Raw genomic sequence first — 60,948 nt, 5'->3', positions numbered from 1 at the left:
AAGGAAAGTACCTTTTTACGCTTCATGACAATTACATGGCACATATGAAGTTGTTTCTCAGTGAATGTGGAACAGGCTCAGTCAAAAGTATTGTATTAAAGGGCTAATTTTGGCTGGGTGCGGTGGCTCACGCCTGTAGTCCTAGCACTTTGGGAGACCGAGGCAGGTGGATCACTTGAGGTCAGGAGTTCAACACCAGCCTGGTCAACATGGCAAAACCTCTACTAAAAATATGAAAAGTTAGCTGGCGTGGTAGCACGTCCCTGTAGTCCCAGTTACTTGGGAAGCTGAGGCAGGAGAATCACTTGAACCTGGGAGGCAGAGGTTGCTGTGAGCCAAGATCGCACCACTGCACTCCAGCCTGGGCGACAGAGCGAGATGCCATCTCAAAAAGATAACAATTTTTTTAAAAAGGTGCTAATTTTGGTTTTTGCTGATAAGTTTTTTCATTTTATTTCCCAATATAATAAGATCTACTTTCTGGTCACATGGGAAAAAAGTTTATTCAACTCAGAGCTGTGTTATGATTAGGAGATCCAAAGAAAGGCTCAGGACAGGAACACCTCCCACCACTTAGCAACTGAGTAAAATGCGTTCGCTACTTGGCAGCAAACACTGCTTCTACTTGAGGGTGAGGCTATCCAAGTTCTGTGGGAATCTGTGTGTGAGTCCCAAGTACCCATGAGTACAATTGGAAAAAGAATCTCTGACTTGTTCTAAGAGTTTAAGCAAGGAGGTAGAGTTTCTAGAAAGAAGAGGAAGGGTTCTGGAAATGACACTATTTTCCAACCAAGTCTTCCAGGTACCTGAGGGAGACCTCGTCAGGCAGGAATCTGGGTTTGCAAAGACTGGAAAGGGTTAACATTAGCAGGACCGGAGGCCTCCACACTCTAGGACTTGGCATTATACTTAGTGTCCTCCTTCAAGTAGTACCTATGGTTGTAAATTAACATTTCTATTGGAATTGACATCCAAACCCCCTGGTCTGGTCCGTCAGACTTTCAACCCTCACAATACTGAGTAGGAATCTTCTGCTGCAGTGTCTCCTCACCGTACCACAATTTCCATTCCTCTCGAACTGTACTGTAAAGGAGATTGTCTTTCCTCACGACACAGCTCACACCCCATGGCACAGGCTTTTCCGACTCCATTATCTGTGCTGACCTCTTCTGAAAACTGGTTCCCTACAGGACACCTTAGGTTTGTTCTCTGGCTGCTTATATTTGTGGCTTGTCTTTCCCACTGGTTTTTGGAAGCCCTTAAAGCCAGAAATGACCTTTCCCTTTTTAACAGAAAGGTGGGTTGTTAAGTAAAGAAGTCCTTTGTATGAGTCTCAAGGTGAGTGGCCTAGCAAGCTATCATTTTTTTTTTTTTTTTTTTTTTTTGAGATAGTGTCACTCCGTTGCCCAGGCTGGAGTGTAATGGTACCATCTCGGCTCACTGCAACCTCCACCTCCTGGGTTCACGCGATTCTCCTGCCTCAGCCTCCCAAGTAGCTGTGATTACAGGCGCACGCCACCAAACACAGCTAATTTTTATATTTTTAGTAGACAGGGTTTCACCATGTTGGCCAGGCTGGTCTCAAACTCCTGACCTCAGGTGATCCACCTGCCTCAGCCTCCCCAAATGCTGGGATTACAGGCATAAGCCACTATGCCTGGCCCCCACTTCTCTAAGCCAGCATCCACATCTGTGAAATGGGTGGCAGGCTGGTGTGAGAATTGAGAATACGCATCAAGTTCCTCTTCACACTAAGTTCTCAAAAAACGAGGTCCTTCTCCTTTTCTCATCTCTAGAATACGCTGATACTCTCTGGATGAAGTAGGTGCTTCCTGAATGGTGTCAGAGCAGTTTGCACTATCATGTGCCAGTGTGCAGCAGTTTAATCTGTAGAAGCCACTGGAAGCCTCATGACCTGAGGCTGAAAACTGAGGGTTAGAATTGCCTTGTTCATCCACATACTCCCACTGCATATGGTGCTTTGTATCCACAGCGTGCTAAGTTTTGTTGGAACAAAAAACGAGATTTCTCCAATGCTACTCAAGTTCACCGGATGGCACAGCCGCTCCTCAGAAGCCCTCAACCACAGACACATAAGCTACTCCCCTTAGGCCCCTGCCCTGAGGTCTCCAAGCCAAAGTGCTCCTCAGCCCTCCATGGCATCTGCCCCTCTGTCCAATGTCAGGCAGAGGCTCCCAGGGTTGGGAAGTAGGAGGGGCTCCTAATAGTGACAGTGGCTGGAGAACTCCAGGGTGGTTTTGAGAATGCAATGGCATCCTTAGCCACTGCAGGAGGACTAACCAGAAAGAGTGGGGAAGAGTCAAGGCCTGGCTTCAGACAGGCCGCAGTGCTCAGCCTTCCTTTCACCCTGATGAGTGTTCTCCCAGTGTCAGAAAGAGGGCAGAACTCTCTGTCAAGTCTTTGAGTCAACTGAATTGAGGAAGAAGGACTGGGACACCAGCCAGAGCCTCCAGGTAAGCTCTGGCATTAGCACTACACAGGACTCAGCACAAACAGAGTAATATGCTCCTGCTGAGTCCAAAAGAGCCACGAGTGTGAAAATGCCAAGTGTGGGCACACAGCCCTAGCCAGAGCCCTGCCTGGTGAGGCTGCTCTTATCATTTGGGAATCTGCTCAATTTTCTAAAAGAAAGCTCCGTTCTACTACACTCAGCATCAAGGGGCAGCTCAGCTGTTTATTAAGTCAGTAGAAAAATGACTGTACATGTTTAAGGTGCAGGAATGAAGATGGGGCAGACTGGGCCCCAGCATCTGAGGCCCCACCCCCATGCCAGAGAGCTCCAGTCCAGAGCCTGAAGTGTGGTCAGCACATGTGAGCTATCTGGATGTCCAAGAATATCTAAGTGTGCTGCCCCCGTAGGGGGCACTGGAATTCCTTGCCCAGCAGCTGGGCCTAAAGAGAAGAGGCTGAGGAAACCAGGCCCTAGAAACGGCCCAGCACGGTGGCTAACAGAGCCATGCGAATGTACATGCCATTCTCAGCCTGGCGGAAGTAGGCTGCGCGGGGGTCCGAGTCCACTTCCACGCTGCAAAAAAAAAAAAAAAAAAAAAGGAAGTGTTACCGTGCAGCCCATGGATAGCCTGTCCAGGACTAAGTCTCCTCCCCTCCACCAGCCCCGAGGCAGTCTCCAACTCTGATGCTGCACCACCTTATCTCGTTGACACGGGGCATCGGGTGCATCACCACCATCTTCTTCTTGGCCCGGGTCATGATGTGGGGAGTGAGGATGAACTGGCCAAAGCACTGCAAGGCAGATGGGGTCCCCCTTAGTGCCTTGGGGTAGGAGTGGCTACAGAGGACACAAGTCTGGGCTCCACTGTGGCCCCCTCCACACCCACATGCAGCTATGGCAACTGTCGGACATGAGCTTTAATAGCTCTGACCCAGCCCTCACCCAGCCTTTCTGTCCTCATATCTGATGCCCTATGGCAGCAGCCCTGGCTTCAGCACTCACAGCTTCATACTCCTGGGTAGAGCCAAATCGTTCCTTCTGGATTCGAGTCATGTAAAGCACATCAGTGTCAGGCAGTGCCTCCTCAATGCTCTCGAATTCCTCCTGGAGGGTGAGGAGAGCCATGGTGGATGCAGCACTGGGCTCTGACTGCCCAACCCACGTCTCCATGGCCTCCAGGCTTGGCTGTGAGGGTCTCACCTGCTTGGTGCCGCGGGAGGCCACAAAGGCCCGCACAGTGGGTGGCATGCGCAGGCTGGGAGGTGCCACGTAGCGCAGGCTGACACGATACTGGGTGAGCAGGCAGGCCAGGGAATGTACTGTGCGTCCGTGCTTCAGGTCACCCACCATTGTGATCTAGGGGAGGAACCCAGTCACCACAGGGATCCCAGACTGGGTGCCCCCCCCGCCCCCCGCTACATCATTTCCAAGCTTTTAAAAGCCCCTGGAGCAGAATGAAGGGCTCCTTGATGCAGCTGTCCTGGACCAGGGTAACCACTTCCTGCCTCCCTCTCTAGATCGTCCCCTGGCAGGGCCCCAACCCCTGCCACCACCCTCACCGTCATGCCATTGACAGTTCCCAGCTCCTCACGGATGGTGAAGATGTCCAGCAGGGCCTGGGTGGGGTGCTCTCCGACCCCATCCCCAGCATTGATCACTGGCCTCCGGCAGTGCTTGGCGGCCAGCTGAAAAAAAGGGGAAAATCCTGTCTTTTGCAGCTCCGAGGCCCCCCAACTGCCAGTCCCACTCTTCCAGGGTCCCCTCACTCATCTGGCCCAACCTGAGACTTGCAGTCACAGAAAATGTGGGTAGAAGGGTTCTCAAGTCCCTGGGTCCAGCCTTCTTAACCCCATCTCGGTACCCAGGCTGGCCTTACCTCCACTGCTCCAGGCTGGGGGTGCCGGAGCACGACGACATCAGCATAGCAGCTCATGGTCTGCACGGAGTCAGCCAGGGATTCGCCCTTCTGGACAGACGATGTGGCTTCTGAGAAGCTGAGCACAGCACCTCCCAGCCGGGCCATGGCTGCTGCAAAGGAGCTGCTGGTCCGTGTGCTCACTTCATAGAACATGGAAGCCATGACCTTCCCCTGGGGAGAGAGCAAGGTGGAAGGTGTACGTATGCGTGTCCACCCTGGGGGAACCACAGGTGGGCACCACCACCCCAAGTGATATTTGAGGGATGCTTTGAGGACCCTTCTGCACCTAAAGCTTCCCTGTGACCTGTCAGAGCCTTGACGTTTCCACCACTGGTGTCACTCTGAGCTAAAGGCTCTGCCTCCAGAAAACCACCCATCATTAAGTGTTTGAATGAGCTGGGAAAGGAGGACATACCCTAACTCTCTCCTGTGATTGCAGCAGCCCAGACCAGAAGACCCCACTAGTGGAGTGATAGTCTCATGCTCAGGGCCTCCCAAGCCAGCTAAATCCTGCTTTGGGGAGGGAAAATGTTGGGGCGAAGATCTACAGCAGCAGAGGGATGGACTAACATAAGGAGACAGGATGGCAGGGGGAAGACCCACTCTGACCACTGTGCAGCCCTGCCCTGATGCTGCCCAAGGGCAGGCAATGGCTTGGACCCTACCCCCGGCCCTGATCCTGACCTTCAGGATGTCGAGGCTCCGCTCCTTCTGCACCATCATACGCAGTGTGTGTGCCACATTGAACAGGTGAGACATCTAAGAAAGAGCCCAAGTTAGCTATAAAGGTCCTAGCCCCCGCTTTCCAAATCCTCAAAGCTCTGGGTGGTCCCATCCTCCCTGCCCCAGGCACCTGATCCTTGGTGAACTGCTGGACGGACAGGATATGTTGGCCCACTAATGAGTGCAGCAGGGGTGAGGTCTGGGGGTGCAGCAGGCCAGGGGTCCCCAGGTTCTGGGGAGATGCCTGTCTAGGTACTGGTGGTAGAGGGTAGCAGGTGCCATCAGGGGTTCCCATCAGCTCTGCAGTGAGGGATGGGGCAGAAGAGGCTGGTCAGAGGGTTCCTCCTACCAAGGCCAGATCAGAGGTCCCCGAGGTGAGTGTGTGTCAGGGTGGAGTCTCACCTGGCTCAGTCACCTTCCGAGAGGACTTCTCCTTCGGTTCCTCAGCTGCAAACAGGACAAGAGGACAAATATATATTTATGGCTGAGGTTTGGAAAGAAATCCCATATTCCCAGGAACTCTGAATCATAGTGTATGTGTTAAAGCAATTCACAACACAGTAATATAGCAGGTTAGGGGAGGGCAGGGGACTACGGCAGCTCTGGGGACAGACAGGTGGCTTCCATGGGGCTGTGTTGTATGGGAGCAGTGGTGCCCTCCCGGGGCTCTCCCAGTTGGCAAAGGCATCCTAGGCAAGAGGAACGGCCAGACTCACACCAACCAACAACCTGGATTTACCCCACGCTCTGCTGCCCCGTGGGATCCCAGCTCCTGGGCGGAGGAACACAGCTGCCCACAACAAAAAAGGGCATGTGAGAAGTTGTGAGACGTCTACTCACACTGGGAGACTTGTTTAGGCAAAGGATGGCACAGCAGATCAGACAAGGATAAAGGGATGGAGAGGAGGACATGTAAGTAGAGAAAGGTGAGGCGCTGGGAAGAAGTGGATCCTGTCCCTACACAGCCTGAGTCACAGGAACCCCACTCTTACCTGGCAAACCTGGGTCGGAGGCTCGATGGATTCGGGGCGGCAGATGGAAGCGGCCATCAGGAAGCCCTGGGATGCCACGGCGGGGCCTTTCAGGTGTCTGGAGGGTAACAATGGCCCAGAGTTTTTTTTTTTTTTGTCTTTTTCTTCTGAGATGGAGTCCCGCTGTGTCATTCAGGCTGGAGTGCAGTGGCGTGACCTTCTGGGTTCAAGCAATTCTCCTACCTCAGCCTCCCAAGTAGCTGGGATTACAGACGTGCACCACCACGCCTGGCTAAATTTTGTATTTTTAGTAGAGATGGGGTTTCACCATGTTGGCTAGGCTGGTCTTAAACTCCTGATCTCAGGTGATCCGCTGCCTTGGCCTCCCAAAGTGCTGGGATTACAGGCATGAGCCACTGCATCTGGCCAGGCCCAGCGTTTTTAAAAAGTAATTGGCCCAGCCGGGTTAAGAGATCGAGACCATCCTGGCTAAAACGGTGAAACCCCATCTCTACTAAAAATACAAAAAATTAGCCGGGTGTGGTGGCACGCACCTATAGTCCCAGCTACTCAGGAGGCTGAGGCAGGAGAATCACCTGAACCCAAGAGGCGGAGGTTGCAGCAAGCTGAGATCGCACCACTGCACTCCAGCCTGGGAGACAGAGCAAGACTGTCTCAAAAAGAAAAAAAAAAAAAAAGTAATTGACCCAACCCCACTTCAAATTCAGTCCCTCAAGAAAACCCCAACTGTTCCTGAACCACCAATGAAAATGTTCAAGTTGTTTATCCTGCCCTGGGACTAACACCTCCCAGCCCCCTAGCCACTAGTAGTGTAGATACCGTGGTCATCTCACTGGTGGTAGGGGCTGAGGGTGGGAGCTGAGGAACAGCCCCCTGTGGCCACTTCCGTACATCCTGTCCATAGCCTGGGGGCACCAGAACCTGCAGGCAGAAGGCAGGGCACTCAGGAGGGAGCAGAGAGAACTCAGGTCCTAAAGGGGTGGATGTCAGCAAGGACAAAACGTGCCTTGAGGGAACTGTGCCCCCAACCCCTGGTCCAGGGCAGTGGTGCACATAGTGGGACAGTGTAGATGTGCCGGGTAGGAAATAAATGAATGTGGTGTGGAAGAGGGCACTACTGAGATCAGGCAGGGGCTACTTGCGTACCTGCCCGTCGATATAGGCAACTTCCCCTCGTAAGACCACACGGCGGACGGTGCCCTTCACCTTCTGCCCTTCAAAAGGTGTCCAGTGGGCCTTGGAGAAGGGCATGTGGCTGGGGATTGTCCACTCATGCTCCAGATCCACCTGCCCAGAGGACATGGGTTATGGTAGGGAAAGGCTCCCCAGAGAACAGATCCTAGGGCTGGAGAACTCCCCTCCTGCTCTGGGCCTCATCCCCACACCTCCACATAGGTGTCCTCCTGTGGGGGCAGGTGAAAGATGCGCCGAGGATTGTGGTGCAATCGCTGTAGTAGGTCGTCCAGGCTGAGCCGGCCCTCGCTTACAGCTGTCAGCAGTAGTGGCAGCATGGTCTCTAACCCTGGGAACCCAGGTGGGGGCCTGGACCCACACTTCTCCTCCAAGGTATGGGGAGCTGGAAGAAAGAAAGCCATTACCCTCAGGACCAATCACCTCTACGTCTGGGAAGTCACCCACACCCCAGGACTGCACTTCAACAACCTCCTTACGCTCACTACCACTCCCGATGCTCATTTTTTCTGGGAACTGGAAATGAGGGCAACAGGACTGCTGCCATCTTCTGGAACCCACACTTTTACCCATGTGTTCTTTCATTTGCAGTTTTACTCACTGGCTCATTGATTCTTTCAACAAGTATTTATCAGGCACCTATCACAGACCAGGCACCCTAGAGGCTAGGGTCTCATACAGATGAAGACCCTGTCCTTGTAGAGTCCTGAGGCCTGGCCTGGTTCCCATTTTCTTGCTAGGGCTGTTCCACAAGCCCCACTGGGCAGAGGAGGTACATGCTGGATTCTCTCACCATGGTCTGAGGCAAAGCAGTCGATGACAGCCATGTTCTCCCACAGGGCTTCCACATCCTGGCGGGAGCCAAGCTCAGGCCGGACCTCCCCCTTCCCAGGCCCTAGGCGCTCCAGGTCATCATGGTTTAGGAACAGGTGATGGGGAGCCACCTCACAGGTCACCGGCAAGCCCCGTGCCTTTGCAGCTTTAATTAGCAGGATCTGAGGAACAATGGGAAGATCCAAAAGAGGCACCATCCATATGCCCTGACCTACACAAAGTCCCATTGGCCAACATCCCTGCTTAAAAAATGATGATGTAGACCTGCAAGGGCGCTGGCTCGAGACCCTCCTCCCACTGGCTCGAGACTGTCCTCCCGCTGTCTCCTGCCCCCAAGGACTACCCGACTACCCTGACCTTCGGTGTTACTAGGAAAGCAACAGAGACAGCAGGAACTCTGGTATACTCTTACCTCCTCCTTCCGTGCCACGTGACATATGTGCACTGAGCGCTGAGTGAGCTGAGCCACCATGAGGACAGCAGCCATAGTTTGCTGCTCTGCGTGAGCCACAATGGGGAGGTGAGAGGGCCATGTCTCGAAATGCTGAGAGCAGAAAGAACTGATGAGTGCAGAATTCTTACTGTGCTCATCAGAGCCCAGAACCCCCAGGAGCTACCCTGAATCCTCACTGCTAGGGGCCCACAAGCCAGGAGACACTGGGTGGTGGCCTCCTGCCACATGCACACTCCCTACCTCCATCCACTGGACTACGCTGTCCAGCCGCAGCTCAGAGAAGGTCTCATTGAGGTAAAGCTTCAGCCCAGCTGCAGACCCGGCCACGGTGCCCAACATTCCTGCATTTTCAGACGAGGCCCCAAGGAATAAGGCAAAGTCGCAGCGGGCGCTAGCCTCTGCTAGCTGGAGAGGATACAGAGTTAAGGCTCATTGGCACCCATGCCCACACAGGCTAGTCTGGCACCAGTGGCCTGGGCCCATGGGGAGGGGCAGAAGGAAAAGGGCTCAGGGAAGCAAGGGTGGCTGGTGGGGGCATGTGGGTCTCCAATACCAGGAAGAGGGGTGCAGTGGCTCACCTTCTGGGCCAGGGCCAGAGCAGGGGCATCAATGATGGGGGGCCGGGTATTAGGCATGGCACACACCATGGTGATACCCCCAGCCAGGGCAGCAGCTGTGCCTGAGGCAAAGTCCTCCTTATGTGTCCCACCTGGTTCCCGCAGGTGCACATGGACATCAATCAATCCTGGGATAAAATGGAAGCAGCAAGATTACAGGAAGATTCATACAGAAGGATGAGCTGGACACGGTGGCTCACGCCTGTAATCCTAGCACTTTGGGAGGCCGCGGCAGGTGGATCACCTGAGGTCAGGAGTTCGAGACCAACCTGACCAACATGGTGAAACCCCGTCTCTACCAAAAATACAAAAATTAGCCTGGCATGGTAGCACACTCCTGTAATCCCAGCTACTTGGGAGGCTGAGGCAGGAGAATCGCTTGAACCTGGGGGGCAGAAGTTGTAGTGAACCGTTATTGCACACCACTCCCTCTCAAAAAAAAAAAAAAAGGTCCTCAGACAGGCCACTGTGGACACTGTGGATCAAGGAATGAAAGATTGAGAAAGATTCTGGGGTCTTCACAGTCTGTGCAGTCCAGGACAGAGTGTGGGACCCCCAGCCATCCTTCATCACACTGAGGGCCTCTATGCCAGCGGCTGCCAGTGTCCAAAAGCCAAGTTCTCCCCAAAGACTTACCTGGCAGTCGCACAAGCTTTTGGGAGGTCATACAGTCAACGTGCACCTTCAAAGGAGGGGCTGGCCCGATCTGGCCTAGGGCCTGCAAGTGGAAAGCAGTCAGCTTTGATTTAAGGGAAGGGTGATCCTGGGAGTTGTAGGGAGAGATGTGGGTTTTCCCATAAACCAGGCTCCGCACTCTCTATACCCACCGTCTCTCCCTCTGTAGCCACGAAGCTTTATTACTAGCATGACTGTTCCATACTCACTCCTCCATCAACACCGGCAATCTCCCTCCCAGCACGTGGGTCTCAGTTACCTCCACAAAGAGTTTGGTGCACTTGATATCGATGATTAGGGGCACGGAAAAGTCAGCGGCCAAGCGCCGGGTGCGGTAGCCCTTGGTGACAAAGGAAGAGAGACGCCGGCCCCCAGCTCCACGCATGGACAGGTTAATCACCAGCTCGAAGTTTTTCTCAGCTAGCTGCTCCAGGATGCTCCGCTGTGGTGGGCACTCACCATCCACGGCCTCCTCAAAGTGCCAGTCCACAGCTGTTACCTGCCAACCCGGAGTCAAAGTCAAGGCCAAGCTGAGCCTGGCAGGGGTCAGGAAAGCTAACCTTAAGGGAGAGGAGCTGGCCCAGGAGCCCATGATGAGGAGACTGAGGACCCAAAGGGTGGGGACCGAGGGCTGCCTCTATTTGATATTGGCAAAGTATATTTCTTGACAGGAAAGATATCTACACTAAGTAAATAGGTTACCAAGGACTAGGTGCAGTATGAGCTCACATATATGTACACAGAGAAAATTCTGGAAGGAAAAATATCAGAATAGTGGTAGAGAGACTGTAAGAGACTTTTCTCTTTGCTTCCTGTGTATTCTGCTTTCTACATGGAATATAGCTTATTAGTATAACGGTAATAATAAAAGCAAGGGAATAGGAGATAATCCTTTTTTTTTTTGAGACAGCATCTCACTGTTTCCCAGGCTGGAGTGCAACGGTGCATTCACTGCACACTCACAGCTCACTGCAGCCTCTACCTCCTGGGCTCAAGAGAGTCTCCTGCCTCAACCTCCTGAGTATCTGGGACTACAGGCATATGCCACCATGCTCGGCCCAGATAATTCTTTGGTGCAGTATTTTCACCCCCTTCGGGAAGGGCAGCAGTGGGATAGGTTGCCAGAGTTCCTGTACCTTGACTCCATGCTCAGTGTAGAAGTCAGCTGTGCCGAGACTGGCATAGAGGCTGTAGCCCAGGCTCTCCAGTAGTCGCACAGTTGGGAGCAGCTCACTTTTGTTCTGAAACCAAACAGAAGGATGAAATTGTTTTCTTCCTGTCTTCCATTTCAAGGTCAGCCCTGGCTCGGGGAGCCACGGCCCTTGGGAAGTCCACATGGATTCTGGTACCTTATAGCTGCCAATGGTCAGCAGGATATTCTTCTTGGGGATCTTAAAGCCAGTGCTTAGCATGGCCTTGAGGTATGCCTCGCAGCGGCTCTCCCCAAAGCCGGCTACCTCCCCAGTACTGGTCATTTCCACACCCAACACCACGTCAGCACCCGCCAAGCGGGAGAAGGAGAACTGAGGCACCTAAAGGAGCAGGAGGGAAGAGAGAGGGCCAAGGTGTGAGAGGACCTCCTCCCTCAACAGCAGAGACGGACACAGTCCCCTGTTCTTGATCTCATCTGAATGGCAGGGTCAGCCTGCCCTCTCTGTGTACCCTACTGCTTTCCAAACATACTTGGGGTCGTTCCTCAGGTTCTGCTTAGGATGTGCCCTTGCAAATAAAAAACCTTACAAGCTCTGCAAATAAAAAACCTTAACCATCCTTCAAAACTCAATTCAAATAACACCCCTTCCCTCAAGTCTTCCCAGATCACCCCTCTCGGAAGCAGCACCTCCTGTCTCTGAACTCCTCCAGCGTTCTGTTTATAGGTCGAATATGTAGTTTTATCACAGACTGTTCTATACCAAAGTTTTTTTGGGGATGCAACTTCTCTTCCCTCCCATTACCATAAAGTAAGCTCCTAAGGGACAATGACCACCTCATTACCCCCATGATCCAGCAATGCCTTGCAGTCGGTGCCTGGTTTACATGCTGATTGATAACTCTGTGTGGTGAGTGACCTCTCTCCCGCTATTCTTCTGCTAACCCCAAGGGTTTCAATATTCCTTACCTTTACTCCCACGACTCCAGAACCAGTCATTAGCCCCACAGGTTCCACTTCTTCCCCCATGATGACTCGCGTGGCCAAGGCTACTAGGTCCACGCCCAGTGTCTTGGAAACGAAGGGGAATGAGCGAGAGACCCGTACGTTGCATTCAATAACTTTCAGCTGGTCATCCTGGGGCAGAGAAGACTGGTCAGACCTTCTGCAGGATGGCCTTGCTGACACTATCTATAGGCCTAGACTCTTCCTCTCAGTCACCAGTCTCTGGGGGAATCAGACTGAGCAGGGTTCAGGCTGACTAACTGTCATAAGCCCCAACACCATTAGCTCCAGCTATAGCCCCTTCCCTCCAGCTTCCCTGCCTACTTAGATGAAGGTAGGAGACAGTACAGGGCTTCATGGCACTGTGGCCCTTTAATTCTTTCCTTTAGCCTTATTACCTTGGCAATGAGCTGCAGATTGAAGGGTCCTGTGACCTGTAGCTCCTGGCCCACAGCATGCACAATGGCTTTGATCCGCTCCAGAGTTTTGGCAGTTATATCTTGTGGGGGGGTCACCAGCGTGGCATCACCTGAATGCACACCTGCATTCTCCACATGCTCAGAGATGGCGACGGCTGCCACCACACCATCAGAGGCCACAGCATCCACGTCAATCTCCTAGTGGGGGGGGGGGGGGACACAGACAGTGTGACGTACGGCCACTTTCTTCTCCCACTTACTCTAGGATTATCTCTTCCTTTACCGAGCCCCACATAGCCCACTGTTCCCAGCCCCGGTGCCTATGATTCTGCTGGACCAGAGAAGGAAGCCTCCTCCAGGGCTGGCAGCACGCCCTCAGAGGCTTCGCTGTCCGCAGCCTCCCACCTTAGCCTCCTGGATGAACTTGGAGATGACCACAGGATGCTCTTTGGAGACGGCTGCTGCGCTGCTCAGAAAGCGCTCCAGGTCCCCATCCGTGTAGGCCACATTCATAGCAGCACCACTCAGCACATAGGAGGGGCGCACCACACAGGGGTACCCCACAGTCTGGCAGAACTGGCGAGCAGACTACAGGAGGCAGGGAGCTTAGCTGGGTTGTTCACACTCACCCCCAAGAATCATCCAGCCTCCAGGTATCCCACCAGGTCCCAGCCCACCTCGAGGTCACTGAGCTCCCTCCACTGAGGCTGGCTGATACCAATGGTGTCAAGGAGCCGGGAAAACTTGAAACGGTTCTCAGCCGAGTCGATGGCTTCAGGAGAGGTGCCCAGCACCCGGCACTGCTGCCGATGCAACGCCATGGCCATGTTGTTGGGCAGCTGTCCACCCATGGATAGGATCACACCTTCGGGGTTCTCGAGCTCATAGATGTCCATTACCACCTACAGTGCAGGGGAAGAAACAAGCGGTGGCAGCAAAAGAGGGCAGGAATCTGAGCCTTCCTGCTTACTGTTTCCCTCAGCCCCCACCAAGTTTAAAAGAATCTGAGGTCAGCCAGCTGTTCCACTCGACCCTGGCCACCCAAGCTACCAGGAAGCCCCCATTCCCCCTCACCTCAAAAGAGATCTCATCAAAGTAGAGTCGATCACACATGTCATAGTCGGTGCTGACTGTCTCTGGGTTATAGTTCACCATGATGGTCTTATACCCCATCTGCAAGAGGGAGGGGAAGGGTACTTAGCAGTCAGGAAAATCATGGAGAAACTAAGCCAAAGCCCCTACTTCAGAGAGTGCCAGCACAGCTTCCTCTGAAAGAGCTGTACAAGATCCCTGCCTTGGGAGGGAAGGAGGTACAAAGTGTTGGGGAAGAGATTCATGTACCATGTGGGGCATGAGAGATGGCCTAAAAGGACCCCCGCCCCAAAGCTCTACGACCAAAGTAAGTGATGGCAATTAATAGGAAATGCCAGGATCAGTACCAAGCAATTGCTAGAGATAAACAAAACAGCAAAGAAACTGGAATGAAAATGAACTCTCTGACCTTTCGGAGCTGCTGGATGCAGCCTACAGCACACCAGTCAAATTCAACGCTGGAGCCAATACGGTAGACGCCAGAGCCAAGGACTAAGACATGAGGTGTTCGAAAGGTGAGGTCGTGGGTGGTGCCCCAGTATGTTAGGTACAGGTAATTTGTCTGGGCTGGCCATTCAGCTGCAACTGTGTCAATCTGTTTCACCGCTGGACAGATCCCCAGTTCTTGACGCAGCTTGCGAACAGCCAGCTCTGTGCTAAAATAGAAGAAGGGTCTGAAACACAGGTCCAGGGAGTAGGGTACAGACTGATAGAGGGTTGAGACCCCAGGGCAGGGATGAGAAAAAATGTCCTTGGAACCAAGGTCAGAAGCCTCTAAAGCTCCCCACACTCTCCTTCCTCCCTCCCAAGGGTCCCTCACTGATACAAAGGTTCTGCCCCACATTTCTCAGCTGGAAGCTCTCATTGCCACCTCTGACCTCAGAACTGCAAGGGCAATCTGCTTGTCTGAGAAGCCAAGACACTTGGCCTGTTGCAGCAGGTCTGGGGACAAAGGCTGTCCACGGTGTTGTTCTAGCAGCTGGGCATGTGTGATGATATGCTTCATTCGGTGCAGGAACCAGCGGTCGATGCGTGTGAGCTCATACAGGCGGTCCACCGAATAACCAGACCACAGAGCAGCTGCCACCACAAAAATCCGCTTATCTGTTGGAGTCTCCAACTCCTGATAGAAAGGGGGTAGACAGAGGGAAGCTACTGCCAGCCCATCTAAAAGCCTGAGCATGCGTAGCTACCACTGTCTCAGGAAGGGGAAACTGTACACCAGAGCACAGGATGTGTAATTGCAAAAACCTGGATACCAATCCTGGGTCTACCTCTCACTGGCTATGTGGCTTTGAGTAATTTCTAGAACCTAAGTCTCAGTTTCCTCATCTGTAAAAACAAGTCTAGTAATACATCCTTGCATGATAATGAGACATCTCAAAATTCTCAGCAAAGTGAAAACAAAGCAAATGTCCAATGATGACTGCTGCTAGTGTTACTGGTAACAAGCTCGTGGTCTGGGAGCAATGAGAAGCAGGGTCTATCTTAGGGGTGTTACCAGGGGAGGGGAACAACTTACCTCATCGCTGACTGGTTTCACTGTGTGATCAAAGCCCACACAGTTCTCATCCACCATGCGCAGGGCCTTCTGGAAGGCCTCCTCAAATGAACGCCCAATGCCCATGACTTCACCTGGAAGAACAGAATGGAAGGACTGAAGGTGTGGAGGTGGAAAGGGTGGAAGGAGGGCACTGCCCATAATGCCTATGGTTTATAGTCAAGACTCTGGGAGATTCCCAAGGCAAGTCACATGATGGTGGGATTCATGGTGTTTCACGATTAAGAAATCTTAATGGCTGGGCGCGGTGGCTCCCGCCTGTAATCCCAGCACTTTGGGAGGCCAAGGCGGGCGGATCACAAGGTCAGGAGATCGAGACCATCCTGGCTAACATAGTGAAACCCCGTATCTATTGAAAACACAAAGAAATTAGCCGGGCATGGTGGTGGGCCCCTGTAGTCCCAGCTACTCGGGAAGCTGTGGCAGAATGGTGTGAACCTGGGAGGCAGAGCTTGCAGTGAACAGAGATCGCGCCACTGCACTCCAGCCTGGGGAACAAAGCGAGACTCCCTCTCATACAAAACAAAACAAAACAAGAAAAGAAATCTTAACTTACAGCCATTTTCATGGATAAGCTCAGGTTTTGTGCTTATCAATGAATACGGAATCAATATGCCTAAAACGGGCATGGGGATACTGGAACATACCCCATATACTGGATACTGGAAGTTTATCACAGTGGCCCAAACCACTGATAGCTGTCCAGTTATTGGGCTTGATTTATTCACATAACGATAACACCATCTGGAATTCCTTTTTTTTTTGAGACAGAGTCTTGCTCTGTCGCCCAGGCTGGAGTGCAGTGGCCGGATCTCAGCTCACTGCAAGCTCCGCCTCCCAGGTTTACGCCATTCTCCTGCCTCAGCCTCCCAAGTGGCTGGGACTACAGGTGCCCGCCACCTCGCCCAGCTAGTTTTTTGTACTTTTTAGTAGAGACGGGGCTTTACCGGGTTAGCCAGGATGGTCTCGATCTCCTGACCTCGTGATCTGCCCGTCTCGGCCTCCCAAAGTGCTGGGATTACAGGCTTGAGCCACCGCGCCTGGCCGACCATCTGGAATTCTTTAAAACTTTTTAAAAAAGTGTAGACAATAGGAAGATGAGTCCTACTACTCATCCACGCAAAGTAAATCACATTTACAACCATCATTTTAGAGTTTCTCTTTCTGGACTTTTCTTCGTAGGTTTTTTTTTTTTTTTTTTTTTTGTAAGATGGAGTTTCACTCTTGTTGCCCAGGCTGGAATGCAATGGCGCAGTCTCAACTCACTGCAACCTCTGCCTCCCGGGTTCAAGCGATTCTTCTGCCTCAGCCTCCTGAGTAGCTGGGATTACAGGTGCATGTCACTACGCCCAGCTAATTTTTGTATTTTTAGTAGAGACGGGATTTCACCATGTTGGACAAACTGGTCTCGAACTCCTGACCTCGTGATCCACCCGCTTCGGCCTCCCAAAATGCTGGGATTACAGGCGTGAGCGGTGCCGGGCCCTTCATAGGTATATTTTACATATGATCACAGCATACATATAATTTCCATCCTTTGTTTTTTCATCATACATTTTCCCACATTGCCACGTGGCCTCATAAACACCAACTTAATTCTTTTATGAGATGGAGTTTCGCTCTTGTCACCCCGGCTGAAGTGCAATGGTGATCTCAGCTCAGTGTAACGCCTCCTGGGTTCAAGTGATTCTCCTGCCTCAACCTCCCAAATAACTGGGATTACAGGCACCCACCACCATGCCCAGCTAATTTTTGTATTTTTAGTAGAGACACGGTTTCACCATGTCGGCCAGGCTGGTCTCGAACTCCTGACCTCAGGTGATCCACCCGTCTCGGCCTCCCAAAGTGCTGGGATTATAGGCATGCACCACTGCGCCCAGCCAGCACCAACTTAATTCTTGTATGATTTGCCGTAATTTAACTGCTAACTGAAGGACATTTAGCCTTTTTTTTTTTTTTTTTTCCTGAGACGTAGTCTCACTGTGTCACCCAGGCTGGAGTTAGTGGTGCAATCTCGGCTCACTGCAACCTCTGCCTCCCAGGTTCAAGCGATTCTCCTGCCTCAGACTCCTGAGTAGCTGGGACTACAGGTGCGTGCCACCATGCCTGGCTAACTTTTGTATATTTTTTAGAGATGGGGTTTCACCATATTGGCCAGGCTGGTCTCAAACTCCTGACCTCAGAATATGCCCACCTCAGCCTCCCAAAGTGCTGGGATTACAGGCGTGAGCCACTGCACTTGGCCCATTTAGCTTTTAAGAGTTCACAATTAGGCAGTCCTGGTGGCTCACATCTGTAATCCAACACTTTGGGAGGCTGAGGCAGAAGGATCACTTGAGGCAGATTGAGACCAGCTTGCACAACATAGTGAGACCTCCCTCTCTACAAAAAAAAAAAAAAAAATTAGCAGGGTGTGGTGGTGTACACCTGTAGTCTCACTCCTCAGGAGGATGGGGTGGGAAATTACTTAAGCCTAGGAGATGCAAGCAGCAGTAAGCTACAATCATGCCAGTGCACTCCACCCTGACAGAATAAAACTCTGTATTTAAAAAAAAAAGTTTTCATAATTATAAGTTAGGCTGTGATGTTTTCTTTCTTTCTTTTTTAAACAGACAGGGTTGTCTGGGCATGGTGGCACATGCCTGTAATCCCAGTACTTTGAGAGGCCAAGGCGGGCAGATCACGAGATCAAGAGATCAAAACCATCAATGTGGTGAAACCCTGTCTCTACTAAAAATACAAAAATTCGCTGGCCATGGTGGTGCGTTCCTGTAGTCCTAGCTACTCAGGAGGCTGAGGCAGGAGAATCACTTTAACCCGGGAGGCGGAGGTTGCAGTGAGCTGAGATCGCGCCACTGCACTCCTGCCTGGTGACAGAGGAAGATTCCGTCTAAAAGGAAAAAGAAAAAAAAGCCAGGCGCGGTGGCTCACGCCTGTAATTCCAGCACTTTGGGAGGCTGAGGCGGGCGGATTATAAGGTCAGGAGATCGAGACCATCCTGGCTAACATGGTGAAATCCTGTCTCTACTAAAAATACAAAAAATTAGCCAGGCATGGTGACGGACGCCTGTAGTCCCAGCTACTCAGGACGCTGAGGCAGGAGAATGGCGTGAACCCAGGAGGTGGAGCTTGCAGTGAGCCAAGATCGTGCCACTGCACTCCAGCCTGGGCGACAGAGCAAGATTTCGTCTCAAAAAAAAAAAAAAAAAAAAGATAAAAGAGACAGGGTCTCGACCAGGCACAGTGGTTCATGCCTGTAATCCCAGCACTCTGGGAGGCCGAGGTGGGCGGATCAACCTGAGCATGGGCATTCAAGACCAGCCTGACCAACAGGGAGAAACCCTGTCTCTATTAAAAATACAAAATTAGCCACGCATAGTGGCACATGCTTGTAATCTCAGTGACTCGGGAGGCTGAGACAGGAGAATCGCTTGAACCCGGGAGGCGGAGGTTGTGGTGAGCTGAGATCACACCATTGCACTCCAGTCTGGGCAACAAGAGCGAAACTCCGTTTCAAACAAAAACAAAAAAGACCCTGTCACCCAGGCTGGAGTGCAGTGGTACAGTCACAGCTCACTGCAACCTTGAATTCGTGGGCTCAAGCAATTCTCCCACCTGAGCTTTCCAAAGTGCTGGGATTAATTACAGCCACCGTGACTGGACTGGGTATGATGTTTTCTGTTTTGGATAATCTCCTTAGGATAAATTTCTAGAAATGTAGAGGCAATAGGTAACACAAATTTTACAGCCTTTGATAAGTACAAATAACTTTACAGAAGTCTGTGCTTTATAATACAAAGTTTAACCAACCTTCTAAGAAGGGGGCATAAACAGTATCTCATTTAACTAGATTTCTATTTACTAATGACAGGAACCGTCTTTTCTCTAGGTTTGCTTATTGATTTCTTCTTCTGTAAAGTTTTGTTCATCTCCTCTGACCATTTACTCTAGGGGCTTAAGTATTTCTTACCAACTGTATTTTTATATTTACAATCCTAACATTTACGTTTCTTTAAAAAAGTTTTAAGAACACTACGATGCTAACAGCAGTGTTAAGAAAGCAGATTGTGACTGATTTTGTTCAATTTCTTTGTAACTGTGGTTATAAGACCTTTTATTTTGAGATTTGTTAAAAAAGAGAAACCTAACACATGCATACACATATGCCTAGAAACGTATGCAGTCATAGACACATGGCCAAATTAATCAATCTCTGTCTGTAAGGCAAGATTACAGGTGACTATTGTTCTTTGGTTAAACTATCTTTTCTTGTTTTCCATGATTCATGTTTCTTACTTTCTTGTATAATAAAAGTTACAAAAAGTTATCAAAGACCACATTCCAAGAATACTTGAATACATACAAAACAATTAAATGTCTCATCTAGGAACCAATCTTTCATTGGCCTATTTTTAATCCACTTCTTTTTGCCACAATTTAATTATGGCTTCATTCCCATGTTTATTCTAATTTTCATATAACAGAGATTCATCTCCAGAAGGAACAAATTGGCAGTCTTGCAGAATTTCTAAAGATTCTGAAATAATATCTGAGCTTAGACTTACTTGTTTAAAGGCCACTACTGCTCTAAATGGAAAGCTGGAGCACCACAAAATGCTCTTTTTTTTTTTTTTTTTTGAGACGGAGTCTCGCTCTGTCACCCAGGCTGGAGTGCTGTGGCCAGATCTCAGCTCACTGCAAGCTCCACCTCCCGGGTTCACGCCATTCTCCTGCCTCAGCCTCCCGGGTAGCTGGGACTACAGGCGCCGCCACCTCGCCCGGCTAGTTTTTTGTAGTTTTTAATAGAGACGGGGTTTCACCGTGTTAGCCAGGATGGTCTCGATCTCCTGACCTCGTGATCCGCCCATCTTGGCCTCCCAAAGTGCTGGGATTACAGGCTTGAGCCACCGCGCCCGGCTCACAAAATGCTCTTAGCCATCACGCTGGTGGCACTGTGTCTGGTACATGTATATTTTTGTTTTGGTTGAAATGTGTTAGAGTATGGTCTTAAGCAACTAAAGGGATACCACAAAGAAACATACTAACTCAATTCCAATATGCTCTGCCACTGCTGGGTAATGTTACAGCCATTCATCATTCACTAATAAATTTCCTTGTTACCAAAAAGGTCTATGATGTCCTGCTTTGATGTAAACATCATACTAAAAAAAATGTCATTTAGTGGCCAAAGCAGAAAGTGCCAGAGGAGGAGATACTGTAAAAATGAGATGAGAGAGTCTGGTGGCTTGCACCTACCCCGGAGATTCTGTATTCCAGCACAGATTTCCAGATGCCTCCCCCACTCCTGACGAGGACTATAATCTTAGTTTGAAATGTCTCAATCACCTGCTCCTATAGGAGCTAAAAGACCACGCCAGGGAACTCAGACATTTGAGATTACTGGTCATGGGGGGCCCCATGGGGGTGCCCAAGGAATGAGTCTCACCAACGCTCTTCATGCAGCTCCCGATCTTTGTGCTGACTCGCAGGAACTTGCTAAGGTCCCATCGAGGAATCTTCACCACACAATAATCCAGGCTGGGTTCAAAGGCTGCTGTGCCCCCTGTCACAGAGTTCCTGGGGTCCAGCAGGTGGGGTGCCAGAAGGACAGTGAAGGAAATATAAAGGGTGAGCTTCCAGATAGCTCTCTCCATTCCCACAAATATAGGCCAATGTCCTTTTCGTATTTCCTGTGCCATCAATATTTTCTTCAGCCCCCGACCCACTTCCCCACTGTGATTTCTCCCTTATCCTCGTACCTGAGCTCAGGCAAAGGGATGCCCAATGCTAGCTTGGCTGCCACGTAAGCCAGTGGATAACCTGTGGCCTTACTGGCCAGGGCAGAGCTGCGAGAGAGCCTGGCATTCACTTCAATGATATAATACTGCAAAGAAGGAGAATAAAGAAAAAAAGTCACCGGCCTAGAAGCCCCTGTCTAGCAGAGGTCTCAGAAAGGAGAGAAAATAAGCCCTCTCCAGAGGGATGGCTAGCAAAAGCACCCTCCCTAAGGCCCAACCCTAGTAAAGGAGATTCCAGCTTCTACTCCAGGGACTGTAAGGCCAAAAGACCTCAACTTCAAGTGCCAAAAATTATGCAAGCAGAGGGGGTAACAACCACACTATCAGCTCCAGGGCCTAAAGCTTACCTGCTCAGACTCAGGGTTCAAGGCATACTGCACATTGCACTCCCCAACAATTCCCAGTTGCTGGGTCACCTTGATAGCCGTCTGCCTCAGGAGCTGGTACTCCCTGTCATTCAGTGTCTGGCTAGGGGCCACCACTATGGACTCACCGGTGTGGATGCCCAGTGGGTCCAAGTTCTCCATGTTACACACCTGTGAAGGAGGGTGCCATGGAGGTCACTGCCAAGCAGAGTCAGGAGAGGCAGAAGGCTGCACTCCAGGGTCCTGTTACCTCTGGGGCTGCACCTAACCTGGGTCTGAGGGACATAGAACTCTCAAAGACCTTGGCCCAGGACTCTGCTCTTCCAAAAGCTCATCCTGCCTGACACGACTCCCACCCTTCCCCCATTCACTCACCGTGACACAGTTTCCATAGGCATCTCTCACCACCTCGTACTCAATCTCCTTCCATCCCTTCAGAGACTTGTCTACTAGCACTTGGCTGGTACGGGCAAAAGCTTGGGCCACGACAGCAGAGAGCTCCTCCCTGTTAGAGGCAAAGCCAGAGCCCAGGCCACCCAGGGCAAAGCCTCCACGCACCAGCACAGGGTACCCCAGCCGTTCAGCGGCTGCCTGGGCCTGCAAGGAATGGAAGAGATGAACAAACAGGTTATTTCCCGCTGCCCAAGGTGTGCCTGACCCACAGAAAAACCGATATAAGAAAATAACACAGCCGGGCACAGTAGCTCACGCCTATAATCCCAGCACTTTGGGAGGCCGAGGGGGGTGGATCACCTGAGGTCAGGAGTTCGAGACCAGCCTGACCAACATGGAGAAACCCTATCTCTACTAAAAATACGAAATTAGCCAGGCACGGTGGCGCATGCCTGTAATCCCAGCTACTCAGGAGCCTGAGGCAGAAGAGCTGCTTGAATCCGGGAGGCGGAAGTTGCAGTGAGCCGAGATCGCACCACTGTACTCCAGCCTGGGCAACAAGAGTGAAACTCTGTCTCAAAAAAAAAGTAAATAACACTACCAAAGAAAACACCACCGTTCTTCCTTTACCCAAACACCCCTCTAACCTGTTCAAGAGAATTTGCTGCCTCGCTGGGGGCCACATGCTCTCCGATCTCTGCCATTCTGGCAGCAAAGGCCCGTCGATCCTCAGTCAGCTCAATGGTCTCCACTGGTGTGCCCAGGACCCGGACCCCATACTGAGCCAGCACCCCAGCCTTGGTCAGCTCTACACCACAGTTCAGAGCAGTCTGGCCCCCAAAAGTCAGTAACACACCATCAGGGCGTTCATTACGTATCACCTGAGGACATAGAGGGGAGTTACAGGCATCAGAACCTTGTGGGTAGAGAGGCAATCAAAGAAGTTTAATAATGCAGAGTGACCACTGGGCCCCCTGCCCAGTCCTCTTTTCATTCCAGCCTTGCCCCAGTCATACCTGGGTTACATAGTGAGGTGTTATAGGAAGAAAATAGACCTTGTCGGCCAGCCCCTGGGAGGTCTGCACTGTGGCAATATTGGGGTTGATCAGCAATGTCTGGATGTTTTCCTCCTTCAGGGCCTTAATTGCCTAAAAGGACAAGAATGGCATCTCAGCCTCTGCTGAAGAAGCAAGATTGCAAACGGCCTTAGGGCAGCATTCTACTCTTCTTTCCCTCCCTGTACTCTTGGCCCCTAATAATTGACTTCTATTTCTTACCACATCTCTCTGTACATTCCCCAAATCTGATTCATTTCCTCCCTACAACCTCAGCCATTCTCCTTAAGACTCTTTCCATTCTTGAGGGTCACACACCCAGAAGGGTGGGGAGGGGCATGCCTCACCTGAGAGCCCGAGTAGTCAAACTCTCCAGCTTGGCCAATGGAGAGGCCCCCCGAGCCCAGGATCAGAACCTTTCCTGGTGGTGGAAGCCCAGAGCTGGGAGTGGGAATCCCAGGGGGACAGAGGCGCTCAGTCAGCCGCTCTCTAACTGTGGAAGCAAAGAAGGTCATGGAGCTGAGCTGGACCCAAGAGGTCAACTGGATTAGTTCCCTCACTTTCAGAAGAGTCCAGAGCAAATTACGCATCTAATGAGTAGCAGAGGGAGGACCAGAATCCAGGACACTGGAGTTGCTTTCAACAGAAGCTTAAACGGTATCTTGGGTTGGCTGCCACCCACCCCCAATCCCCTTAACCTCCTAGACATCTAGGAGTTGCCCAGGGCATGTCTACCTTATGCCCATCCTGGAGCCAACCCTGTTCTTAGGTCCACAACCCAGTTATACTCAGGATCTTACCTGTCTGGCCCCCAGGATTCCCAGCTGTGGCCTCTTTCACAGTTTCCAGAAATATATCGAAAAGCAGTTCCATATCTGAAGGGCCAGCTTGGTGCTCTGGGTGAAACTGGACACTGTTAAAGAGATTGCATCATGAAAGCCATCATGGTCCCTGGCATGACACTGGCAACCTCGGAGGTGGGTAGTGGGAAAGAGGACTGCCGTGCTTTACTTTTCCATCATCAAGGCCCACAGGGCTTCAAAGTTGCAAAGACCTAGTCAACCAGGCTCACCTGAAGAAGGGCAAGCTGTTGTGCACAATGCCTTCATTGGAACCATCATTGGCGTTGGTGAAGAGAGGAGCCCAGTCTGCTGGCAGTGAGTCTGTCTCCACAGCAAACCCATGGTTCTGGGATGTCAGAAAGCAGCGCCCAGAGCCCACCAACAAGCAGGGCTGGTTATGGCCTCGGTTCCCATATCTGGAGGTAGAAGCATGCTGAGTCACAGGCCTCGCTCACCCTCTCTTCACTACTGAACCTATCCCAGCTCTCACTGATCTCCTGTTCTCAGTAGCCCCGCTCCTGTTTGTTTTTTTTTTTTGTTTTTTGAGACAGAGTCTCCCACTGTTGCCCAGGCTGGAGGGCAATGGCACAATCTCTGCTCACTGCAACCTCCACCTCCCAGGTTCAAGCGATTCTCCTGTTTCAGCCTCCAGAGTAGCTGGGATTACAGGCGCATGCCTGTAATCCGGCCAATTTTTATATTTTCAGTAGAGACAGGGTTTCACCATGTTGGCTAGGCTGGTCTTGAACTCCTGACCTCAGGTGATCCGCCCACCTTGGCCTCCCAAAGTGCTGGGATTACAGGCATGAGCCACCTCACCTGCAACCTCCCGCTCCTATTTCAACATGAATAAACGCCAACTCTCTTCTAATTCCTGAGACACCCCACCCTTCATGCCACAAGTATGGGCCCCTTCTGCTCCCCACAAGTCCCACCTCATCTTGTAAGTCTTGGCCCCAATGGCTAAGGCCAATAGCTGGTGTCCCAGGCAGATCCCAAAGACAGGTCGAGGATTAGGCTCAGATAAAACACGGCTCAGCGTGGATACGACACTGGGATAGGAGGCAGGGTCACCAGGCCCATTACTTAAGAAGAGACCCTCATACTCTGGAGTGGGCAGAAAAGATGACATCAAAATCAGTATTTCAATTACAGGAGGCACATCTGTGGCCCCTCAACCCATGAGAGTGTAAGTCCCAATGTCTATCTTCTTCACTGCAACTCATACTCATTGGACCAAGGGATAGATCTTCCACCCAAGCTGTTTGTCTGAGGCCCTGAACAGGCCCCAGCTACTCACCTTGGCTGTCTAGTGCATGGTCCCAGGGTACCACAGTGACCTCAGCCCCACGCTGGCAGAGGCATCGGATCTGATTATACTTGAGGCCACAGTCCAAAGCAAGGATCCGAGGGGCACCCCCTGTATTGAATACCCGTGGAGTCTGAGAAATAAAGGAATAAAGGGCAACAGTTAGCAGCTGTGCTCAGTGGGTATAAGATATGCCTGCACCAACTCCTACCTTCAAAGCCTCCTTTGATTCTCTCCTATGTTTACCCCCCAGTTGTGGGCAGAATATAACTACTGTGCTAGAGCTTGCAACACTCTCCCACTCTACCTCTGTACCTTAATGGAGACCTCTGGTACCAGGGGGCGGGCATTGGGGTCCAAGAATGGCAGGGATGAAGGTTCTGTTCCATTCTGGACCAGCTTCCCCAGCAGAGACCCTTGTTCCCGCAACTTCTTGGTCAGCTCCCGAGTGTCTACTCCTGTCAAAATAGCACAGTCTTAGGGATCACACGCCCCCAACTCAGTCATCTGTGAGGTCAGACTTCCAGAAGCACTTCCATTCCAGAGCCCTAGTCACACACAGCTGTTCTATGTGCATCAAAATCCTGGGCTATTGTAACAGAAGTATACTACCATGAAGTATTCCTGCCAAAAATATCACATCGGAATTGGACAACTCTAAATATATCCATTTATAGAAAATAATATCAAGGGAAAAAAATACACTAAGTAACACTACAGGAATGTAACCAAGTAAGTGCAGACTATGGGATACTAGATACAGGAAAAAGACCTGTTTTCAAATAGCTTACAAGGTCCACAGATTAAGAGACTTATCAACCAAATGCAATGCATGAATCCTGTTTACAGCAAGATTCAAATAAACAGCAAAAAAAAAAAAAAAAAAAAAAAAATTGGGGGGAATTTTAAACATTGTCTGGACACTTGTATTAGGGAAGTATTACTTTTTTTAGTGTATGATGTTATTATGGTCATGTTTTTAAAGATTCCTTTTGCATAATGTTGAACTATTTGTAGATGAAATGATATGATGTCTGAGATTTGCTTCAAAATAATCCAGTGGTGGTGATGAAATAAGATTAGCCCTGACCTGACGATTATGGAAGCTGGGAGTTCCTTTCTGTGTTGGAAATTTTCCTTCTGAGTGATAGTTCAATTCTTTCCCCCAGCCCAACTCCAATCTAAATCTTCCAACTATCACAGTCTTAGTCAGGTCCCAGCAGACTGCAGAAACTTGATTCTTTCCATCCAGGCATGCTGTGCTCTGCCCAGATATGCCCATGCTTGCCACCATACCTTGCAAACCAGGGATGCCATGCTGCTGCAGCCATTCATGCAGGGTGCAGGTGGCACTCCAGTGGCTGGGAGTAGGACAGCACTCTCCCACCACCAGTCCTGCTACGTGGATGCCTGAGGATTCAAACCACTGTAGATGGAAAGATTGTGAGAAGCCTCAGGCCAAGTTATTTTTTTACAGCATTTTCCCCATTGTGTGGCCACAGACCCTATATTCAGCCACATTCAATGGCCTTCAATATACCAAGCTTTTGGTGCTTTTGCATAGATATTTCCATTTACCAACAATGCTCTCTTCTGTATGAAACACAACCCACAGGCCCAGGGTACCCAGTTGATCACTGAAAATGACATTTTCCTTTCTATTTATTATTATTTTTTGAGATGGAGTCTCACTTGTCACCCAGGCTGGAGTGCAATGGTGAGATCTCAGTTCACTGCAACCTCTGCCTCCCAGATTCAAGCAATTCTCCTGTTTCAGCCTCCCGAATAGGTGGGACTACAGGCGCCCACCACCATGCCCGGCTAATTTTTTGTATTTTTAATAGAGACGGCTGTTTCACCATGTCAGCCAGGACGGTCTCAGATCCCCTGATCTTGTGATCTGCCCGCCTCCACCTCCCAAAGTGCTGGGATTACAGGAGTGAGCCACCACACCTAGCCATTCCTTTTTTCCTTTTTGAGACAGGGTCTTGCTGTTATCCAGGCTGGAGCGCAGAGCGCAGTGGTGCAAACATGCGGTTCACTGCAGCCTCAATGTCCTGGGCTCAAGTGATTCTCCCACCTCAGACTCCTGAGTAGCTGGGAAAACAGGCGTGGATCATCGCACCTGGCTAATTTTTTGAATTTTTTGTAGTGACAGGATCTCACCATGGTGCCAGGTTGCTCTCAAATTCCTAGGCTCAAGTGATCGTCCCACCTCAGCCTCCCAGTGCTGGGATTACAAGTCATGAGCTACACGCCCTGCCTCTTTCTTCCTTTATCTAAAACTGAAATCACAAATCCCTTCTCTGTGAAGCCCCTCCCACTCACCCAATACAGCTTATGCCTCCATCTTAGAGCTCTCTTAATACTTTATTTCCTCGCTTGCTATTTACATGGTATTATGAATATGTATGTGTCTTTGTCACGAAACAGAACTCAACAGCAAGGCACATGGTGTCAGTCAGACATTTATTGAGGTGCAGGCATTGCAGAAGATGCTGAGAAAAGAGCAATGAACAAAAAAAGATGAGGTTCCTGTCTTCATGATGTTTATTTCTGATGTAGGGAGCCAGAAAACAAGGTAACACCCATATAAATATTAATTATATAGTGTGATTAAAAACTGAGTAAGATAGGGAGGTACAAAATACATTACCAAATGAAAAACAAAGGTTCAGGGCACAAAACTAAGCATGCCCCCCAAACTTCATTTGGGATTATTTTTTTTTTTTTTTTTTTTTTTTTTTTTTTTTTTTTTTTTTTTTTTTTTTTTGAGACGAGTCTCCCTCTGCCACCCAGGCTGGAGGGCAGTGGCCAGATCTCAGCTCACTGCAAGCTCCGCCTCCCGGGTTTACGCCATTCTCCTGCCTCAGCCTCCCGGGTAGCTGGGACTACAGGCGCCGCCACCTCGCCCGGCTAGTTTTTTGTATTTTTAAGTAGAGACAGGGTTTCACCGTATTAGCCAGGACGGTCTCGATCTCCTGACCTCGTGATCCGCCCGTCTCGGCCTCCCAAAGTGCTGGGATTACAGGCTTGAGCCACCGCGCCCGGCCTTTTTTTTTTTTTTTTTTTTTTTGAGACGGAGTCTCGCTCTGTCACCCGGGCTGGAGTGCTGTGGCCGGATCTCAGCTCACTGCAAGCTCCGCCTCCCGGGTTCACGCCATTCTCCTGCCTCAGCCTCCCGGGTAGCTGGGACTACAGGCGCCGCTACCTCGCCCGGCTAGTTTTTTGTAGTTTTTAGTAGAGACGGGGTTTCACCGTGTTAGCCAGGATGGTCTCGATCTCCTGACCTCGTGATCCGCCCGTCTTGGCCTCCCAAAGTGCTGGGATTACAGGCTTGAGCCACCGCGCCCGGCCGCCCATTTGGGATTATTTTTTAAAAAGGCGGGGCATGGTGGCTCACACCTGTAATCCCAGCACTTTGGGAGGCCAAGGTGGGTGGATCACCTGAGGTCAGGAGTTCAAGACCAGCCTGATCAACATGGAGAAACCCTGTCTCTAATAAAAATACAAAATAAGCTGGGCGTGGTGTCCCACGCCTGTAATCCCAGCTACTCAGGAGGTTGAGGGAGGAGAACAGCTTGAACCCGGGAGGCGGAGGTTGCAGTGAGCCGAGATTGCGCCATTGCACTCCAATCTGGGCAACAAGAGCAAAACTCTATCTCAAAACAAAATACAAATTAAAAAAATTAAATAAAAAAAGATAATATACCAGCCTAGGCAATGTGACAAAACCCGGTCTCTACAAAAAATACAAAAAAAGTAACCAGCCATGGTGGCAGGTGCCTGTAGTCCCAGCTACTTGGGGGGTTGAGGTGGGAGGACTGCTTGAGCTCAGGCGACAGAGGCTGCAGTGAGCCATGATTATGCCACTGCACTCCAGCCTGGGTGACAAAGTGAGACCTTGTCCCCCCCCAAAAAAAAACAAAAACAAAAACATGTTACTCAATAGGTAAGCGTTTAATAGCTACACAGAAACAGAAAGTTTAAGTGGGAGGAATCAGCATATTTAAACTGCATTCAGCTGGGTGATGAAGAGTTAAAGGAACCTGCATTCTGAAACTGTCCAGGGATCTGGATCCTCAGAACCCTCCCTGGCCAGGTGGAGTAATCCATTTATATGTGTGAGTTGCTCCAAGAGGCCTTTCCCATCCTGGTACTAATAGGGCCTCAATTTTGCAGTTTATAAACTCAAATTTTGTCAGTGTGCCTAGAGTTGACAAAGGTGATGACTGACATAGGTTAACCAAATTCACAAGATATTGCACTATCAACTAGAATGCAGTGTATTTATAGGTTTGGGATGAACCCATACATTCCTTTCCAGGAAGAACAGTATGTATGTCCTCTATCTGGAGCTCCTCTCTTTCCCCAGTGTCAGGGTGGCTGGGAAGGCAAATTAAGAATTAAAGGCTTAGACACCTGCAACGAGGCCAAACAAATTTTGAGAACTACTACTCTAGGCCAGATTGACTTCCTCTATTAATTACTATATGTTGGGTTTTTTTAATGCTTGAACTGTCAGAGGGCAACTTAGTTTCCAAATTTCAGAGGTGAAGGATTAGGGGAAATCTCAATGTAGGAAGAAACTCAGTTTTCTCATCTAGAGGTAAGAACACAACTGAAAAGCAGAAAATCAGGCGAGGCCATGTCAGTAGGTCTAGAAAATGATAATACCACTGGTTTTGTAGGTAAACTGGCACTCACTGTCACTGCGAAGAATGTGACCCTAATTTCCAGTCTCTTTCCACTGATTTATGTAGTCCTAAAAAGCACTGCTCCCATCTGACTCTGCTGCTAAAAAAAACCTTCAATGGATCCTTTACCAAATTAAGCTGACTCTGCTTTGGCTTCAAGTCCCTCCATGCCTACTGTATCTAACTTATCTGCAGGCTTTTTTCTCATGACTTCTGCATTCCTAACAAATTGGACAAGGCTGTTTCCCTTACACCTCTTTCACATTCCTTGATCCACGCCTTCACTACACACAGAATGCTTTCAACTATGCCTAGAGCCTTGATGCCCTTAACAAAGGCGGTAGCTTTTCCCTCTGAGGCCTCCAACACTCTGTGCCTCCCAAGGTACTTACTTAACAATCCCTGCCTAACTACAGTTAGTAGTGGTCTCAGTCCTTGACTTATTACTTCAGTGGGTATGTTTTCTGCACGATGCCCAGCGGGGTGTCAACGTCTTCTACTTCACTAATAGTTAACAATTACTGATTTGAAAGGAATGTAGAGAAAGCACTGGGTGTGGCTACCTTGCAGAGACCGAACTCATCCATTTCATCTGGGGGGATGCCATAGTTGCCGATCAGAGGATACGTGAGCACCAAGATCTGTGCCTTGTAGGAGGGGTCAGTGAGGGCCTCAGGGTAGCCGACCATGCCGGTTTGAAACACTGCAAGAAAGAGGCAGGGCTGGGCTCCGGCAGGGCACCCTTCGGAACACTCCCAGCGCGATGAGCACACCCCAGTGGAGGCTGCCTTGGTCGCGAGGGGTTTACGGCGCTGGGGCCCATGGGCACCGAATGGGGGGAGGGGGTTTGCTGGCGGGAAAATGGCGGGGTCTGAACGGGGAAGGTTGGGCGGAGAGGCGCATCAGAGCGTGGGATAAGGTCTGCAGCCTAACCGGGATTGCTTACCCACTTCCCCGGCAGTCGACACGGCGGCCCCAAAGGGCTGGCCCCGCAGGACCGACCCGTCCTCCAACACTAGGGCCGCCATGGGAAGGGAGCTCAGAGGCGGGGGCGAGTACGGAGAAGCGGGAAGGACTGCAAACTCCACTGGAACCACGTGAGGACGGCGCGCCGGAGTCGGTCCACGTGGCTAACGGCGCGCGGCGCTGGAGAGAAGCCGGGCGCGGCAGCGCAGGAGCCTCGGGCGCGTTTGGCGGCGGCAGAGGCTGCGGCGACGCGGGCACAAGCGGCGTGAGGGGCGGTGTCGGGCACGTAAGGGGCGGGGTGGGAGGAGCCACGGGGAGTGAGCCCTCGTGGTCTCCGCACTGCAAAACCAGGGGAAACCTGAAAAAACCGGCTGCCCTAAAGCAGTCCCTCCCACCCCAAGCAAGAAACACGTAAAGGCAGGGCGCCTTTCCTTAAAAAGAAAGCGAGAGAGAGAGAAAAAAGTGTTTATTATAGGCAACAACACAATTGGGAACTGGTATTTGTCTACACCAGGTGAGTGCAATTTTTCATCTTCCAATGGCGGTCTCAACCTTGAGGTGAATCCACTGGCCAAAGATGCCTTTCTAGGAAGCAGAGCTCCCTGGCTGGGCTAAGATATCAGATCAATCTTAGGTCAATGGTAAGACCTATGTGGTTCATGAAGTCTTGGCTTTTCGGCGTTGGGTCCCCCAAAGCAGAATGGAGATGGATAGAGTGGTGGATCCCAGAATCCCAAAGAACATAAGCAGTGAGAACGAGCCCTGTGAACAACAGACCAAAAAACATCCCCATACAACGTTACACGGAGGGCCACATCCTAACACCTAATTCTTTCCTAATATACCTATCACCTCGTCTAGGGCAATTCTATAGTTTTCCCCCTATAGGTAATCTGTATTAGCTCCTCGTCTTGTGGATCTCCTTTCTGAGAAGACTTGCTCTATGCATTCCTTGTATCCCTAGTTACAAGGCCTAATTCCTCACCTGGCGCATACACTTGTATCCGTGGAAACCATCAGCACAAACACACTGCAAAAGACCTGGACCATCAGGTACACAAGATCCATTCTCAGGACACATTTCTGTGGGCCAGAGAGAAAGAGAGAACATCACTGCATACAACTCATTAGGCATATTTCTCAAATATCTGTTTCAACTTCGAGTCTCTCAATCATTGCTAGGATAAAGGAAGAGGAAAGAAGATTACAGATAAAAACAGTAACAATGATGTCAGGCCTCTGAGCCCAAGCTAAGCCATCATATCCCCTGTGACCTGCACATAAACATCCAGATGGCCTGAAGCAACTGAAGATCCACAGAAGTGAAAATAGCCTTAACTGACGATATTCCACCATTGATTTGTTTCTGCCCCACCGTAACTGATCAGTGTACTTTGGAATCTCCCCCACCCTTAAGAAGGTTCTTTGTAATCTCCCCGACCCTTAGGAAGGTTATTTGTAATTCTCCCCACCCTTGAGAATGTACTTTGTGAGATCCATCCCCTGCCCGCAAAACATTGCTCCTAACTCCACCACCTATCCCAAAACCTGTAAGAACTAATGATAATCCACCACCCTTTGCTGACTCTTTTCAGACTCAGCCCTGTGAGTCTGCACCCAGGTGAAATAAAGCCTTGTTGCTCACACGAGCCTGTTTAGTGGTCTCTTTACACGGACACGCGTGAGACAAATAGTATATCTTAAGATCTTTTCTTTCAAAGGGGTTAGAGCCCCAGAACTCTGAATGAAAGGCACTTAAGTAACTTTGTCTTTCTGATCTAAAGTGGAAAATACAAGGGAGAAAAGACAATTCCCAGAAGTTTGGAGGTAAGACAGCATACCTGGGTCCCCAGTGTTATTGCAAAGGTTCTTTTGCCCTTGACAGATTTGGTTGTCTATATAAGAGGTGATAGTATTCCAGGCATTAATTCCTCCAGGACAGCTGACATCTTGTGGCAATATCCTAAAAAGAAATGTGGTCATAACATGCAAAGTTGCTCAACTCACAGCATTACCCTTCTTTGATTCTCTTCCCCATACCCTTACTCACAGAGTCTGGAGCTGAGTAAAGCCATGGAAGGTGTTGGCCAAGTCACCTTTGAGGGGGTTTGCTTGCAGGTCTCTGCAAAGCACACAATGTTAGCACTTTCCCATCAACCTACACTATATTAGCCTTTTGGGTGGGAGGCACCTAACTACTTACATGATGACAGTGGTATGTGCCTGATGAAAGTTTGGACCAGGGTCCTCCAGAGAACAGTTCTGGAGATCCAGCCTGAGGAAATAAAGTAATCAATATAACTGTGTGTTCCTCTTTTTCCTCAGCCACAGCACGGTTTGTATTTTACTACACAACCCCCTTTTCAGCTAATAATAATTGAACACAGCTGTGTTCAGAGTCACACACTAGGAGCTGTAGTAGACGTTTTAATTCTGCATTATCCAATAGAATCACCACTTGCCACATGTAACTACTTAAATTTAAATTAATGTACCTTAGGCTGGGTGTAGTGGCTCACTCCTGTAATCCCAGCACTTAGGGAGGCCAAGCGGGGAGGATCACTTGAACCTAGGAATTTGAGACCAGCCTGGGCAATATGAGTGAGACCCTCACTCTATAGAGAAAAATTAATTTAACCTAAAAATTCAGTGTCTCATTTGCACTAGCCATATTTCAAGTGCAAATGGAATAACCACATTAGTAGCTACTGTACTGGTTAGTAGTAGTACAGTAGTATGGAACATTTTCTTTTTTCTTTTTTCAGACAGAGTCTTGCTCTGTTGCCCAAGCTACAGTACAGTGGCATGATCTCGGCTCCCTGCAACCTGATTCCCAGGTTCAAGCAATTCTCCTGCCTCAGCCTCCTGAGTAGCTGGGATTACAGGCATGCGCCACCATGCCTGGCTAATTTTTGTATTTTTAGTAGAGACGGGGTTTCACCATGTTGGTCACGTTAGTCTCGAACTCCTGACCTCATGATCCGCCTGCCTTGGCTCCCAAAATGCTGGGATTACAGGCGTGAACCACCACACCCGGCCCAGAACATTTTCATAATCACAGAAAGTTCTATTGGCCAGCACTGTTCTAATCGGTTATGCATCTATTGGGAGAAATCTGTGTTTCCTGTCTACATTAGTGAATCTCATACTATGATTTTCAGATCCACAGAGAGCCTTTAAATTAAAAAAAAAAAAGCAAGTCACATAAATGAAAGTTTTTTCCACATGTATTTTCTACCACAGATTGGTTGTAAACTGCAGGACATTAAGGATCATGCCACATTATTTTTTTTCTTCAATATCTACTGCTATCCATTCCTTTATTCTGCAAATATTTACTGAGTCCCTACAAACTGCAAACACTGGGAGAATGTTAAAAAATATGTAACACAGTATCTTAGCCTCTGAGTGGCTTACAATGTAGTTAGAGGAACAAGACCACTGCCCAAAATAAAAGCACTGTAAACATTACAATATAAAAGAAACCACAGGATAGTGTATAAATATATTTGAGTGGATACTAAAGATTACAGAAAGTTTTTTAAGAAGGTATTACTGAATCGCTTGAACCCAGGAAGCAGAGGGTGCAGTGAGCCGAGATCACGCCATTGCACTCCAGTCTGGGCAACAAAAGCGAAACGCCATCTCAAAAAAATGAATAAATAATAATTAAAAAAAGGTATTACTCTGGAACTTAGTAGTAGGAAATATTCACAAAAGATGTTGGAAATGAAGGATGGATATGTCCTAATTTGGTGGAGGAAGGCAATTTCAGGTATGGAGAGAGGCCTGAACAAAGATGGAATGCCATTGAGGGTAGGCAAATCTGGCTGGTGCAGACCTTTATGGAGGTTTGAGTGGACAAGTAATTGGAAATAATGTTGGAAAAGGGGGTTGGGACTAGTGTATGGTAGTTAATGGTTTGAATTTTGTCCTGAGAGCAAGTTACTAACTACAGTATTAAAGCGAGAGTGATATTGGAAAATGTCGGTTTTCTGAAAGCTTAATATAGAGAGGTATTTAGGTAGATGAAGGAAAGAAGAGAATGGAAGTAAAACATAACATTTTGAGTTTGAAGTTAGGGTGCACTCAGTAGGAAATGCTTAATAGGAAGCTACAGGTACTCACGTGTACCTGGAGTGTGGAAAGGTAAAAAGACACTAAAGAGATCTAGTTTTGGTAGACATCTGCGTGATGGTTACAGCTGAAACCATAATAGGTGGATTCTTAAAATAATATAAAGGTAGAAAAGCAGCCAGGCTAAGGAATGGCCTGTATCCAGTATCTAGGGATGTCTTCCCCTCACCCCAAGATGGTGCCCTTCTGATTCAGGCAGCAACGGGCATGCAGCATTAGTTCTCGTGTCGTTTTACAATAAAGGGCCACTTTTGACAAATTTTGCACACTCCCTGGACATTGAGTACATATCTGCAGAAGAGAAAGAAACATTAGAACTCCAGAAAGAAAAGCCAAGAAAAGAACAAACGACCATCAAGAATTAACTGCCAGTACACGTTTCCAGAATTCCTCTAACATGGGGCCGATAAATGGATAAATGGCTCGTGTCCTACCCTTGTAACAGGCTAGGCTAGGAGATGCCATGTCTTCCCCTAGAGTCCGGCGCCGAATCAGCTCCCCAGACACTTTCAGTACCAGACATCAGCCAGGGAAGGTCCTCATCTCTGAAGATCACTATTCAAACATATTTATTATGCTCTCTGCGGAGACTTCTCAAGTCCCAGTTTGGCCCGGTGTAAAAGGACCGGAGGTAGGTAAATAACTCATCAAGCATTACAAAAGAAAGTACAGCCCTACCACTGCACGATATATGGTGTTCGGGCGTAGAGAGCTTGCACAAGAGCCAGAGGACCCTTCTGTAGAACTTAAAGTTACTCAAAAATTAAGGGACGAGATCAAGTTTCACAGATCTTTGCAAGTCGGCAGGACGGGGGCGCCGAAGGCCTGCACGACGTGAGTACTCGGGAACAGGACCCGGCTGGGCAGGGTCGGAAAGGGTCAGGGACGAAATCAGAGCCGCAGGCCGGCCGAGGGGAAGGGGGAGCCGCGGACGAGCGAGACGCACGGCTGGCCAGCGACCCTGCTTCAGCCCGACCTCAAACTTGCTTCTGTACCTCGGGTAGCGCCAGAGCCCTTCCCACGCCCAGAGCGAGGAGCAGGGCGGCAGCCCAGCGCACCAGAGTTGTAAGTCTACCCGGGCCGTGATGCGCCATTTTCCGCTCCCTTAGTTCCCCGGTTCTCACGCGACCCGGCCCCGCGGCCCCGCCCCGCAGCGCGTCAGGCCCTCTTCCCCGGGTGTGGCCTAAGCGACCCGGTCGAGTCGCCCTGGGGCTGGCTGGGGGTTTCTCCTGCTCGCGGAGCTCTGCGCTGGTCTTCATGCGCCCCAGCCCTCTTTCGGGGACACTAGCCGCCCCCTATTCCTCTTCCCCTTTAGTGAAGGCGACCCCCCTCGCCGCGCGGGTTCCCGGAGCCGACTGCATGCTCCCTCAGCCCGGTGTTCCCCGCGTCCGGAAGCCAAGGTCGCGCCTTCGCAGACACTCGGGTCCCTCCATCCGCCCTCAGTAAACATGGCGGCGCAGCGAGCGGGCGGGCAGGGGGCGGGGCCTCCGCGGGCTCCCGGCCAGGGCGCAGCGGCCCGGCACTGGCTACCCACGTGTGGAGACCGGACAGGTGGGCTTGCAGAGCGTGAGCCGGTGCGGAGAGGCCTCAGGGAGCGGTGTCTGAGCTGGGGCGGGAGCAAAGGGGCAAGGGGGCGGGGAGGGGCGGAGCCAGCGGGCCTCCGGCGTGGGACTGAGAAGATACGAAGTGTGCGCGGTAAGGTGGTGGTCTCCGCCGCGTTGGAGAGAAGCGGGAAACCAGGAAAGAACGAGGGTGAGGGTGATGGAGCAGAGAAGGGCAAATCGCAAACTCCGGCGGGAGGGCACGAGCCTGGATCGCCCCGGGCACGTAGTCCCCTTCACCTCAATCCTGATAGCGCGTAGCGTCCCGGAGCCTGGCGAGGAGGTAGGAGCGGGATAGACGCTTACCTAACTCATTTTCTTTGCCTTCCCAGGAAAAGGGTGCGATGTTGATCTCAGGAAGCACAAAAGGATCGTCCTAGCCCGGACTAAACCACGGAGGTAAGGGAGTGCGTCGCTGCCCCAGGGGTGGGCCAGCGCCCTAACTGAAGGGCGCCAGAGGATTCCTGCTCCCGGAGTGACAGTGTTGGTTAGGGCCAGCCAAAAAGCTCCTTAATGCCAACCCAAGCGATCATCTCGTGTAGCCGACCCATGCTTCCCTTCCACATTCCCCCCATGGTGTCTACCTGGAAGCTCCTGAAAGGTTTACGTTTAGCTCGCTGGCAAGTTTTCTAAGGTGTTAGTAGCTATTAGCATTTTGAGGGCCCCTAAAGCCTTTCACACCTTGAGGAATTATAAGCTCCGGACAGATTTTGAGGGAATCTTTTTGGAACAGTTAGTCCTGCAGTGGTCTCATTGCCTTTTGTAGGAGTCAGTATGATCCACTGCAGTGTGTGACCAAAGTGAGTTCAGGTTTTTTTTTTTTTTTTGAGGAGTCTCACTATGTCGCCCAGGCTGGAGTGCAGTGGCACGATCTCGGCTCACTGCAAGCTCCGCGTCCCGGGGTTCACGCCATTCTCCTGCCTCAACCTCCCGAGTAGCTGGGATTACAGGTGCCTGCCACCGCGCCCGGCTAATTTTTTGTATTTTTAGTAGAGACGGGGTTTCACCATGTTAGCCAGGATGGTCTCGATCTGCTGACCTCGTGATCCGCCCGCCTCGCCTCCCAAAGTGCTGGGATTACAGGCGTGAGCCACGGCACCCGGCCAAGTTCGGGTATTTAAAAGGGGTCCCACATCACGCCTGTAATCCCAGCACTTTGGGAGGCCGAGGCAGGCGGATCATGAGGTCAGGAGTTTGAGATCAGCCTGGCCAATATGGTGAAGTCCCGTCTCTACTAAAAATACAAAAAAAAAAAAAAATTAGCTGGGTGTAGTCCCAGCTACTCAGGAGGCTGAGGCAGAAGAATCACTTGAACTCAGGAGGCAGAGGTTGCAGTGAGCCGAGATCGTGTCACTGCACTCCAGCCTGGGTGACAGAGCGAGACTCCGTCTCCAAAAAAAAAGGAGCGTTCCCACAATCTGCTGTTTGTGCCTTAGTGTGTTATAGTTGTAGTGAAACAACAGCTAGCTCTTCCTCTTGGCCCCCCTCTTTCTGGAGAAATGTAAGCCCATAGGTTTGGATCAACGTAGAGTTTTTAGAAAACCATAGATCTGTTCTCAGAATCTGGTCTGTTGCTAGGTCAGGTTTTTCCTGTCTTCCCTGGCGCTCTCTCAGGCCATCCATGAGAATTCTCCATACATCATGCAAATAGAATTTTATCAGAAAGTCCCATCAGCAGAGTGTCTTTATTTCTGTACCTCCGTTTCCTACACTGGGACTCTCCTTCCTGTCTCTGGCCACCTACCTATCTATACCACTAACCCTATAGTGTTCTGTGTTCTTTGCACACAGGAGACATCTTTCCTCTTACTCCCCAGTAGTTCCCACAATCTCTATCATAGCAGCAAAAACTTGCCAAGGACAATGAGAAAACTCAGGGTGTTGCAATGTGCAAAGGCCCAGGGCATGTTTAGGTTAAACCAGAGTTTAAGCCTGTTGGGAATCTTGTAGACATGTGATCCAAGAGTTGCCAGCTCTGATTTTCCCTCTTCATTGGCCCCAAGAGGTTCAGAGTTCAGGTTTAGTCTGCATGAGGCCATATCTTGCCAGCCAGACAGTGTCTGCCCAAGAACACACTGTGGGAGAGCTGAAAGACAGCCTAATCTTTCTCCTAGTGGGCAAAAGCAGAAGATACACTTTATGTTAGTCTGTCTCTTGATTAGTTGAAATCTAAACTATGTCCTGTGAATGACTGACTACAACACTCTGCTCCTGCCCTGGTTCTGGGAATAGTGAGGACAGGGCCATTGGTGAACACCTGTCATAGCTGCAGACAGCACTGTTTCTTTCTCTCTTGTTTTGTACCATGCTGCATAACCTTGAGCAAGTTGTTTAATCTCTCAGTTTTCTTGTGATGACTGTAGAGTATTCATGTCTTAACCTGAGACATGCTGTTTTGAAAGCGTTAGCTTCATTATGTGTTATTACTAATGTTTATAAAGCACCTCACACACTGCTGGGTTACATAGCAGGTGTTCAACAAATGTTAACTGTTATCATGTTAGGCTGTCTAACTACATGACATTCTCTGGTGTTTTTTCCCCATACCAATAAGTACCCCAGAGGATTGCCTCTGAAGATAATGTGATACGCATGGAGAACAGACAGGGTGGATGGTGAATCCCTAGACCTGGGTTCTAATTTACACTCCAACAATAGTAGGCTCTGTGCTTTTGTTTGGAAAGGTCACTTGAAGCATCTGAGCCTTAGTGTGTTTATCTGTGAAATGGTCAGTGGTGGGGGGTTGGTTGTAATAGTGGTATCCAAAGATTTAAGATTTTAAATATTACAATCCCTTCCCTCTTTCTCTGAGGATTATGGTGTATTCTTGGAGGATTAACATTTCTTGTGTAGGAGTTAGAAAATCAACTTTCAACTTTCCCATCTTTTCGGTTCCTTCATTCCAACTCCCTCCCGCACAGAGTGCCAAGAGTACTTTAGGCTGAAAGCCTAATCCATCTAGGAATGCTGTTGAATGTGAGCTCCCTCTTCCCTCTTCTGGAGCCTCTAGGGCTGAGTTGGAGTTTGGGGGCCACAGGGTGATAGGGCCATTTGGAACATAGCGATTGGTTCCCTGAAGGGGCCAGAACAAATGACTGCTGAGCTTCACCCCACCCCCAGCTCCTGATCTCTCACCTCAGCTACTCATAGAGCCAGATCCTCAGCTCCTGCAGCTCCAGGCAACTCTGCCTCAGAACAGGGATTGCTTCTCCAGGTAGGTGTCTGTCCCCAGCAGGATGCGACCACTCTCTTTGGCTGGTCCCTTTGCCTCTCAGCTCCCTGGCTGGGTTGCTTCTCTCCAAAACGGAGAATCGTAACTCTGAAACTCTGACTCCAGCATGATGCCCTCTCACCTTTCCCCTCTCACTTTTGAATCCAGCCGCTCTTGCTGCATCTGCTGTTGACTGTGGTGTTGCAGGTAGAGGGGCTGAGAGGTGGGTGGCAGCAAGCGCTTATCTAGTGGTGTTGGGGAGAACCTTAAGAAAGAGGTTTGGAGCGGTTGGCCTGGGTATGCCTGAAATGGAGTGTGTGGCTGCCACAGAGGCAGTCTCACTGATGATCAGTTAGAAGGGTGACACTGGGGATCTCAGGAAGCGAGGGCTGAGGCCAGGGTCAGTAGGGGAAGCCCTGCTGCCATTAGTCTCCATGTTGTGTTTCCTGCTGGGCTGTGGCGCCAGGCTGGGCTCTGCTGGCTTAGTGTATTGTAATGACTGGGTCTGTGCCTTCAAGTGGGGTCAGGAAATTTTGCAAAGAAACTTAGGCTAGAGTTTATTTTTCTTTTGGTACTCGGGTGGAGACCTAAGAAGGTTCTTGAATTTCACAGCTCTGCATACTCAAAGGTCCTGGCCACGTTATGTTGTCTCCTGGCTGTCTCACTCTGATGCTTCTCCCTCACTTCTGTCCCCTACCAAACCCATACCAGGGCCTCCAGACCTTGAAGGGCTACCACTATGCTGACTGGTCCACTTCTGATGGCATGCGATGTACAAGGCCCAAGGGTGAATGGCTACCAAGGCAAGATAGGCCTCATAAGAGCTAATTCCTTTGCAGCTCACCCTGGACAGTATCATTCCGTGGAGGAAGACTGTGAGACTGTGGCTGGGAGCCAGATTGTAGCCACCCATCCGCCCCTGCCCTGCCCCAGAGCCCTGGAGCAGCAGCTGGCTGCAGATCACAGACACAGTGAGGATATGAGTGTAGGGGTGAGCACCTCAGTCCCTGTTTCCCCAACCTCGGGCACAAGCGTGAGCATGCCTGCCTTCTCCCTCGTGGACTATGTGGTATTCGTCCTGCTGCTGGTTCTCTCTCTTGCCATTGGGCTCTACCATGCTTGTCGTGGCTGGGGCCGGCATACCGTTGGTGAGCTGCTGATGGCGAACCGCAAAATGGGCTGCCTTCCGGTGGCACTGTCCCTGCTGGCCACCTTCCAGTCAGCCGTGGCCATCCTGGGTGTGCCGTCAGAGATCTACCGATTTGGGACCCAGTATTGGTTCCTGGGCTGCTGCTACTTTCTGGGGCTGCTCATACCTGCACACATCTTCATCCCCGTTTTCTACCGCCTGCATCTCACCAGTGCCTATGAGGTGAGCAGGGACGGAAGGGAGAAGCACGTGGGACACTGGGGTTGGGGTGGAGAGGAGGGACAGGGACATAAGAAGGACCTGGGACCCTAGACCTCCTCCACCTAATGAAAGGGACAGAAAACTCAATTGTGTGTTTATCATTCTTTCTCAGTGATATCAGCAGTAGGGGCAGGATTGGAGAGGAGGGTGCTGTGGCAAGTGGGACTCAGAGTGGGTATGGGTTGGATATTCCCTCATGTTCCTGAGCGTCTTGAGGGAAGTTGTATGTGAGTTGTCGGGGTGAAGTCAGGAGGAAAATCTTTTTTCTGTATACCCAGTACCTGGAGCTTCGATTCAATAAAGCTGTTCGAGTGTGTGGAACTGTGACTTTCATCTTTCAGATGGTAAGCAGAATGAGGCCAAAACCGAGCCTGGGGCATGCTGGGGGACCTGAACTCAAGTGTGCTGCGGGAATTGGAGTCTCGCCTGCTCTCAGACTGGCAGGACTGAAATTCCTGCTAGAGGGTCAGCATCTGTGAGGCCCCCAGAGGCATCCTGCTGCCCGTGCCTTCTAATTCCGGCACAGATGCTATGGTGGCAGCAAGCCAGAATTTGAGAGAAGGAAGAGGGAAGTGAGCCTAGGGGAGGGGAAGCCATGGGCATATTGGTGCTGAGGCCCGTCTTTCTTCTCTCTTCCCACCCTCCTCCCGCCCCCCTCACATGTTTTCCACATGCAACAGGTGATCTACATGGGAGTTGTGCTCTATGCTCCGTCACTGGCTCTCAATGCAGGTGAGGAGTCGCACCGCCCCTGGCTTTCAGCCATGGCAGGCCAGGAAAACACCTTTGGGAGAGGCAGATGGAGGAGCGTGTGCGGAAAAGAACCTGACCTTGGACAGGGAATTAATTCACTGCTTGGGCCCTTGGGTGGGTCTCTACCAGAGGAAGGGCTTGGTCCACCTCTATTGAAAGCCAGTAACGTATTACCATGCCTATCCAAACTGGTTAATCAGCACCTTTTGGTGGAGCTTTGCAAACAATTTTTTCCATTGTGGTGAATGATTTATTTCATTGTTAATAACCAAATGCTTTATCTCTGTGGCATGACACGATTGCCCTATCAGGGCTTCTCCCCTGGGGAACCCTTTTCCAGGGATAAAAATGTTACTTCAATGCTTACAGTGACTGGCTTTGATCTGTGGCTGTCCGTGCTGGCCCTAGGCATTGTCTGTACCATCTATACAGCTCTGGTAAGTGCAGTAAGCCCTGGTGGGGGGAGGGGAAGGGATGAAGTAAGGAGGGGAGATGGGAAGAGAAGGAAAAGAAGAGATAAGCTGAGAATATAGGTGAGAATATAGGTGAAATTCTAGGGTGGTAAGATTTATGATAGGATTTAGCAGTGGGGGTGGTATATGAAGGTAGAGGATGGGATGGGAATGATGTCAACAGGGTCACAGCAATTATATGCCTAACGGCAGGAGAGTTCCCTCCCTGGTAGCATGTCCTTAGGGTGGATAGTTTCAGGAGTGTCCAAGGGAGAGAATATAGTCATGGGTTCTTAGTTTCTGTTTCTGGTTGGGTCAGTGAAATCCCTTCCTCATCCCTCTTTTATACTTACCACCAGAGACAGAAACTAAAAACTGGCTTCAGGCACAAAAAGCCTAAAACAAAACAAAATGGAACAACAATAAGGCGGGTTGGACAAGCTGGGTTTAGAAGGCCTCTGTGGAGGGTTTGCTGTGCTTTCCTTGCAGGGTGGGCTGAAGGCCGTCATCTGGACAGATGTGTTCCAGACAGTGGTCATGTTCCTTGGGCAGCTGGCAGTTATCACCGTGGGGTCGGCCAAGGTGGGCGGCTTGGGGCATGTGTGGGCTGTGGCTTCCCAGCACGGCCGCATCTCTGGGTTTGAGTAAGTATACCCCTACTCCTGGCTGGGGTCTGCAGTGCCTGGGCGCTGAGCCCATCCTAGAGGGCTGAGGGCTATAGTAAGCAGAGTGCAAACTGGGAAGCCTAAGGTGTAACAGCAGACAGCGGGAAACTGGTCCTGCAGAGATGGAGGGTGATTACAGGTGCTCGGCTAGTGTTTCTGGAGAGTCAGAGCATTACCTGGGATGAGTACCTGGAACGAGGCTGGGGTGGAAGAATGGAGCCTCCCTCTAACTGGCTGTGCTGTCTCTTGAGTGCACCCAGCTTCTTGCCTTCAGTCATCCCCTTGGCCCTAGCAGTGGTGTCTCTCCTCTCCTGTCACTGACTCCTGTTGCCAAGAGGGCAGGAAGGCTGTATCTCTGGGGCTTTGCACAATGACTGGGTGGTGTCTGTTACAGGTTGAATCCAGACCCCTTTGTGCGGCACACCTTCTGGACCTTGGCCATCGGGGGTGTCTTCATGATGCTGTCCTTATACGGGGTGAACCAGGCTCAGGTGCAGCGGTACCTCAGTTCCCGCACGGAAAAGGCTGCTGTGCTGTGAGTGCAGGGACAGGAAGGGAGCGGAGCAAGGTCTAGGGGAAGGGGTTCCCCAGAGATAATTGGGGTGGGGCAGGATGCCAAAGTACATACACATCCACTGTGTTCAGGATGTGGGTCTCCTTTCTGGAGGTCAGGGGCACATGCCTGAGGGCGTCTGTTAACGCCGGCTCTCCTCCTGGCACCGACATCTTTTGCAGCTCCTGTTATGCAGTGTTCCCCTTCCAGCAGGTGTCCCTCTGCGTGGGCAGCCTCATTGGCCTGGTCATGTTCACGTATTACCAGGAGTATCCCATGAGCATTCAGCAGGCTCAGGCAGCCCCAGACCAGGTGAGAAGGCCCTGTCTTGTTCCCTTGGGGGCAGGCCTGGCCCCACAACAGGTGTGTCTAGGTAGGAAAGGACTGACTGCAGAAAGGATTCCCACCCTGGGTGGGAAATGATTGTAAAATCCCTTCCCACTCTAAGATGCTAGGAATCTAGCGTGTGAGGATCCTGGTCCCTAGCATCTAACCACAGTGCTCATCCTTCTGGGGTGAGGACCTACCCTTACTGACTCACCACTGGGCTCCATGTGCTCTGCTGGGAGCTGTCACATACCTGGTCTCACCTAACCTCTAACAGCCTCATTTCACAGAGGAGAAAACAGACTCAATGAGGTAGTCAGTAAGCAGAAGTTACACTGGTAGCCAGAAACAGAGCTGCGGGCAAATTGTGTCATTCCCTCTGCAGAGCCCATTTTCTTTCCACTTAATCATCTCCACTTGGGTCAGCAGAGATGCCCCAGGCCCTGGCTTCCCTTCTAAAGCACCCAGTCTCGGTAGACTCACTGGGCCACATGCAAAGGGAGCTTCTCTGCAGAGCGGGCCCTGGGAAGGCCCCTCTCTGAGGACTGCTCTGCACCTCCGCTCTGCTTGCAGTTCGTCCTGTACTTTGTGATGGATATCCTGAAGGGCCTACCAGGCCTGCCAGGGCTCTTCATTGCCTGCCTCTTCAGCGGCTCCCTCAGGTACCCCCTTTGACCACTTCCCTCAGACCTGGTGCACCTGACCCCTGTTGGGTACAAGGTGATGGGTGGAGCGGGGTGGTGGCGGGCAGGGAGTCTCAGTCACAGTGAGTCTCTCACTGTATCTGTCCCATCTGTGTGGATGACAAGGGATAGCTCATCTTTGTAGGCCAGAGCACATTTTCTCTCAAGAGATACCCCTGTTTTGGTTAAGAGTTCTTTTATGAGGCTGGGCGCGGTGGCTCAAGCCTGTAATCCCAGCACTTTGGGAGGCCGAGACGGGTGGATCACGAGGTCAGGAGATTGAGACCATCCTGGCTAACACCGTGAAACCCCGTCTCTACTAAAAAATACAAAAAACTAGCCGGGCGTGGTGGCGGGCGCCTGTAGTCCCAGCTACTCGGGAGGCTGAGGCAGGAGAATGGCGTAAACCCGGGAGGCAGAGCTTGCAGTGAGCTGAGACCCGGCCACTGCACTCCAGCCTGGGCGATAGAGCGAGACTCCGTCTCAAAAAAAAAAAAAAAAAAAAAAAAAAGAGTTCTTTTATGGTACCAGAAATTGATCTGCTCAAATGAAACCCATATCCACATTCAAAAAAGGACTGTGTCCTTGCCTTCCAGGCCCGCTCTGACGTGGTGTCAAGTCCAACTATGAGGAGGTTTCTTGGTGGTACCTGTCATCTCCCCTTTAGGACACCATTTCCTCCATAGAGTCCCACAGAGCTGACAATTTTGCCTCGCTCAACTCCTCATCCTCTTCTTTTTCAGCACTATATCCTCTGCTTTTAATTCATTGGCAACTGTTACGATGGAAGACCTGATTCGACCTTGGTTCCCTGAGTTCTCTGAAGCCCGGGCCATCATGCTTTCCAGAGGCCTCGGTGGGGTTATGCTTCCTCAATCTCTTCAGTCTGGGTCTTTCTAAGCTACACCCTGACCACTGTCATCAGTCTGCTTTAAAATACCCACTTTATTCGGGGCTCAGCACTTGCCTAATGAAGCACACAACCTTCCCTGCATGCATGGTGGTTTACATCTCAGGGCGTGTCCCAGGGAGGTCTCTGAGTCACGTAGGAGTGAGGACTTGGTGGGAGGAAGCTGCAGCATGATGTAGTATGCCTTTTGTGTCAAAGGAGACAGAGGTGGTAGTTTGGCTGCACAGGGAGCCTTGCTTTATTCCATTGCTTGTGTTAACTCACACCTTCTTGTTTCCTCTCCTCTCCTTTACCCCCAGCCTTTGGCTATGGGCTACTTTGTCTAGGAATGGCCTATATTTCCTCCCAGATGGGACCTGTGCTGCAGGTAATAACTGTAGAGGGTAGGAAGCAATTTTAAGGGAGAGAAGGGATTGATTGAAACAGGAAGTTGAGAAGGGCAGCTATATTGAGGGGAATGACCGGGGGCCAGGTGTAAGAGATTCCCCTTTGATGGACCATCTTTACTGTGAAAAGACTTCCAAGCAGCCAGAGGACCCAGGGTCATTCCTGGGATATTGTAGGCCAAGAAAGAGCCTCAGAGGAGAACCCAAAACACATCCCTCTCCATCAGCCCACCATCAGCCTTTCCTGCCCTCTAGAGTCTTTTTTTTTTTTTTGAGATGGAGTCTCATTCTGTTGCTCAGGCTGGATTGCAGTGGTGCGATCTTGGCTGACTGCAATCTCCGCCTCCTGGGTTCAAGCGATTCTCCTGTCTCAGCCTCCCAAGTAGCTGAGGGACTATAGGCATGTGCCAGCATGTCTGGATAATTTTTGTATTTTTAGTAGAGATGGGGTTTTACCATGCTGGCCAGGCTAGTCTCGAACTCCTGACCTCAGGTGATCCTCCCGCCTTGGCCTCCCAAACTGCTGGAATGATAGGCGTGAGCCACCACCCGGCAACTTCTGGAGTTCTGATTGTTCCCATAGAAGAGACAGATCTGATGAGTGGGGCTCCAAGGCCATGGCGGGTGGCTGTGCTCTGTGGTGAGACTGGGCATTTCTGAGTCTGTGTTCTTTTTTCTTTTCTTCTCGCCTGGTCCTCCTAGGCAGCAATCAGCATCTTTGGCATGGTTGGGGGACCGCTGCTGGGACTCTTCTGCCTTGGAATGTTCTTTCCGTGTGCCAACCCTCCTGTGAGTGATGCATCTGGACCCACAGTCATGTGTAGCAGGATGGGCCTGCGGGTTGGCAGGGCTCTCACCAGGAGACCTGAGGACTGCTGTGGGGGCTGGCAGGGCTGGCCTTGTGACAGGCGTGCACCGTGTCTCTGCAGGGTGCTATTGTGGGCCTGTTGTCTGGACTTGTCATGGCCTTCTGGATCGGCATTGGGAGCATCGTGACCAGCATGGGCTCCAGCATGCCACCCTCTTCCACTAATGGGTCCAACTTCTCCCTGCCCACCAATCTAACTGTTGCCACTGCAACCACACTGATGCCCTTGACTACGGTCTCCAAGTAAGGCAGGGCTTGCTGTCTTTCCCCTTGTTTTCTCAAAGCCCTCCTTTGAGTTTGAGGGCTTTCACGGGGGTCTTGCTAAGGGATGGGCCACCAGAGGCTCCAGGGAAATGTTGGGTATTGGGTCCTAAAACCCTGGGACCATGCGGGCAAGTAGAAACTGGTGCCCAAGGAATGCCCTGCCAACGAATTGCTCATTGTCTTCCCCTCTGCTCTTCCCAGGCCTACAGGGCTGCGGCGGTTCTATTCCTTGTCCTACTTATGGTACAGCGCTCACAACTCCACCACAGTCATTGTGGTGGGCCTGATTGTCAGTCTACTCACCGGTGAGGGTGTGGGATCACGGTGCAGACGAGCACCGAGGGGTTAACAGAGGGCCCTAAGGGACTCTACCATCTAGGGAGAAAGGCTTCTGCCCACTGAGCTCTTGGGTGTCAGTAGCTGTCAGGCTTTTCCACTGGGATGTAGGATGTGGGTGGGGGCTGGGGTACCTGGGGGCCAAGGGAGGACATGGGGCCCGCTGCTGTGGATGGTTCCACGCAGAGACTCAGAAGCACGTTTCCCTTCAGGGAGAATGCGAGGCCGGTCCCTGAACCCTGCGACCATTTACCCAGTGTTGCCGAAGTTCCTGGCCCTCTTGCCCTTGTCCTGGCAGAAGCGGCTCCACTGTGGGAGCTACGGCCAGGTAGCACCTAATGTCCAAGTGACCCCTCCCATCCCTCTGCAGATGCCACTGACTCTTCTACCTCTTTTCTCTGCCCCTGCCCCTGGTGCCCCTCTCAGGATCAGCTAAGCCTAGGCTGTCCCCACACGGCTGTCTCAGGTTCTACCCACAGGGCTGCACTCCCTTGGTGGGGCAGAAGGATCTCAGGGCTCAGAGGAGCTCAGCCCCGGCCTGGGCTGGTCAGCTCCCCTCCCCAGCCCACCCTGCGCTCCCCACTGTGCTGTGCTCTGCCTCTTTTCCCCCCATTCTCCCTCCCACACCCAGCCTTGGTGGGCTGCCTTCTAGCAGGGTGTTTTCTGTGTGAATCCTGTCACCACCTGTCGCCCATCTTCACCAGGTTCCACCCCTTTGGCTCTGTGTTTGCAGGACCACCTCATGGACACCGGCGTGTTTCCCGAGAAGCCGAGGAATGGTGTGCTGGGGGACAGCAGAGACAAGGAGCCCATGGCCCTGGATGACACAGCCTATCAGGGGAGCAGCTCCACCTGCATCCTCCAGGAGACCTCCCTGTGATGTTGACTCAGGACCCTGCCTCTGTCCTCACTGTGCCAGGCCATAGCCAGAGGCCACCCTGTAGTACAGGGATGAGTCTTGATGTGTTCTGCAGGGACAGGTCTGGATGATCTAGCTCATACCAAAGGAACTTGTTCTTCCCTGCAGGAGAAGCTGTCACATCTCGAGCATGTGAGGCACCGTTTCTCTCATCGCTTGCCAATCTGTTTTTTAAAGGATGAGGCTCGTAGGGAGCAGGATCATGCCAGAAATAGGGATAGAAGTGCATCCTCTGGGAAAAAGATAATGGCTTCTGATTCAACATAGCCAGAGTCCTTTGAAGTAAGTGGCTAGAAACAGCACTCTGGTTATAACTGCCCCAGGGTCCAATTCAGGACTGACTCTTCACCATAAAACTGGAAGCTGCTTCCCCTGTAGTCAGTCCGCATCTCAGTACCAGTTCTGCCAGCCACAGTGAGCCCCTGTTATTACTTTCAGATTGTCTATGACACTCAAGCCCCTCTCATTTTTATCTGTCTACCTCCATTCTGAAGAGGGAGGTTTTGGTGTCCCTGGGCCTCTGGGAATAGAAGGTCCATTTGTCTCCTTTGTGTAGAGCAAGCAAGTTTTCTGCCTCACTGTCTCCGTCCTCCACCTCTGAGATGGACACTTAGAGACAGGGCAAATGTGGATCCAAGAAACCAGGGCCATGACCGGGTCCACTGTGGAGCAGCCATCTATCTACTCGACTCCTGAGCCAGGCTGCTGTGGTGTCATTTCTGTCATCTGTGCTCCATTTCCTTTTGGAGTTTCTTCCCCACATATCTATTCCTGGGGAATAAAAACTACCATTAGACCTAGAATTTGGGCTCCTGTACTGTCTCCACCTGCTCTTGTCCACCCCACTGCATCCCCTGGTGAGGATAAGGAGTCCCATCCTATGTACAGGTCACCTTCCTGTGCTCAGGAGGGGGCCTGCAGCTTCAAGTCTCTGCTGTCCCCGTGTCTGCAGGGCACAGCGTTGTGCTCACCAGGGTGGAAGATGCACACCCTCTCCTAAGGCTTCTCATCCCCTGGGGCTTACTTAGTCACTCCCTTCTCCGGCCCCACTTTCCCTTTGCCAGAACCTTTTGCTCTCAGATTTTTACTTTTGGAACTGGAGGAAGAATGTTCCCATCTGATTTTAGAAACGGAACATTCTAGCTGGACTTCTATGATCTTGTGAAGAACACTGTGCTCACACCCTCCCACACCTGGCCTCTGCCCTTGCCTGGCCCTGTCCAGCTGCCCACATCAGCTCTGCTCAAGCTCTCCGGGGTCTCTTAACAGAGACCGGGTCCCAGGCATATCTGAGTTCAGCCTCAACTGAGGCCTTCTCCCGGGGCTTCTAGAGCACATTCCAGCTGTTCTCTCACATTCTCTGCAGCTCAGGCCTGGGATGTTCTGTGTCCCTTTTTCTACCTCTACCCCAGCTCACTTGGTCACGCCCCAGCCCCTTTCACTTCTGCCCTGGCCAGCCCTGTGGAAGAACAGGGCCCGGTTGTGCCAGAGCCCGGACACTAGCCACTCCTCACCTGCCTAGGCCTCATTTATATTCATGATGACAATAATGGCTCCTAATGGGTCTTAAACCTGCTGCCCTGGATTTTTTTTTTTTTTTTCCATTCCATAAGGCTCTGGTCTTGAACATAAACATTCCTTCCAGTATGAACTTTAGATATCTGGTCATGATCTATTTTCTGTCTGGGAAGGTACTTTGACAGGCCAAAGGTGTGTCCACTGAATCTACCATATTTCAGACGTGCCTGAGTGGTGTTCCAGGGAGAGCTGGGGAGGATGATCCCAGGGTTGAATTAGCTGAATTAGGTAGGGTGGGAGTGAGTCTGTGTAAGAGGATATGGAGACATTTTACTAGGGGCCCTTGGACTCAGGCCTATTTTGTTTTGTCTTGTGAATTAAAACTTCAGTGATGGAAAGATAAGGAGCCTATAATTATTATTTAGAAAAGATTCCTTTGGGAGACTGAGGCAAGGGGGTTGCTTGAGGCCAGGAGTTCCAGACCAGCCTGGGCAACATCAGAGCCTGTCTCTACAAAAACAAACAAACTAGCCAGCATGATGTCATGTGCCTGTAGTTCCAGCCACTTGGGAGGCTGAGGTGGGAGGATTGCTTGAGCCTAGGAGTTTGAGGTTGCAGTGAGCCAAGATTGTACCACTGCACTCCAGCCTGGGCAACAGAGCAAAACCTTGTCTCTAAAACAAAACAAAACAAAATCCTTTTTCCTTCATAGATTGTTTTTGGGGAATGTAATTGAATCTATCATGCTAGACTCCCAAATTCAAGTCTTATTTGTTTCCCGGTTCAGGTGCCCTGGTAGAGCTGCTTCTAGGACAAGGTCTTACCAACGGAGGCAATAGAAACTAAGAATGTAAAAACTAGAAGTGGGCAATTTATAGCTCAAGCCCTACAAGAAGGAGAGACTGGTGATTGTATGTCACCAAGAACTGTTGAGGGAATGGGATCATCTCTGGATTCTTAGGGCCTGACCTCTGAACCCATTTTCTGGCCAAGCCAGTGTCTGTAGGAGACTTGAGAACAGGATGCCCCTCACGGCTGCCCTTGGTCCAGGGCTTTACATGAAAAAAAAACCACATTGGTCATATCTGCAAACATGGGGATTGTAAAGTGAGTAATGCCCAGAACTGCACTCTCTCTAACTCCTGCAAGAATTGTCCATCCTTCCAGTAGAAGTGAGGACAGTCCCCGAACACGCCAGGTTGACTCTGCCCCGAGGTCTGCCCTCTTCTCCGTAGTCCCTCCTCCTGGGACCCAAGGGCACTATTCCTTAGTTAACTACCTTATCCTACCAATCTGCCAAAGTTCTAGACCTAACTGGGCCCTCATTTGTTCAGTATATGTATCAATCACCTGCTACATGCAAGGGCCTCAACTTTTTTTGTTGTTGAGACAGAGTTGCTCTGTTGCCTAGGCTGGAGTGCAGTGGCACAATCTCAGCTCACTGTAACCTCCGCCTCCTGGGTTCAAGTAATTCTCTGCCTCAGCCTCCCGAGTAGCTGGGATTACAGGCGCCCACCGCCATGCCTGACTAATTTTTTGTATTTTTGGTAGGGACGGGGTTTCACCATCTTGGCCAGGCTGGTCTTGAACTCGACCTCGTGGTCCACCTGCCTTGGCCTCCCAAAGTGCTGGGGTTACGGGTGTGAGCCACTGCGCCTGGCCAGGCCTCACCTTTTATACAGCTAAAGAAACTGCTGTGCCACCCCAGGACTCTACGAGGTGTCAATCTGAAATTCTTATTTTAACTATATTTGCATAGAAGAGGAAATAAGAATGCCACAGGATTAAAAATTTTCAGGAGTTATGATAATAACTTTGTTAAATGTGAAATTCACAGGGTTAAGGACTCAAAACTATGTTGCATGCATATATGTACATATATATGCATTCCTTAAATATCAGTTATTGTAATAATTATTCTTTGTAGTTTTCAAAGCACTTTTCATATACTACCTAATATTCCTTGGGAAAGAAATACTTCCCATATCATCTGCATTTTTAATATATAAAGTAACTGGATTGCTTGACTGGTAAGTGCTTGAGGCAGAGCTAAAATGAGGGTCTATGACTCCCAGTAGCCTACCAAGTTATATTTGCATTATCATGAAAACAATGTCCTTTTGGATAGGATATTGTTATCTGTGTTCACAGAGTGTTTTCTGGGACATCAGTCCCTAGTACAATGAGGCACTAAGTTGGTGGCGATGGTACTATATCATTCTAGAATCTTTCTGGAGCAGTGACTTGAAAACTTTTTGGACTGAGACCCACAGTAAGAAATATATTTTACATCATGATCCAACGCACACATGAACTGCATATGTTGTTTTCTCTTTTTTGAGACAGGGCCTTGCTCTGTCGCCTAGGCTGTAGTGCAGTGGCACCATCTTGGCTCACCACAACCTCTGTCTCCCAGGCTCAATTCAAGCAATCCTCTCACCTCAGCCAGGACTACATGGGGAGGTAGTTAGCCAGGGAACAACCCATAACATGATGTGAAGAACTCACATCAATTACAAACAAGATACAGTTTGGAGCCATTGACTTGATTCATGCTAAAACGGCTGCAGTTTTACCCAGATTACTTTTATAATATCAGTGCAAAAGAATGAAAATGGCAAATTACATTTTAGTATTATTGTATAAGAAAACTGTGTTTGCCGGCCGGGCGCGGTGGCTCAAGCCTGTAATCCCAGCACTTTGGGAGGCCGAGGCGGGCGGATCACGAGGTCAGGAGATCGAGACTATCCTGGCTAACACGGTGAAACCCCGTCTCTACTAAAAAAATACAAAAAACTAGCCGGGCGAGGTGGCGGGCGCCTGTAGTCCCAGCTACTCGGGAGGCTGAGGCAGGAGAATGGCGTAAACCCGGGAGGCGGAGTTTGCAGTGAGCTGAGATCTGGCCACTGCACTCCAGCCTGGGTGACAGAGTGAGACTCCTTCTCAAAAAAAAAAAAAAAAAAAAAGAAAACTGTGTTAACTTTAGCGACCCCCTGATAAGATCTCAAGGACCCCTAGGGTTTCGTGGACCACACTTTGGGAACTGTCACCCTAAACCAGGAGACATACAAGAACTATCATGACATATTAACCTCAGGCCAGGCGCCATAACTCACGTCTGTAATCCTAGCACTTTGAGAGGCTGAGGTGGGCAGATCACTTGAGCTCAGGAGTTCGAGACCAGCCTGGCCAACATGGAGAAACCCCATTTCTACTACAACAACAAAAAAAATTAACCACACGTGGTGGTGGTGCACGTCTGTGATCCCAGCGTGAGCTGAGATCGCGCCACTGCACTCCAGGCTGAGCAACAGAGCAAGACTCTGCCAAAAAAAAAAAAAAAAAAGGAAAAAGGAAAAGAAAACAAAACCAACAAAACAAAAACAACCCCAAGCTGGAGACAACCCAGAAGTCCATACAATGTAGTATTACGTGCTTGCAGGGGTGCTATGTAGCAATGGCAAACAAATTAACCACAACCACACACGTTGACAGGACAATGTTGATCAAAAGAGAGCAAGCCACAGAAGAAAACACTTGTGATTCTATTCGTTAAAGTTCAGCATGGAAAAAATTAAGCTCTATTATTCTTGGCCCCATAGGAAGGTGGTAAAACCATGAAAAAAGGCAAGGCAATGATTAACCCCAAGGTCAGGATAGTGGCTCCTTGAGGGAAGAGGGTTGATGATATGGTCGGGGATTTGCTTTAAAAGTACCAGCACTGTTGTAGTGGACATCATAGCGGTTCACTTTATTTATTTATTTATTTATTTTCTCTTTGAGACGGAGTTTCGCTCTTGTCACCCAGGCTGGAGTGCAATGGCGCGACCTCTGTTTACTGCAACCTCTGCCTCCCGGGTTCAAGCAATTCTTTGGCCTCAGCCTCCCAAGTAGCTGGGATTACAGGCACCTGCCACCATGCCAGGCTAATTTTTGTATTTTTGGTAGAGACGGAGTTTCAACACGTTGTCCAGGCTGGTCTCGAATTCCTGACCTCAGGTGATCCACCCACCTCGGCCTCCCAAAGTGCTGGGATTATAGGCATGAGTCACTGCGCCCAGCCTAGAGGTTCACTTTAAACATTACAAATATGTATGTATTAAATGTGTGTATCTCATGGTAAATATTTTTAATCTATTGATATCATATGATGATCATTGGCATTGCTGTCTATTTTCAATATATTATTAAGGAGAAAAGGCAAGATGCAGAATAACATGTAATATGCCACCATTTCTAATAAAAATGATGAGCAAAAGAATATGTCAGTACTTGTTTGCATATGCATAAACTATCTCTAGAGTACTATGGACAAAACTAACAATGATGGCTGGCTGAGAGAGGGGCCAGCAGGAAGGGAGACGGGGGTAAGAGGGGCCTGATCTCTTATCTCTCTATGCTTTCTTTTTTTAAAAAAAAATCTTTTTGATTTAGACATGGCTATCACAGAATTTCTATGCCTTTTTATACAATTTACAAAGGATAATATTTTAGTATTAATAATACAGGAACAATTCCTGTATTACTAATACTAAAATCCTTCCCTCCCTCCCTCCCTCCCTCCCTCCCCCCTTCCCTCCCTTCCTGCCTGCCTGCCTTCCTTCCTTCCTTCCTTCTTTCTTTCTTTCTTTCTTTCCATCTTTCCTTTTTTCTTTTTCCTTTTTTTTTTGAGAGGGAGTCTCGCTCTGTCGCCCAGGCTGGAGTGCAGTGGCCCGATCTTCGCTCACTGCAAGCTCCGCCTCCTGGGTTCACGCCATTCTCCTGCCTCAGCCTCCCGAGTAGCTGGGACTACAGGCGCCCGCCACCTCGCCCGGCTAATTTTTTGTATTTTTAGTAGAGATGGGGTTTCACCTAGTTAGCCAGGATGGTCTCGATCTCCTGACCTTGTGATCCGCCCGCCTCGGCCTCCCAAAGTGCTGGGATTACAGGCGTGAGCCACTGCGCCTGGCTTCCTTTTTTCTTGAGACAGGGTCTCACTGTGTCGCCCAGACTGGAGTGCAATGGTACAATTATGGCTCACTGCAGCCTCAACCTCCTGGGCTCTAGTGATCCTCATACCTCAGCCTCCTGAGTACCTGGGACTACAGGTGCACACCACCACTCTTGGCCAATTCTTTTGAATTTTCTTTGCAGAGATGCGGGTCTTATATTACTATGTTGCCCAGGCTGGTCTCAGACTCCTAGGCTCAAACAATCTGCCCACCTTGGCCTCCCTAAGTGCTGGGATTACAGGTGTGAGCCATCGCACCCGGGCCAAAGTATTTCTTAAAGCCCTATACATCTGGAAGTTTAAAATACTCCTAAATAACATCTGCATTAAAGAGAAAATCATACTGGAAATTATAAATCCTTTAAAAATGTACTGCAGCAGCCTGTAATCCCAGCACTTTGGGAGGCCGAGGTAGGTGAATCACCTGAGGTCGGGAGTTCAAGACCAGCCTGACCAACATGGAGAAACCCCATCTCTACTAAAAATACAAAATTAGCCAGGCGCGGTGGCACGTGCCTGTAATCCCAGCTACTCAGGAGGCTGAGGCAGCAGAATCGCTTGAACCTGAGAGGCGGAGGTTGCGGTGAGCCGAGATCGTGCCATTGCACTCCAGCCTAGGCAAAAAGAGCGAAACTCCGTCTCAAAAAAAAAAAAATGTACTGCAGCTAGAGCATCACATAGCAAAACCTGTGGCTTTAGATGGACTATCTTAAATGTTGAATGATGGGCAAAAAAGAAAATCTCATTTAATTTCCTTTGTTTGATTAGTATTGAGTTTGAGCACCTTTCACTCTTTTTCTCTTTCTTTTCTCCTCCTCTTTCTTCTTTTTTGATTTAGATTTTTCTGTGAACTTCCTGGTCACATCCTTCGTCAATTTAAAACATTGTCAGGGCCGGGCGCGGTGGCTCAAGCCTGTAATCCCAGCACTTTGGGAGGCCGAGGCGGGCGGATCACAAGGTCAGGAGATCGAGACCATCCTGGCTAACACGGTGAAAACCCGTCTCTACTAAAAAGTACAAAAAACTAGCCGGACGGCCGGGCGCGGTGGCTCAAGCCTGTAATCCCAGCACTTTGGGAGGCCGAGACGGGCGGATCACGAGGTCAGGAGATCGAGACTATCCTGGCTAATACGGTGAAACCCCGTCTCTACTAAAAAATACAAAAAACTAGCCGGGCGACGAGGCGGGCGCCTGTAGTCCCAGCTACTGGGGAGGCTGAGACAGGAGAATGGCGTGAACCCGGGAGGCGGAGCTTGCAGTGAGCTGAGAGCTGGCCACTGCACTCCAGCCTGGGCGGCAGAGCAAGACTCCGTCTCAAAAAAAAAAAAAAAAAAAAAAAACTAGCCGGACGAGGTGGCGGGCGCCTGTAGTCCCAGCTCCTCGGGAGGCTGAGGCAGGAGAATGGCGTGAACCCGGGAGGCGGAGCTTGCAGTGAGCTGAGATCCGGCCACTGCACTCCAGCCTGGGCGACAGAGCGAGACTCTGTCTCAAAACAAACAAACGAACAAATAAAACATTGTCAGAACTCTGTATATGTTCTGAATAGTAATTTCGTGCAACAGTTTTTCCCCTCACTCCCTTTTCCTTTAAATTTGATTATTTTAGTATTTCTTTTAACGTAACTTTTAAATTTTATGAACGCAAATCTCTCAGTCTTTTATAGCTCCTGTTGTTTGTTTTTGAGATGGAGACTTGCTCTGTTGCCCAGGCTGTAGTGCAGTGGAGCGATCTCGGCTCTCTGCAACCTCTGCCTTGCAGGTTCAAGTGATTCTCCTGCCTCAGCCTCTGGAGTAGCTGGGATTACAGGCATGCACCACCACACCTGGCTAATTTTTGTATTTTTAGTAGAGACAGGAGTTCACCATGTTGGTCAGGCTGGTCTCCATCTCCTGACCTCGTGATCTACCCACCTCAGCCTCCCAAAGTGCTGGGATTACAGGCGTAAGCCACTGTGCCTGGCCCAGCCACCGCGCCCAACCCAGCTCCTGGGTTTTGTATTTTGTTGAGGAAGGCATTTGCCACCCCAATATTACTAAAATATAGTTTAAATATTTAATATTTCAACTTTTGTCTTTAAATGTTTAATCGTTTTACCACCTGTGTTTGATGTGATGGGGTATAAGATTCAATCTAATGTTATTTTCCCCTTCCATGGATAGCCAATTATCTCATACAATTTATTGAAAAAACCAGTTTTCCTTCAAGACCTTAAATGCCACCACTATCATAAGCTACATTTATATTGCAAAATCGAGTTATATTTATAAACTTTCTGTATATTTAGATCTACATTTTCATATATGGCAGGGAAAATTCCCACTCATAATCTTTTTAAAGATTTTTTTTTTTTTGGCTGTTATTGAACATTTCCCTTCCAAAAGAGAATCAGAATTCTCCAATTCCAGTTTTAAAACCCTATTAAGATTTTATTAGGATTGTATTAAACTTATAGACTAATCTGATTGTCTTGCATGACAACAGCAAAGAAACTGCTTTTCCTGGACGACGTGAGTGCCACATCTGTGTGGCTTTCCATTCAGTTTTTTATGTGTGAATTTTTGTTACTTGCTTTTGACAGGCAATCTCAGAGAGCCCTCGCTCTGTCTGAATTGTCCACAAGGGGTCCCCAATATCCAAAGTATGGATGGTGCTTATAGTGAGCTCCCCTCTCAGTCTTTGCATAGGCACTGTTATTTCAAAGTGGCAAGCAGGCTCAGATTATTAAGGCTCAATTAACTTGCATTATTTGCACGTAGAAATGCAGTAGTGATCCTAACCAACCTGGTTTAATCACCTTGACAGATTGAAAGAAGCTTTCCATTTACTCTGCAAAACATACTGACTGGTGGGCAAAGCCCACTGAAATCCCACAGCTAGTGGCTACTCTGAAGCAATCGCACACACATGACTCTCCTACCGTGTTGCCAAGAATCAGTTGTGTTTTTTTCTCAAATCTGTGTTTGCTGATTGTACAGGTATTCTAATCACCTTGTTATGAGGTGGGAGCAGAAGGCCAGGTTCCCCACAGAGCCCCCATTAACACCCTGGGAAGAGCACCTCATTATGTTTGGGCAGGGGTGTTAAGTTCGGGCTCCCCACTAGCCTCTGCTGACACACCCTGGCTGGGGAAGAGTGCTTCCTACGTGGCCTCCAGTGACACTGTGGGTGTGGGACTGTACTTTCTGATGCTAGGGATTTCTATTCTGAACATTTTATGTAAATGGAATCATAAAATATGTGGCCTTTTGTGCCTGACTTCTTCACTTACTATAATGTTTTCAAGGTTTATCCATGTTGTAGCATACATCATTCCTTTACAATGTAGATGTACTACATTTTGGGCCGGGTGTGGTGGCTCACGCCTGTAATCCCAGCACTTTGGGAAGCCGAGGTGGGTGGATCACCTGAAGTCAGGAGTTCAAGACCAGCCTGACCAACATGGTGAAACCCTGTCTCTACTAAAAATACAAAAAATTAACCAGGGGTGGTGGTGGGCTCCTGTAATCCCAGCTACTCGGGAGGCTGGGGCAGGAGAATCACTTGAACCTGGGAGGTGGAGGTTGCAGTGAGCTGAGAGCATGCCACCACACTCCAGCCTGGGCAACAAGAGCAAGACTCCATCTAAAAAAAAAAAAAGGTGTACTACATTTTGATAATTTTCTTTTTTCTGTTTTCTTTTTTTTTTTTTTTTTGAGATGGAGTCTCACTCTGCCACCCAGGCTGGAGTGCGGTGGCATGATCTCGGCTCACTGCAACCTCTGCCTCTCGAGTTCAAGTGATTCTCCTGTCTCAGCCTCCTGAATAGCTGGGATTACAGGCATGTGCCACCACGCCCGGCTAATTTTTGTATTTTTAGTAGGGACAGGGTTTCACCATGTTGGCCAGGATGATCTCAATCTCTTGACCTCATGATCCACCCGCCTTGGCTTCCCAAAGTGCTGGGATTACAGGCGTGAGCCACCGCGCCTGACTGATAATTTTCCATTCATGGACGTACTATATTTTGTTTATCTATTCATCAGTTCATGGACATTTGCATTGTTTCCATTTTTGGCTGTTTCGGATAATGCCGCAATGAACATTCATGTACACGTTTTTGTGTGGACATGTTTTCATTTCTTTTTTTTTTTTTGAGATGGAGTCTCCCTCTGTTGCCCAGGCTGGAGTGCAGTGGCTGGATCTCAGTTCACTGTAAGCTCCGCCTCCCGGGTTTAAGCCATTCTCCTGCCTCAGCCTCCCAAGTAGCTGGGACTACAGGCGCCCGCCACCTCGCCCGGCTAGTTTTTGTTTTTGTATTTTTTAGTAGAGATGGGGTTTCACCGTGTTAGCCAGGATGGTCTCGATCTCTTGACCTCGTGATCCGCCTGTCTCGGCCTCCCAAAGTTCTGGGATTACAGGCTTGAGCCACCGCGCCCGGCCTGTTTTCATTTCTTTTAGTTATATACCTAGGAGTGGAATTGCTGGGATATATGGTAATTACGTTTAGCCTTTTAAGGAATTTGCAGACTGTTTTCCAGAGTGGTTGCAAACTTTACATTCCCAGCAGCAAACTTATAAGTCTTCCTATTTCCTTTGGGAGGCCAAGGTGGGTGGAACACGAGGTCGGGAGATCGAGACCATCCTGGCTAACATGGTGAAACTCTGCCTCTACTAAAAATACAAAAAATTAGCTGGGCGTGGTGGCGGGTGCTTGTAGTCCCAGCAACTTGGGAGTCTGAGGAAAGAGAATGGTGTGAACTCGGGAAGCAGAGATTGCAGTGAGCGGAGATCCCGCCACTGCACTCCAGCCTGGGTGAAAAAACGAGACTCTGTCTCAAAAAAAAAAAAGTTTCTATTTCTCCAAATTCTTGTCAACTCTTGTTAGTGTCCATCCTTTTTTTTTTTTTTTTTTAAATCTTAGTAGGTATGAAGTTGTTCTCATTGCAGGGGCTTTCTTTCTTGTATTTTATTTTTATTTTTAGAACAGTTTTAGTTTTTTTTTTTTTTTTTTTTTAATTGATAGGAGAGTACAGGGAGTTCCCATATACCTTCTCTCCCTGGGCACACAATTTCCCTTACTGTTTTTTTTGTTTGTTTGTTTGTTTGTTTGTTTGTTTGTTTGAGGTGGCGTCTCACTCTGTCACCCAGGCTGGAGTGCAATGGCGTGATCTCAGCTCACTACAACCTCCACCTCACGGGTTTAAGCAATTCTCCTGCCTCAGCCTCCTGAGTAGTTGGGACTACAGGCATGTGCCACCACACCCAGCTAATTTTTGTATTTTCAGTGGAGACGGGGTTTCACCATGTTGGTCAGGTTGGTCTCAATCTCCTGAACTTGTGATCCTCCTGCCTCGGCCTCCCAAAGTTCTGGGATTACAGGCGTGAGCCACTGGGCCTGGCCTTTTTTTTTTTTTTTTTTTTTTTTTTTGAGACAGAGTTTCACTCTGTTGCTCAGGCTGGGGTACAGTGTTGTGATCATGGCTCACTGCAGCTTCAACCTCCTAGGCTCAGGTGATCTGCCTACCTCAGCTTCCTGAGTAGCTGGGACCACAAGTGCAAGCCACCACGCCTGGCTAATTTTTAAATTTTTTGTAGAGATAGTTCACCATGTTGCCTACGCTGGTCTCGAACTTCTGGATTCAAGCCATCCACTCGCTTGTGGTCTATTTTGAATTAATTTTTGTATATGGTGTGAGGTAGTGACCTAACTTCATTTTTTGGCCAGCATGTATACGGCAGTCCCAAAACCATTTGTTGAAGGGACCATTTTTCCCCATTCAATAGTCTTGGTACCCTCACTGAAAATCAGTAGACCATACACAAAAAGGCTGCTTTCTGAACTTTCAATTCTATGGTAGAGAGGAAAAGGGGATGATAAGATTTATTTTTGAATATCAACATAACATGTTTCCCTTTGGTTAGTTGTTTACCTGGTATCTGACGACTACTTCCTCCTCCTCCTCTTATTCCTCCTCCTCCTCCTCCTCCTCCTCCTCCTCCTCCTCCTCCTTCTTCTTCTTCTTCTTCTTCTTCTTCTTCTTCCTTCTTCTTCCTTCTTTCTTCTTCTTCTTTGACAGAGTTTTTCTCTCTTGTTGCTCAGGCTGGAGTGCAATGGCACGATCTCAGCTCACCACAACCTCCACCTCCCGGGTTTAAGAGATTCTCCTGCCTCAGCCTCCCGAGTAACTGGGATTACAGGCATGCGCCACCATGCCGGGCTAATTTTGTACTTTTAGTAGAGACGGGATTTCTTTATGTTGGTCAGGCTGGTCTCGATCTCTTGGCCTTGTGATCTGCTTGCCTTGGCCTCCCAAAGTGCTAGGATTACAGGCGTGAGCCACCACCCCCTGACCTGTTTTTTCTAACGTTTAATTCCACTTTGTCTTTATATTTAAATCTTGTGTCTTTTTTTTTTTAGACAGAATTTTTCTCTGTTGCCTAGGCTGGAGTGCAGTG

The 60,948-nt window shown here is 49.8% G+C and overlaps 3 protein-coding genes across 8 annotated transcripts; 1 reads left to right on the top strand and 2 right to left on the bottom strand.

The window, feature by feature from the left end:
- Positions 1-2,673: 2,673 nt before the first annotated feature.
- CAD (carbamoyl-phosphate synthetase 2, aspartate transcarbamylase, and dihydroorotase) lies at positions 2,674-30,857 on the bottom strand. 2 transcript variants are annotated; one of them, XM_010371241.2, is made up of 44 exons: positions 30,510-30,766; positions 30,127-30,266; positions 26,163-26,292; positions 25,182-25,324; positions 24,858-24,999; positions 24,493-24,664; positions 23,788-23,973; positions 23,516-23,628; positions 23,063-23,208; positions 22,677-22,808; positions 22,308-22,541; positions 21,643-21,864; positions 21,250-21,438; positions 20,864-20,988; positions 20,551-20,681; positions 15,066-15,178; positions 14,422-14,666; positions 13,953-14,199; positions 13,526-13,624; positions 13,129-13,353; positions 12,857-13,039; positions 12,431-12,649; positions 11,997-12,164; positions 11,227-11,409; positions 11,014-11,118; positions 10,137-10,376; positions 9,839-9,920; positions 9,164-9,330; positions 8,826-8,990; positions 8,544-8,675; positions 8,091-8,292; positions 7,492-7,682; positions 7,253-7,393; positions 6,926-7,027; positions 6,107-6,203; positions 5,517-5,561; positions 5,245-5,414; positions 5,076-5,150; positions 4,350-4,562; positions 4,033-4,158; positions 3,674-3,829; positions 3,476-3,577; positions 3,170-3,264; positions 2,674-3,046 (listed from the first exon to the last, which is right to left on the bottom strand). In XM_010371241.2, the coding sequence occupies exons 1-44, from the start codon at positions 30,589-30,591 to the stop codon at positions 2,944-2,946; spliced, it is 6,678 nt and encodes a 2,225-aa protein (XP_010369543.1). In that variant the 5' UTR covers positions 30,592-30,766; the 3' UTR covers positions 2,674-2,943. The 2 variants fall into 2 exon arrangements, with proteins under 2 accessions (XP_010369543.1, XP_030776547.1); XM_030920687.1 differs by having other exon boundaries at positions 3,476-3,829; positions 30,510-30,857.
- A 121-nt stretch (positions 30,858-30,978) lies between these two features.
- Positions 30,979-36,096, bottom strand: ATRAID (all-trans retinoic acid induced differentiation factor). 2 transcript variants are annotated; one of them, XM_010371246.2, is made up of 7 exons: positions 35,662-36,096; positions 34,836-34,957; positions 32,733-32,804; positions 32,580-32,651; positions 32,371-32,492; positions 31,515-31,612; positions 30,979-31,291 (listed from the first exon to the last, which is right to left on the bottom strand). In XM_010371246.2, exons 1-7 carry the CDS (start codon positions 35,923-35,925, stop codon positions 31,187-31,189), a joined length of 855 nt encoding a protein of 284 aa, XP_010369548.2. In that variant the 5' UTR covers positions 35,926-36,096; the 3' UTR covers positions 30,979-31,186. The 2 variants fall into 2 exon arrangements, with proteins under 2 accessions (XP_010369548.2, XP_010369549.2); XM_010371247.2 differs by having other exon boundaries at positions 35,725-36,069.
- Position 36,097: 1 nt separating this feature from the next.
- SLC5A6 (solute carrier family 5 member 6) lies at positions 36,098-48,808 on the top strand. Of its 4 annotated transcripts, none has more exons than XM_010371244.2 (17): positions 36,098-36,217; positions 36,600-36,666; positions 40,318-40,850; positions 41,168-41,233; positions 41,570-41,621; positions 42,012-42,079; positions 42,584-42,738; positions 43,154-43,294; positions 43,495-43,624; positions 44,213-44,301; positions 45,066-45,178; positions 45,532-45,599; positions 46,321-46,407; positions 46,548-46,729; positions 46,952-47,055; positions 47,299-47,414; positions 47,820-48,808. In XM_010371244.2, the coding sequence occupies exons 3-17, from the start codon at positions 40,458-40,460 to the stop codon at positions 47,964-47,966; spliced, it is 1,911 nt and encodes a 636-aa protein (XP_010369546.1). In that variant the 5' UTR covers positions 36,098-36,217; positions 36,600-36,666; positions 40,318-40,457; the 3' UTR covers positions 47,967-48,808. The 4 variants fall into 4 exon arrangements, with proteins under 4 accessions (XP_010369546.1, XP_030776548.1, XP_010369547.1 ...); XM_030920688.1 differs by having other exon boundaries at positions 36,098-36,240; XM_010371245.2 differs by lacking the exon at positions 36,098-36,217 and adding an exon at positions 36,254-36,361.
- Positions 48,809-60,948: the final 12,140 nt, after the last annotated feature.

This window comes from Rhinopithecus roxellana, chromosome 17, assembly GCF_007565055.1.
Source record: "Rhinopithecus roxellana isolate Shanxi Qingling chromosome 17, ASM756505v1, whole genome shotgun sequence".
Classification (NCBI taxonomy): Eukaryota; Metazoa; Chordata; class Mammalia; order Primates; family Cercopithecidae; genus Rhinopithecus; species Rhinopithecus roxellana.
The sequence above is the reverse complement of the archived record's forward strand: the minus strand, read 5'-3'. Positions and strand labels throughout refer to the sequence as shown.

Coding starts and splice junctions, on each gene's coding strand:
- CAD (XM_030920687.1), bottom strand. CDS start 30,591: ATGGCGGCCCTAGTGTTGGAGGACGGGTCGGTCCTGCGGGGCCAGCCC. Junction 11,119..11,226: donor TGACCATTGGCAGCTATAAG/GTACCAGAATCC, acceptor GTTTGGTTTCAG/AACAAAAGTGAGCTGCTCCC. Junction 8,991..9,163: donor CTCTGGCCCTGGCCCAGAAG/GTGAGCCACTGC, acceptor TATCCTCTCCAG/CTAGCAGAGGCTAGCGCCCG.
- ATRAID (XM_010371246.2), bottom strand. CDS start 35,925: ATGAAGACCAGCGCAGAGCTCCGCGAGCAGGAGAAACCCCCAGCCAGC. Junction 32,805..34,835: donor CAGAAGGGCACCATCTTGGG/GTGAGGGGAAGA, acceptor TTATTTCCTCAG/GCTGGATCTCCAGAACTGTT. Junction 31,613..32,370: donor CAATAACACTGGGGACCCAG/GTATGCTGTCTT, acceptor TCTGGCCCACAG/AAATGTGTCCTGAGAATGGA.
- SLC5A6 (XM_010371244.2), top strand. CDS start 40,458: ATGAGTGTAGGGGTGAGCACCTCAGTCCCTGTTTCCCCAACCTCGGGC. Junction 42,739..43,153: donor GGCCGCATCTCTGGGTTTGA/GTAAGTATACCC, acceptor TGTCTGTTACAG/GTTGAATCCAGACCCCTTTG. Junction 43,625..44,212: donor CTCAGGCAGCCCCAGACCAG/GTGAGAAGGCCC, acceptor CTCTGCTTGCAG/TTCGTCCTGTACTTTGTGAT.